Below are 71,876 nucleotides of genomic sequence, written 5' to 3'. Positions count from 1 at the left end.
TCTTTTTAATTCTTCTATTTCTTTAGTTAGGTTTTTGTTCACCTCTGGTTCTTCCAATTTTTAAACTCTCTGTGCAATCTTTGTTAGTTGACCGAACCTACTCTCCCAATGTTCGGTCATTTTCGCAAGGCTTGCTTATCGGGGGAGGTTGGTATCCCCCCTCCCCTCATTAAATCCATGGAAATTATTATCTTCATCTTTCATTGTGCTGCTCTTATCTATATTTCTAATCTTTACATTTTTGCTAATCCCTTTTTCCCCAAAATCATCATCCGTCCTTCGTTTGTTTACAAGTCGCCTGGCCTTCTGGACCAAGTCCTCCCCTTCCTCATTTCCTTCCATTTCCCTTAGTAATCCCTCCCCTTCTCCTTTTTCATCAGCTTCCCACTACACCACAAGCTTTCCCTTTCCCTATAAATACAACACAGGTACTTCCTTGTCGTTGTGATCCTTAAAATTCTTGGATAACTCCGGAGTCCGAACTTCGCTGTCACTTCGACCGACGTGTGTGTGTGTGTGTGTGTGTGTGTGTGTGTGTGTGTGTGTGTGTGTGTGTGTGTGTGTGTGTGTGTGTGTGTGTGTGTGTGTGTGTGTGTGTGTGTGTGTGTGTGTGTGTGTGTGTGTGTGTGTGTGTGTGTGTGTGTGTGTGTGTGTGTGTGTGTGTGTGTGTGTGTGTGTGTGTGAGGTGTGTGTGTGTGTGTGTGTGTGTGTGTGTGTGTGTGTGTGTGTGTGTGTGTGTGTGTGTGTGTGTGTGTGTGTGTGTGTGTGTGTGTGTGTTTCTGAGTAAACGGAATTTTAAAACTAATGACCAGTTACCATTCATTATCGTCCTAAAAGTACTGATTTTCCCCAAAGCAAGAATACACCTTAGTTTCCTAGTCTATAGTAGCGAAAAAACGTGACTGTGTATGGCATCACCAACGAGTTGCCAGATATGACATGTGGTGACGGGCAACTATTAAAATCGGCACGTTGGTTATATTGAAAAATATTTATTTGTTTATTTTTGTTAAGATTTCAATGTGCGTGAAGGGGTATTCTCCTGTTAATTCTCTACCATGTACAACTTGTATCATTGACGTCTGGTGAAGTGATAGTTAGTTAAGTGAGGGATTATAAGAGCTTGCCGATTACATGTCAGCAAGTAGCTTGACTTGAAGCTGTCCCATGATGTGTTTGAGTGTATACATGTATATGTGTGTTGACATGTGCGTACGTGCGTATAGCTGGTAGTGGTGTAGGGCTATGACCCCCAGAACAGTCACACTTTCGTACACGGCGAAGCGGACTTGAACCCTCCACCACCACCTCCACCTCCTCCTCGCTTAGAGCACAACCACACTTGTTGATATCCACTGCTAATACATGTAAACTCTATTTCCATCTTGTAACTCTGTGTCTTAGTATACAGGATAATATGACAATAAAAGTCACAATTCAATCAACGAAAGCCGATTATCACCAGTTTCCGACACTGATGTACCAAGGTCGGGTGACAGGGCTCCCAACAGAACCACCGACCCCGACCACAGGGCTACCAATGACCTTGCTATCCGCGCTAATCCAACCACAACACATAATTCTGCCTTGCCTTCCTGCACAAACTAATACTGCAAGCACAGGGTTTAATAAATTACAACAAGTTTCTGATTGGGATCACATTTACATTAACTGAAAATCATGCCAACCCAGCTATCTAGAGGCAAACACTGAACAACGGCAGCAAACTCCGAGGAAAAGAAAGAGGAGGAACAGGCCCCAAGGCAGAAACACTAGACAACACAAAGGAAGCGAATTTTAATCGAAGAAAATTTACGTGTAGATGTTTGTGCGTGGGGTGTGGTTATGTTCATGAGAGGTGTGTGTATGTATCTTACGGCAAGTGAGTAGAGTTCACTTCCCGCGTGTAGAGAGCGCGTTCCTGATTAGCCACAGCTTTAGGCATGAGCGTTCCTGTTTATTCCCAGGTTGGGCTTGAGATTCAGGGGAGTGGATCCAATGGCGGTACGAGGGGGGGCAGACGGGTGGGTGTTATTTTGTATTTCTCCTTCCAAGCACAACTCTGAAAGCAGAGAATTACGTGACTTGGGAATTGTGTGTAAATGTCAGAAGTGTAAACCCGCTCGCCAGCGTCAGCGAAGAGGCCTGGGCGTGGGTGCGAGCCGGTCGGCAAGAGAGGCTCCTCAATTCCTCTCTCGCGACCAGCCGGCGAAGAGTTAAGGACTCTGAATCAGAGATGAATTGTGGGCTTCCAATAAGCCAGCGAGCAAATGTGCGTGTACCTCTTTTCTTCCAAGCGCAACTCTGAAAACAGAGAATTACGTGACTTGGGAAATGTGTGTATTTGTCTTTGCTGTAAATCCGCCTGCCGACGTCAACGAAGAGGTCGGCCTGTGACAGACCGGCAACAGTAAAGGAGAAAATTCTCCTCGCCGCCACCGGCCAGCAAAGATTCCTGGGCGCTTGTTGAGTGAGCTGGAATGGAGAGCGACGTCCGACCTCTGTGAGTGCGGTGTTGGTTATCTTCGTGATAACTCGAGCATATTTCCGCCCGCGAAAAATAGAATGTAAAATAAAAATAAACAATATTTAAACATTTGGTAAAATTATACAATCATTTTACATGTACATGCTTATTCCTTACAAAGGCTATCATAGTTTGTGGCAACATTAATTTCACAAATATAAATTATATTTATGAACACAGACAATGGTTTGTTTAATCATAGTAATTTTTGTCACAAAATACCAATTCTATTAAAGGGAGACTATAGTAGTGGCGTGTTACCCCACCATACCCCTTTAACCTTTAACCCTCGCCAAAATAATATATATATATTTTTTTAATGGAATATAGTTATCCAAGTACCTGGAGTGATAGGGTATCAGAATATATATGGTTGTGGGGGTCTATCTCCAAAACCCTAGGAGGAGTTCGTGTACAAACAAACAAATAAACAGAAGCTACTACTTTATTATAATAGATAAATAGAAGTGGCCCAAGAACCAAACCCTGAGGAACTCCAGTTTGGTGAAATCCAAAGAGCTTCCGTTGAAGGACCCAAAGAGAGTTAAAATCGTCACCAATGTGAGCGTGTGTGTGTGTTTGTTTGTGAATCATCACGGTCTGGAATCACGTATTGCATTCGAGATCGACAGCTTGCCCTTCCGGACGGGAAGGCAGGGCTCATGTAAGTATATGGTCTGATTAATGGGAGATGATATGGCCTTGCACAAACACACACTAATCAACTATGCTCTCATTCCAGGTTCGTCAGGATGCTGAGTACTCGATTGAGGAAAGTGGTCTGGCTGTCACCTATGTTCTTTCCCTGCTTGTTGATACTTTGCCAGGTTTCGAATAACATCAGCAAGATGGAATTTCAAGATTCACGGGACGTCCCGAAAGGTGAAGTTAATAAGTTCAGTCAGAGGGCAGTTCCTCACCTGAATAAAATCAACTAGTGATGGCTAAAATAAGGTGTACATATATCCCTCTTATATATATATATCTTTTTCTCACCATACACCAGGTAAGGCCCATGCCCTGTCAGTTGTGGTGCCTCACGAAACTTCTCCATCAGGTACGGTCTCCGTAAAGTTCCTCTTCTTCCACACTCTCTATTGTTGATCCTCTTGCTTCCCTCACTCCATCCCTTCACTTCTTTCTGAGTCTCTCCATCGGTCTCCTCCCTTACGGCTTCCATCGAGAATATCTAACAGGGGACTTTTCTTGATCCACCCTCATCATGTGCCCATACCATCTCAGTTTACTTGTGTCAACAAATTCTAATACCGATTCGGTGTCCATGTCTTCCCTGATATCGTCATTTCTTAAACGATGTCTTCTTGTTACTCCCTATATCAAACACAACACTTTCTGTTTTTCTATTTTCTGTTTGTCTGGACCGCTCGGCCTCGTCATCTAAAGTAAAATTGTTATCTTTCTTATCTATGTCTAGGGATTCATTGATACCTCTCACTGGTCTTAAATCTGCTTGGTTTAAAAACTGGATTAACTGTGATTTCACTAAGATCCCTAAGTCAGCAGGACATATCACCATGTTCTCTTTTCTCATAGTTGCAAGTCCTATCAATAAGTCTCCTGGAAAAACAGATTCTTCTACAATTATAACTGGAATGTGCAAATGTTCATTTGTATATAAAATAACTTCTAGTTCAACCTTACCTAATGTTTTTAATTGATTTCCAGTTACTCCTTGCAATGAGTAATGGATTTGTTCCAATATTTTCACTCCTGGTTTCAACTGGTTTAAAACTTTACTAGTAATTTCATTAATTACAGATCCTGTATCAATAAATATTTTAATAGGCTTATTGAACACTCTACCAGCAATGAGAGGTCCTACAGAAGTTCTTCCAATAGTTATTATCAGTTTATCTTTGATGTTGGAGGTTTCTTTCACCCTTCTATCACTCTTATATTTAACAAAATACCGTCTATTTGTATATATGTGGGGATTTCTAGAATGTTTGTTTATTCTGTGTCTGGGGGTTTTCCTCTTGTTTCCTGGTGCATACGAAAATTTCTACATTCATGGGTTTTATGGCCTATTCTTTCGTGATACATACAGAATGGTGGGTTTCTACACTGATACTCATCATGACCTTCATATCTGCAATTTCTACAAATAATTCCATAATAACAGTCTTGTGCTTTTTTTTTTTTTTTTATTAGATCTTTCTATCCAATCTGAATTTTTCAAGATAGAATTCATGTCTTTTGACCATCTATCTAATCTAGCTAAGTATTCTGTGTCTGATTCACTTGTTCTAACTTCTTTGATCATTCTAACCAAAGACCTGATAGGATCCTGATCACATTTTGACATAAGATGTTTAATGAATGCTTTCTTATAGGCTTCATATTGGTTGATATCTTCCATTTGCTGGAAATTTATGATAAACCTATCTCTACTCCTCTCAGGATCTATATTTTCCTTTAAAATTTCTATTTTCCTTTTTTCATCTGTTATATTTTTGCTCACAATTGTTGTGTTTATTATGTTAAGGAACTTATTAACTCCTAAAGTGTTTTTATCCCCGGTAAACTTGGGAATATTGATATTGGAGGTATGAACCACATGCCTAAGTACTGTGTTATTCATACCTTCAGTAGTTGATTTGACTTGACTGTCTCCACGTAGTCTTCCTTGCGTACGTCAATCTCGACGTCCTTCGTCAGAGGCTCGTCGTTCGTCAGCCTCGTCGCTCATCAGCCTCGTCGCTCACTGCTTTAAGATCGTCTTGTAGAGCCCTCGTAGTAGGATCCGCAGTGTTGTAGACCCCTCGTTCCTCATCTTGTCGTCCCTTGGTTGTGCACCGCGTGGTTATGGTTGCGTGCACTGTAGATTGGTGTACCCGGTAGTCACCAGCAAGTATATAAATTATTCGCTTTAAACACAATGATCAGATTGCTTTATCCAGTGGATGAATAGAACCGATGACCGCAATATTTCTAATTCCCAACGAAGTGACCTCGGAGTCTGCAAGGTCGTGTAGCAGACAGCGAAGATCCAGCAACTATAGTCACACCTTAATCACATTCTTGCTGGTGTAGATGTGACATATATTTGGTGTCCCCGGGGTGAATGAGGGGTGACTATAGTTGTTGTTACAGGTGTACGAATGTATGTTAAATATGAATCTGTGATTGTCTTTTTAATCTGATTAAGAGGTAATTATAGTTTTTCATCTTCGCTGTCTATTACAGGTTAAATAATGCGGTCCCCGGTTCCATTTCCCAATGACAAAATATGGTTGGGGTTATATATTTTTAATCTCATATCCTCTAGCAATGTGTCTCTTGATGTCTTTCTTTGTGTCTATTGAGATCTCTTCTACTACCATGTCTATAGGAATAAATTAGGTTATGGCAAAGGTCTCTAAGTTCTTTTCTCTTTCTTCCGTATGACCTTGCCTTTTTTCCCTTCTTGCTTTTTGTAGTTTGTGACCGGTTTCAAGAAGGCTTTATTTTTCTTCAACTCCTATGGTAATCTTTCGTAATGAGGAATTAGTTTACCAATCCTCCCTTTTCTTTTTTGCCCTCATTACTACAGGGAGTTATGCTGTGCACACTTCATCTAGCTGCTCGTATAGCCCCATTCTGAATTTGTTTATACTACTTTCAGTACTCATCGTTCCCATAGTAATCGACGTGGAATTTGCTTTCAGCTATGAACCTTTGCACATGAGAGGACCCAGAATATTGAAGGAACAAGAATCTATAGGAGCAATAGAATTCATGAAGACACTACTGCTTTGCGAAATGTACAAGATACCTGACTATGTCTCGTACACTTATCACATACCCTTTTTCCTAGAAGAAAACAAATATCTTCGCGATTATGTCCAAATGAAAGATAACGAAAGCCTGGAAACCATGGAAGAAGCCAATGTTCACTTAAGCAAAGTAAGTATAAAGGTCGAATGTTAAAAAAAAGAATGCTAGACTATACCGTTTCTGTCGTTCCAGTGATCTCTATCCTGGATTCTCTACGCGCCACTAAAAAACTTTTTTCCAAACCATTTCATTACATTTTATGGTTTTTCGAATTAATCTGGCATTTACAAGGAAATTTTATTCAGTTAAGGAAAATTCCATAGGCAAAGAAAGGATTAATATATTATAAAAAATTAGATGTATGAATATTTGAAATATGCTAGAAAGCAATATAGTTCAAGCAGGAAAAATTAATTAAGACCTTGGTGTGGTAATTTGGAAATGAAGATACAGTCCGAGACCATAGATGAGTTTGTATTAGGGAAAAATCAGAACACGATTTTTATCAAATCATTCGTCCAATCCACCGTTGCCAGCAAAAAGCTAGTCATAAGAGAAAAAAATCATCATCTCTTTCTTTACCATTGCACGCCCTACTTGTGGTCCTTCCCGCCTAAACCATAAAGCTGCACCTCGTCACTTTCCCAAAGATACAGTACTTCTGTTCAGCACGCGGCACGCCCCTCTTGGAACAGGACATCGCCTTAGTCTGTACATTCGTTTCGAACTCCCTCTGTCGCTTACGCACATTTTTTATTCATCGACATCCTGACCACGTGACTTCAGCCCATCTGTTCACCTTTCCCTTGGTCTTCTTCTTGATCTCGCTCCCGGCAACACTGATTCGTGCAGCGTCCGGGGGTATCCAGTTCCATAACATGACCATACCGTCTCTGGCTGATGTCTTCTACGCTTTCTCACAGTCATATATTAGTAACACTTTTTATTTATTCATTTATTTTTTATTTGTTGATGAACAGGTGATTCGTTTGAAAGTTGCTTATTCAAGGAAGCTTCTAGAAGACCCTTCCCTGAACATTCAAATTGTGCATTTGATAAGGGACCCGAGAGCAGCATACAAGTAAGGAAATAATAGATTTATTTTAATCATTGAGTCCTTGCTCACTGTTACCAGGATATAAACTACTTACTGACCAGTCAAGAATTCAGAATGCCTTATAAACAGGTTTTACAAAAGCATTTGTTATAGTCTTATGGTAAGTATTGTGGCAAATGTAGGGTTTTGGACGGTATATTGTACTTAAGAGATTTGTTTTTCTAAGGAAACTGGCCTCAGGCTGTGACGGTCCCTGCTTCACAGGGGGCTCGGCCTTCGGCCCTTTTTCAATATCTACAAGATGAGGGACAAACAAAACATAGGTTAGCAACCAATCGTTTATTCTAACCTTTCAACACACATGTTACAACTTTGATCTCTTTCGAAGGAATTCAAGTTTTTCGTTTAGACCACGTTTTAATGGCCCAGTCAAACTTCGAGTAAACTACCGCAACTCATTCTTGAAGTCTTCCTTGAATTCTTCAAATCTCTGCCTGGTGTATTCTCTGAAATCTTCCTTGAATTCTCCAAACCTCCTCTGAAACCTTTTTTGAATTCTTCAAATCCGCCCTTTGATGTCCGGAGTTAAAGATAAATACAACTCGCCGACCGAACTTGCCGACCGAACTCGCCGGCCGAACTCGCCGGCCGAACTCGCCGACCGAATTCGTCAACCGAACTCACCAACTGAATTCGCCGACCGACCGAACTCGCTACTACACTCGCCGACTGAACTCGCCGATCAAACTCACCGACGGAACTCACCAACCGAACTCATCGACTGAGTTCGTCCACAGAGCTCGCCGACCGAACTCGCCGACCGAGCTCGTCAACCAGATTCACCGACCGAACTCGCCGACCGAACTCGCTAACCGGACTCGCCGATCGAACTCGCCGACCGAACTTGCCGACCGAACTCGTTAACCGGACTCGCCGATCGAACCTGCGGACCAAACTCGCCTGTGTAGAGCCTTTCTCTCCTTCAAGTTCTTGTCTTTTGAAAGACTTAAAATAACTAATGAGCGGGTAAGTGATTTTTACCGCTCTATTGACAAAATGTCACAATTTGCTTAGTTTAGCAAACTAGATATTTTTAAATAGTTATTTTTCATTTATACTAAAAATATATATGTCTCAAAAGAAATCGTAAAAACTAATTATAGTAGTAATAATATCGGTACCGAATTAAAAAAGAAAAGAAAAAAGAAAAAATATAAAGAATAAAAAATTATAAAGAAAAAAGAATAAAATAAATATAGGTATAGGTACATACATACATGTACCAACGGCCCCCTCCCTCCTACACGGGGGGTAGCCAAAAAGAAAAAGGCATAGAAACTACTCCCACCCCTTCCATTTGCTATAAATTCCACTCCCCTCCACCCTCCTCCCTCCCTCTTACCTTGGTACCTCCTGGATGACGGGTCATCCCTGCATCCTGTCCACTGCCCTGGGTCAGAAGCAGTGTCGCAAGACACAGCACATCCACAGCAAGGCCGCTTCATAAATTCGGCGACCTCCCCTCTCCGTCCCCTCATGATGAAAAGGAGAAGACGGGGAGAAATCACTTCGGGCTGCGTCAAAAATTTTCTCATGCATACTTCCTCAACCCCCATCCCCCACCCACTTCCCCTCATGCATCACAGCATCATCCATACACAACCCTTCTCCATTCACGCCTATCTTCTGTCCTCTTCCGTCCTTCCTCCATAGACATTCCTCTCTTTTGTAATGCCCCTTTTACCTCATCCATTCATCTCATCCTAGGACGCCCCCTCATATTCACCCCTTCCTCCTCTGCCTTCCACACTTCCTTTACTAATCTTTCTTCACTCATTCTTTCCATGTGTCCAAACCATCCCAGTACTCTTTCATCAACCCTGTCTCACAGTTCCCTTTCCACCCCTGTTCTCCTCCTCACCTCCTCATTTCTCACTCTATCCAGCCTAGTAACCCCTATCATACTTCTCAGACATTTCATCTCAAACACATTCAAACTCCTTCTCTCTTCCTCTCTTATGTTCCATGTTTCTGCCCCATACAGTGCTGTTGCCACAATCACTCCTTCATATAACCTCCTCATAGCATTCATTCCCAGATGTCTATTTCTCATTACACTTTTTAATCCACCAAGGCATTTACTCGCTTCTCTCAATCTACATTCTACCTCCACCCCCACTCCTCCCTTTCCTGCCACATTCGCACCCAAGTATCTAAAACTATCCACTTCCTCCAGTCTTTCACCCTTTATACTCACTCCCAGCCTGCTGTCACTCTCTCTTCTTGTACATCTCATCACCTTACATTTGCCCACATTTATCTTGAGCTTTCTTCTTTCACACACCTTCTCAAACTCTGTCAATAACTTCCTCAATCCCTCCTCTGATCCTGCCACAAGCGCAGTGACGTCAGCAAACAACAACTGGCTCACCTCCCACTTTTCTCCATTTTCTTTAACCATCTCCAACCCCTGACCCACTACCTTTGCATTCACCTCTCGCACCACCCCATCCATGTAAATATTGAACGGCCAGGGCGACATAACACATCCCCGACGAAGTCCCACCTTTACCTCAAACCATTCACTCTCTCCATTTCTAATCCTAACACAAGGTCTACTACTCTCGTAAAAAATCTTGACTGCTCTTAATAGCTTTCCTCCTATCCCATATATCTGCAGTACCTCCCACAGTGCCTTACGGTCTACCCTATCGTAAGCCTTTTCCAGATCCATAAAAGCCAAAAAAAACATCCTTACCTTTTCCTATAGCTTTCTCACATATCTGTTTTACCACAAAAATTTGATCTACACAGCCCCTACCTGTCCTAAAACCACACTTCCTCACAAATTACTCCCTCTGTTCCTCTCCTAATCCTCTCAATCAAGACCCTCCCATAAGCCTTCCCAACTACACTCAACAAGCTGATCCCTCTGAAACTACTGCACTCACACTTGCCCCCCTTTCTCTTGTAAAGCGGAACTATACAGGCACTCCTCCAGTCCTCCAGCACTCTACCCTCTCTTAAACAAACATTAAATAACCTCACTAGCCAGTCCACTATAACTGTACCTCCTTTCTTCATGGCATCCATCCAACCCAGGTACCTTACCTGCTCTCATCATCTTAACAGCTGCTTTCACTCCATCTTTCCCAATTTCTCCTCCATTTTCCTCACTCGTCACTCTCATTTTCTTAGCGCTTCCCACTGCAACTACCTTTCCCTCCCTATCCTCCTTCACATTTAGCAACTCCCTAAAATAATCTCCCCACCTTCCTCTCACTGCCCTCTCTTCCCTTATCATCTCTCCATCTACACCTTTTACCTTTTCTTCTCTACTTGATTCGCCTCCTCTTCCTCTTTTAATTTCTTTCCAAAATATGTTTTTATTGCTTTCAAAATTTTCTGTCATACTCTTTCCCCATTTCACATCTGCTCTCCTCTTTGCTTCCTTTATCTTATGCTTAACTATCCTTCTCTTTACTTTGTACCTCTCATACGATTCCGTCGTCCTAATTTGTAACCAATCTATGAATGCCTGCTTCTTCTCTTCTACACCTTTCTTTGCTGCCTCATCCCACCACTTACTACCCTTCCTTCTATTTCCTCCCGCCCTCCTTGTTCCACACACCATCTTTGCACACCTTATAACTCCCTCCTTGAACCATCCCCTTGAAAACTGGGGAGAAAAAGTAGCGCACCAAGCCCATCTACGAAACTCGCTTGCTTCAAGAGACCAAGAACATATTGTGCTAAATGCAATGTAACACTGTATAGAATTTTTTGCCCCTTTTCACAAAACGTGAATGCAAAATAATATATTGGCTTTCATGATTCAGTTTATTTGTATTGGGTTATTATATGTCATGTTTTTCAGAATATCAGATTTATTTTTACAAGTTTTCAGCATCAAAAACACAAAAAGAGAAGAATATATTTTTCTTTATAGTATCCTTTGCTAACAGCTTATTACTATACAAAGCTATTATATTATCCCAGTGTCCTCATTTGAGGACAGCTTCTTATAAGCTTACTGCAGGAAACAAAGCATTATAACCATTATATATTGTCTCTCATAATCCTTCACATTACTTAGATTACAGAAAACCGTGGAAATTCCTGACCAAAAAAACTCGGGATTTAATGGGTTAAAATTCATCAAAGTTTCTACTCATAAGTGGGCAAGCCGAGACTATTCTTGACTAAGACTGGGAGAGTCATATTTCGCAGATCCTTTGCTGTATCAAAATTGCGATACCCTAAGTATTTCAAACTTTCTGAACAGGCTGACTGTATTTCTTGCACTTTTTCGAAAGGAATTGAATCTCTCCATGCAAAAGTGTGGTTGTACGTAGAAAGCTCTTTCATATTTCTCACTTTCGTATATTTTTCAAAGGTTTGCTTTGTATGTTCCGTAAATTCCCAAGAAAGGAAGTCGAACACTTCTTTCAGCTTCTTGTTTAATTGAAGAGACAAATCCTCATATCGGATGACCATGTACCTGCAAGTTAACAGAATTAGTGTTTCGTTAGTCGAAGGATCAGTGAATTAGCACAAGTTTTCTCTCTCTACGGGCACACAAAACGTATTCGAGAAACACGCATATACATATATAATGTGATCTATAGATACACCGAGTATTCTATTTCATACAATTACCGTCAGGTGGGAGGTTGCCAAAGGACCATCATCTCCCCCATATACGACGTAAAAAATGTACTGTATATTAGAATGTAAGGGAGGCAGAAATGAGGATTTTTAATTTGTTTGAGATGAAAGTATGGCGGGAGTGGATATGAAGACAGGTAGAATAAGAAATGAGGTGGTGAGGTGGACAGTGGGGAAGGAAAGAGTGACAGGTAGGGATGATCAAATAATGGGTTGTGGTCCAGTCATAGTCATATTTTAGTCAAATAAATGAAAAAAATTATAACTGAAAATTTGCACATGACTTCTTTAGACATTTAGAAATAACATATCAAAAGTCTCCATCGATCCACCATCTTGGAAAATGGCCGCCAATTTTTTTTTTTTCACTTTTTTTATGAAAATGGTTAGTTTGATGAAAATTACTATCAAATACACTAAGCTCATACAAATCTCTACAAAACGGTTGTATGCATTTTTACTCTACGAGCGATAGTTTGATAGATATATCAATTTTTTGCGAGTGCAATATATGATATTGGTACTTTTTTCACACCACCTATGAGGTTGAGTACGAAGGCGCGCTTTTTTAAATGTGGTATCCCTTTGAGGACTAATCCACAAATATCTCATCTCTCTTCTCTGTCATATGTTTAATTTCTTACACTAAAAGTGTGATCTTGACGATTTCCTTGGATGCTCCATTGCAGTAGAAGTAGATGGCAAAACACTTAATCCCTGTGTACCTGAATCACCAGGATCTCCACAGCTAATTTCTTTTTGTTTCTCATCTTCTGTTTCATGGTATCTTGTATGCTGGTTATCTTCAATAAATTCTTCAAAATCTTCAGTGTCATTGTCATCTGTATCACATGAGGGAATCTCTAATTCATCCATTATTTCTTCCTCGGATTAGATGGTAGAGTTTGAGCAGGAAACCCCTCGACAAGACACACTTATAATTACGCCAGGTTTGATCATTGAGCCTGCTAGTGTTATACATTCAATGCCTCCCATGCAGAGAAATGTGTGAAAACCATCTATTGCGTGAACATCGAAGTCTGCATTATCAAAAACAAACTCCATGAAACTATCAGACAAATTAGTAGGAGGGGTGGATTTCATGCAAGAAGCTTCAAACAGTAGTGCTTCATTATACCCTGTAGAGAAGCCCAGTCTATGTAAAATGTGCACCAGGAGTCTGGATCCAAATTTCCTGTGTACGTAAACAATTACTCTGAGTAGAATAGGAGAGATAAATGTCCTTGGGCGCACTGCTTGTAAGACTGAATGAGCTATGGCATTGAATACCCTGTGTTTGTTGTCAATATCTCCCTTTCCTCTTTTTTCAATTAATTCATGTAACAAAAAGTAAAGGAATCGGGGACGTTGTTTTCAACATCATTAAAGAGTCCTTCAGGAGAAGGATAGTTGCAGGAGTCGTATACCTTTGACTTGATGTCCTCCTTAATAATAGCTGCTGCAGTTCTAACAATCCTCAATCGCTCTTCTTCCTCACTACGCAGTTTTTCATTATACCATGAATTACATAGCAACTTATCTCCTGGCTTTCGAAAACATACTATGGGTGTCTTTTTAGAGGGTGGTTATGATTACATTATTTCCGTACTTTTCCTGTAATTTGGTTTTCAGATAGCTTGCACTTATCTTGCAGGATTGATTCTGATGCATCACATCTCGCAATTCCTGCAAAGTAAATTGACAATCGTCACTCTCTTCCATGTATAAACAAACTTCCTCCAAGCCAGTTACAATATCTTCATCAACAGGTCGTCCACGTTTGCCTGATGGATTTACGTGCTGCTTTTTCACAGAAAAAAAAATGGCGCTGCATGATTTATGGTATCTAGCTTCTTTTGCAACCAAACACTGGACACCAACTACAATCGTTTTTACTTTTTTGGCCTAGTCATCATTACGATCTTTAGCTTTATCAATTTTTTTTCCAAAGTCTAAAGTCATCACACTACCAGCTACCTGCCATCTATGGAGAGTTTTTTTCTTTTCCGCTTTTTCACAGCGCTTTTCAAAACAAAATATGCACTTTTTCTTAAAGTTAAAACCAGTTTCTTTTTATCTTAGTTTCTGTTTAATAGGTGACCCTTTTTCCTCTTGGTCACTTGTGTCTTTTCTATTAGCAACTGTAATACTCTTTTCTAGCAGTCTTTACTGCACTTTACATGTACTTGAACAACTGATAAATTAACCCACTTTTGCCATTTATCATCTCCTCTCTTCTTACTTGACTCAACAGGTGTCGACATCTCTTTCTTAACACAGATATTTTCACCTTCTATTAAGCGTTCTTCACAAAGTAGACATAATTCATTTTGATCTGTGGTTCACTCCATTTTTAAACCATATTCCGAAATAAAAACAATATATAAATTAACATTCTATAGAAATACTATAAATTAAAAAAAATAAGCAAATATCAGTGATACCGAACCTATAGGAAGTGAAGAAAATCACGTCAGCATCAGCACAGAACTGAATATGGTTGAAAAATTGTGGATATCTTTATTTTGATCACTCATAGCGAAAATATGCAGAGAGCATGTTTTGTAGAAAATTTACTTCTAAATAATACTTAAAAAAAAAATCGTCAGATCAACCGTCTTCACGGAAATAGCGAAAACTGAAATTTGACGGCCATTTTCCAAGATGGCGGACGAAGCTCAGGGTGAACCAATGGGGACTTCTGATACGTTTTCTAAGTGTCTAAAGAAGTCATTCTCCAATTTTTAGCTTGTTATAATTTTTTCATTTATTTTTCCTAATTTGACTAGACTATTGTTTGATCATATAGAAAGGATGAGTGAAGAAAATGAGTAAGAAGAGTGTGGAAGGCAGAGGTGGTTGGGAGTGAGCCTGAGGGGAAGACCGAGAATGGGATGGAAGGATGGAGTGAAAGGGGCCTTGGGTACAAGGGGAATGTCTGTTGAGCAAGGAGGAGAGAGGACAAGAGATAGGTGTGAGTAGAATATTGGTTGTGAATGATTCTTATTTGTTATGTAATTTTGAGAGAATGAAGGGGGGGTCGCCAAACAACGTGAAGGGGCTTTACCTTGCTGCATTGCTTCTGACCCACGCAGTGGGCGGGTTAGGGATGACCCTTCATCCACAAGGAACTAAGATAAAAGTGACAACAGGTGGGTGTTGGATGGGCTTGTGGTAGGTGAGAGGATTGGTGCATGCCTTGGCTGGCCACCCTCATTATAATGGGGAAATATCCTTTTGGTGTATGTATGTATGTATATAGTATTTGAAATTAGACATCTTTGCTACAAAAGGTAATACGAACGTACTTGGTAGGAAAATCTCGTTGGAGCTGTTTAATCTGCTGGACGTCTTCCCATAGAATTGAACACACAGTGTCGATGTCTCGGCAGCTCCGTTCCTTACACCAAGGTTGACTTTTTCGTGAGCTGGTGGCAGTCGAGGAGGTAGGTTATAAGTGGAATTGGCAGCTGGTGGCAGTCGAGGAGGTTGGTTATAAGTGGAATTGAAACTTCATTCATATCCTTGTGCCACTGTGTACCTTTCCCCTTTCAGTCAGAGATATGATCCTGTCTGTGAAAAATCTATCGCGTGTGTCACTTGAATGAGGAGGTTTCTGAGATCTGGCGTAGCTTCTCTTTCGAATAAAATCTCAAAACTTTAGCCTAGCCAAACAGAAAAATACAACTTGTCACTAAGCTGAGGGGAGATTAAGCACTGATACGTGTATACATAACACACCGTCTTTCATCTCAACATCAAACATGTGGAAATTTAGTACAGTACTGTGAATGTGATGTGATGTGATGGGTGAGTGGGTTTGAGGGTTCTTGCACAGAACCGTGTGCTGGTCATTGTACGCTCTGTTCTTTGAGAATTATTTTGGTTTCTGAGTGTAAGTGTTTCACTAGATTTGTTTTAGTACAGATAATCATTATTAACCTTGTTTTGTGTAGTCTGTAAGTTTTCTTTTCCTTTTCATTTTATTGTTCGATACCAATGTGGAAGTGCAGTTAAGTGTGGTTCTTAGGTCAACATGGTTCAAATACATTCTCGGTTTTTCTATGTGGTTGTATATTATCAAGGAATCAAATGTTTGGAATATAATTTTATGGATAACTGCCATAGGTCTGTAGACACACTGCGAGGAGAATTTAATTAAATATCTAACGGTTTCCTTCCAATTAAATCCTAAAACCTGATCATATTTAAATAGTGAAGAGTCGTATCTTGAGATAGCATTTTTTCTCTTCAAACATAGGATGCACAATCCTAAAGATTTCAGTAGGACATCAAAAGGCGGATTTGAAGAATTCAAAAAAGATTTCAGAGGAGGTTTGGAGAATTCAAGGAAATTTTCAGAGAATACACCAGGCAGAGATTTGAAGAATTCAAGGAAGACTTCAAGAATGAGTTGCGGTAGTTTACTCGAAGTTTGACTGGGCCATTAAAACGTGGTCTAAACGAAGAAGTTGAATTCCTTCGAAAGAGATCAAAGTTGTAACATGTGTGTTGAAAGGTTAGAATAAACGATTGGTTGCTAACCTATGTTTTGTTTGTCCCTCATCTTGTACATACATACATACATATACCAAGGCTTTTCCCCCCTTACAAGGGAGGTAGCCAAATAAAAAAAGGCATAAAATCATTCCCACCCATTCCATCCCTCAATACACTCCACACCCCTCCACCCTCCCTCCCATCTTAGCACCTCCTGAATGACGGGTCATCCCTGCACCTTGTCCACTGCCCTGGGTCAGAAGCAGTGTCGCAAGACACAGCACATCCACAGCAAGGCCGCTTCATTAAATCGGCGACCCCCCCTCTCCGTCCCCCCATTGCATAAAATGAGAGGACGGGGAGAAATCCCTTCAGGCTGCGTCAAAATTCTGCTCACACATACCACCTCACCCCCCATCCACCCGCCCATTCCACCTCATGCATCACAACATCATCCATATACAACCATTCTCCATTCACCCCTGTCTTCTGTCCTCTCCCGTCCTTCCTCAACAGACATTCCCCTCTTCCCCAAAGCCCCCTTCACCCCATCCATCCACCTCATCCTAGGATGCCCCCTCATGTTCACTCCCTCCACATCTGCCTTCCAAACCTCTTTTACTAGTCTTTCTTCACTCATTCTTTCCATGTGTCCAAACCATCCTAATATTCTTTCATCAACCCTATCTCCCAGCTCCCTTTCCACCCCCGTTCTCCTCCTCACCTCCTCATTTCTCACTCTATCTAGCCTAGTAACCCCCATCATACTTCTCAGACACCTCATCTCAAGCACATTCAAACTCCTTCTCTCTTCTTCTCTTATGTTCCATGTTTCTGCCCCATACAGTGCTGTTGGCACAATCACTCCTTCATACAGTCTCCTCTTCGCATCCATTCCCAAATGTCTATTCCTCATTACACTCTTTAATCCACCAAGGCATTTACTCGCTTCTCTCAATCTACATTCTACCTCCACTTTCACTCCACCTTTTCCTGCCACATTTGCACCCAAGTATCTAAAACTATCCACTTCCTCCAGTCGCTCTCCCATAATGCTCACTTCCAGTCTACTGCCACTTTCACCCCTTGTACATCTCATCACCTTACTTTTACCCACATTTATCTTTAGCTTTCTTCTATCACATACTCTCCCAAACTCTGCCACCAACTTCCTCAATCCCTCCTCCGATCCTGCCACAAGCCCAGTGTCGTCCGAAAACAACAACTGGCTCACCTCCCACTTTTCTCCATTTTCTTAAACCATCTCCAATCCCTTGCCCACTACCCTTGCATTTACCTCTCGCACTACCCCATCCATGTATAAGTTGAACAGCCAGGGTGACATAACGCATCCTTGACGAAGTCCCACCTTTACTTCAAACCACTCACTCTCTCCATTTCCAATCCTGACACAAGCTCTACTATTCTCATAAAAACTCTTGACAGCTCCTAGAAGCTTTCCTCCTATCCCGTATATCTTCATAACCTCCCACAGTGCCTTTCTGTCTACCCTATCATAAGCCTTTTCCAGATCCATAAAAGCCCAAAAAACATCCTTCCCCTTTCCTATAGCTTTCTCACATATCTCTCTTACCACAAAGATCTGATCTACACAACCTCTACCTGTCCTAAATCCACACTGTTCCTCACCAATTACTCCTTCTGTTCCTCTCCTAATCCTCTCAACCAAGATCCTCCCATAAGCCTTCCCTACTACACTCAACAAGCTAATCCCTCTGAAACTACTACATTCACACTTGTCCCCTTTTCCCTTGTAAAGAGGAACTATACAGGCACTCCTCCAGTCCTCCGGCACTCTACCCTCTCTCCAACAAACATTAAATAACCTCACCAACCAGTCCACCATCACTGTACCTCCCTTTTTCAGACATTCCGCATGGCATCCATCCAGACCAGGTGCCTTACCTGCTTTCATCATCTTAACAACTGCCTTCACCTCATCCTTCCTTATTTCTCCTCCATTCTCCTCACTCATCACTCTCATTTTCTTTGCACTTTCCACTGCAGCAATCTTTCCTTCCCTATCCTCCTTCACATTAAGCAACTCCCTAAAATATTCTGTCCATCTTCCCCTTACTGCCATCTCTTCCATTATTATCTCTCCATCTGCACCTTTTACCTTTTCTTCTCTACTTGATTCGCCTCCTCTTCCTCTCTTAATTTCTTTCCAAAACATCTTTCTATTACTTTCAAAATTTTCTGTCATACTCATACCCCATTTAACATCTGCTCTCCTCTTTGCAACATTTACCTTTTGCTTTACTTCTCTTTTCTTTTCTTTGTACCTCTCATATGACTCCCTCGTCCTATTTTGTAACCAATCTGTGAAAGCTCGCTTCTTCTCTTCTACAACCTTCTTTGTTTCCTCATCCCACCATTCACTACCCTTTCTTCTATTTCCCCCTGTCCTTCTTGTTCCACACACCATCCTTGCACACTTTATGACTCCCTCCTTGAACCATCCCCATTCCTCCCCCACACCCAGCTCTACTCTACCCTTTACTCCCTCCCACTCCTCCTTCAGCTTCTTTCCGTACTCCTCCTCCTTTTCCTTCTCATTCAAAGAGTTCACTCTAAGAACCTCCCTACCTTTTGTCCCTTTCCTCTTTCTCCATCTATCCTCCACTTTCAACTTACCTTCCACCAAAAAATGATCTGATATTCCCTCACCCTCTCCCCTTAGCACATGTACATCCTTAACTCTTCCTATCATAATCCTATTTACCACTACATAATCCATTAGCGCTCTATCTACCACCCTTCCCTCCACCACCCTCTCCCATGTGTACTTATGCTTGACTTTCTTCCGAAACACTGTAGATATTGAAAAAAGGCCGAAGGCCGAGCCCCCTGTGAAGCAGGGACCGTCACAGCCTGAGGCCAGTTTCCTTAGAAAAACAAATCTCTTAAGTACAATATACCGTCCAAAACCCTACATTTGCCACAATACTTACCATAAGACTATAACAAATGCTTTTGTAAAACCTGTTTATAAGGCATTCTGAATTCTTGACTGGTCAGTAAGTAGTTTATATCCTGGTAACAGTGAGCAAGGACTCAATGATTAAAATAAATCTATTATTTCCTTACTTGTATACTGCTCTCGGGTCCCTTATCAAATGCACAATTTGAATGTCCAGGGAAGGGTCTTCTAGAAGCTTCCTTGAATAAGCAACTTTCAAACGAATCACCTGTTCATCAACAAATAAAAAATAAGTGAATAAATAAAAAGTGTTATTAATATATGTCTGTGAGAAAGCGTAGAAGACATCAGCCAGAGACGGTATGGTCATGTTATGGAACTGGATACCCCCGGACGCTGCACGAATCAGTGTTGCCGGGAGCGAGATCAAGGAGAAGACCAAGGGAAAGGTGAACAGATGGGCTGAAGTCACGTGGTCAGGATGTCGATGAATAAAAAATGTGCGTAAGCGACAGAGGGAGTTCGAAACGAATGTACAGACTAAGGCGATGTCCTGCTCCAAGAGGGCCGTGCCGCGTGCTGAACAGAAGTATCTTTGGGAAAGTGACGAGGTGCAGCTTTATGGTTTAGGCGGGAAGGACCACAAGTAGGGCGTGCAATGGTAAAGAAAGAGATGATGGTTTTTTTCTCTTATGAATAGCTTTTTGCTGGCAACGATGGATTGGACGAATGATTTGATAAAAATTGTGTTCTGATTTTTCCCTAATACAAACTCATCTATGGTCTTGGACTGTATCTTCATTTCCAAATTACCACACCAAGATCTTAATTATTTTTTCCTTCTTGAACTATATTGCTTTCTAGTATATTTCAAATATTCATACATCTAATTTTTTATAACATGTTAATCCTTTCTTTGCCTATGAAATTTTCCTTAACTGAATAAAATTCCCTTATCAATGCCAGATTAATTTTTAAAGCCATAAAATGTAATGAAATGGTTTGGAAAAAAAGTTTTTTAGTGGCTCGTAGAGAATCTAGGATAGAGATCACCGGAACGACAGAAACGGTATATTATCGGCTGAAAGAAACCTGCACAGCGAAGCTATAGCGATAATCCCATACCACACTCCTGGTCATATGGCCATTTCCCGAAGGTTGAGTGTGGTTTGAATTTTCCGCCAAAATCATCGGAAATTTAAAATTCCCGGCTCTGTGCAGGCATGCGCATTGTCGACCCCACCTCCCCCTCCCTATCCCCTCCCTTCTTACCCGGCTAGCTCGAGCCGGACGTCGCGTCACTTAGATCGCGGAAACGGGACCGAGTGGTTAACTCGCTGCCCACATGGGAGCAGGCGGTCCCGTTTCCTGCTGGTTAATCGTCTGTTAGTTTTATCGCTTTCCGCTTGGCTGCTGGTTTGTCTCATTCTTCGACTTTGATTTTATACGAGCACAATCCGTCCCCGTCTTCGAGCCGTCCCTGGTAAACAACCCGGGTCCTCTCGGAGGACAGGGGACGTGTTTTATGGTACGGAGTGTGGCGCCCCCCAGGGTCATCAGGCCTCTCGGCAGCGCCATACCTCTGACCATCATCGGTCCTCTATTGCCTCACGGTTTGTATCAGGCCCTAGGCGTAGACTTTGACCATATACGATCGCAATCCGTCCCCGTCTTCAGGCCGTCCGTGGTAAGAACCCGGGCCTCTTTGAAGACAGGGGGACGTGTCTTATGGTACGGAGGGTGGCGCCCCCCAGGGTCATCAGGCCTCTCGGCAGCGCCATACCTCCGACCATCATCGGTCCTCTATTGCCTCACGGTTTGTTTCAGGCCCTAGGCGTAGACTTTGACCATATACGATCGCAATACGTCCCCGTCTCCAGGCCGTCCGTGGTAAGAACCCGGGCCTCTTTGAAGACGGGGGGGACGTGTCTTATGGTACGGAGTGTGGCTCCCCCCAGGGTCATCAGGCCTCTCGGCAGCGCCATACCTCTGACCATCATCGGTCCTCTATTGCCTCACGGTTTGTATCAGGCCCTAGGCGTAGACTTTGACCATATACGATCGCAATACGTCCCCGTCTCCAGGCCGTCCGTGGTAAGAACCCGGGCCTCTTTGAAGACAGGGGGACGTGTCTTATGGTACGGAGTGTGGCGCCCCCCAGGGTCATCAGGCCTCTCGGCAGCCCCAAACCTCCGGTCATCAATGGTCCTCTAACAGCCTCATAGCTTGCTTCGTCAGGCCCTAGGCGTAGACTTTGACCTTATACGATCGTAATCCGTTCCCCATACGTCTTCGGGTCGTCCGCGGTAAGAACCCGGGCCTCTCGGAAGAGAGGGGGACGTGTCCTATGGTACGGAGGGGGTGCCCCCGAGGGTCATCAGGCCTCTCGGCAGCCCCATACATCCGACCAATAATGGTCCTCTAACGCCTTAATGGCTCCCTTTGTGAGGCCCTAGGCGTAGACTTTGACCTTTTCCACTCGTAATCCGTTCCCCATACGTCTTCGAGTCGTACGTGGTAAGAATCCGGGCCTCTCGGAGGACAAGGGGACGTGTCCTATGATACGGAGGGTGACGCCCCGAGGGTCATCAGGCCTCGGCAGCCCCATACCTCCGAGCTTCAATGGTCTAACGCCTCACGGCACCACCCTCCTTCCAGGTTTCTTAAAAAAAAAAAAAAAAAAAAAAAAACACCACCCAGCCCTTCTCATGAGCCACAGCCAACCTCTTATCAACTTCACTTGGCTTGAGTTTAAAGATGACTTACCTGATGTTCCACCCCCAAGTAAAACACAAAAGAACTTTAGACTTAGGGAGTCTAGTGTTAGTTAAAATTAGTATAAATTAGTTCAAAGAAACTACAATCATTTAGTGTAATGAGAAGAGGAAAATCAGTTTTAAATAGTACAGTTTAAGTTGGCGCAAAGTGCTAGGTATTACATAAATAAAATGCCTTGACCTTGGGAAAAAAAAAAAAAAAACAGGTCGAAATGGACATGACTTCTCCTATTCAACTTAAGCTAATCTATAGTCATGATGGTCAAGAACTTTACCATGTTGAAATTAATTTCAACGCTCACTGTGACTCAGGTCGAAATGACCATGACTTTTCCTATTCAACTTGAGCTAATCTACAGTCATGATGGTCGAGAATTTTACCATGTTAAAATTAATTTCGACGCTCACCGTGACTCAGGTGGAAATGGACATGACTTTTCCTATTTAACTTGAGCTAATCTACAGTCATGATGGTCGAGAATTTTACCATGTTAAAATTGATTTCGACGCTCACTGTGACTTAGGTCGAAATGACCATGACTTTTCCTATTAAACTTAAGCTAATCTGTAGTCATGATGGTCAAGAATTTTACCATGTTAAACTAATTCAACGCCCACTGTGACTCAGGTCGACATGAACATGACTTTTCCTATTCAACTTAATTTGATCTACAGTCATGATGGTCGAGAATTTTACCATGTTAAAATTAATTTCGACGCTCACTGTGACTTAGGTCGAAATGACCATGACTTTTCCTATTCAACTTAAGCTAATCTGTAGTCATGATGGTCAAGAATTTTACCATGTTAAACTAATTCAACGCCCACTGTGACTCAGGTCAACATGAACATGACTTTTCCTATTCAACTTAATTTAATCTACAGTCATGATGGTCGAGAATTTTACCATGTTAAAATTAATTTCGACGCTCACTGTGACTTAGGTCGAAATGAACATGACTTTTCCTATTCAACTTAATTTAATCTACAGTCATGATGGTCCAGAATTTTACCATGTCAAAATTTATTTCAACGCTCACTGTGACTCAGTGATGTCACGGTATGATAAGATGACGTCATTGTGATAAATTGACGTCACCATGTAGTCCTATGACGTCAATTTGTGTCCCTGTGACGTCACGAGACGATCCTATGGCGCCATGATCAATCCGGTGACGTCACAGTATAATCACATGATGTCACTAGGTATTAAACATATAGAAGTCCGCTTGTGGGTGATGAGACGTCACAAATTGTCATAGCACACTATTGGATGAAGACGCTCGCCACGGGCTTCGAGAACTTCCCGCGGGAAGACTTGGGGTGAGTTGGATACATACCGAGGGTCCAGGCCCGTCTTCGTGGGAGACGCTCAGGGAACGTCTTCACCCAGGACGAAGCCTCTTGACTAACGCCCACGGACGAGGTCGCTCGGAAACGAACTTGGCCTCGCATACTCCCTTTCGGTTTCTCGCTTACCCCGAGGATCTTCACGAAACTAGTGAGAGTGGTAGGCGTACGTTGGACGGAAGCAAGCGTCTCCACACTCATGTTCCTAGACGGCTAGTTGATGCATTTGCCCACCGGGGAGGGTGCATCGGCCGACATCTCAGTGGCTCTGAGTGTGTTGGCGGACGTGGAGTTCGGGGTGGACTGGGACGGGTCTGCCCTTGCTCCCACACAGAGACTTTATTGGCTCGGGATTGAGTGGGACACAGTCAGCGTCCTTCGGGTGCTCCCCTGCGCCAAAAGAGCGTGCTTCTCTCACACGTCCTACCTCCTTCGGTGGCGGGGGGGGGGGGGCCTCAACTTCGCGACCCCGGCCCTTCCACTGAGCCGCTTGGGGCGCCGACGGCTGGTACGGGAGGTCGACAGGAGCATACTGCTTCTCCCGCGTGACCTGCCCGGGCCGATACCCTCAGCACTCCACAGGTTGTTGCGTCCCTGGCTTCGGTCGGGGGCCCTACGCCGGTCGCTGGAGTTTCTCCGCACCCACTCTGTGGAGCGGGTGCGGGACCTAGGGACTGGACATCGACGACTCCCTTGGGGACACGGTGTCTCTACCACTCGGTCGCCCCTGTCCCATGTGTCGCCATGGAAACGGCTCCACCCCTCTCATCTCAAAAAAGTGGAGGGGGCAAAGGGCGACCGAGGAGTGGGGAGGGGCCAGGAACCGTTGAACAGGATACAAATTTCGTATAATTTACGCATTGTGTGAACAGTGCAATGTTGTGCATGTCACATTCTTCGGCGTGGGTACTTGACGTTTCTGTCTCCCCTCTACTGAGTGATAAAATGAATAAGTCTCCCATAGGAAAGACACACGTAATAACGGTTTGATTCAGGCTTCACCTCTCCTCCCACCTGTCCTCGTCTCATGCATAGCTTCGCTGTGCAGGTTTCTTTCAGCCGATAATATTTCTTTGTCGCGGCTCGTGCCGCTTAAATTCTTCTTATCGGCTTAAGAAACCTGCACAGATTTAGGGTCCCTCCCTCCTCCCACAGGCGAAGCCTTCATTTCTCATTGAAGTGACGCGACGTCCGGCTCGAGCTAGCCGGGTAAGAAGGGAGGGGATAGGGAGGGGGAGGTGGGGTCGACAATGCGCATGCCTGCACAGAGCCGGGAATTTTAAATTTCCGATGATTTTGGCGGAAAATTCAAACCACACTCAACCTTCGGGAAATGGCCATATGACCAGGAGTGTGGTATGGGATTATCGCTATAGCTTCGCTGTGCAGGTTTCTTAAGCCGATAAGAAGAATTTAAGCGGCACGAGCCGCGACAAAGAAATAGTCTAGCATTCTTTTTTTTAACATTCGACCTTTATACTTACTTTGCTTAAGTGAACATTGGCATTTCGACAGGCTTCTTCCATGGTTTCCAGGCTTTCGTTATCTTTCATTTGCAAATAATCGCGAAGATATTTGTTTTTTTCTAGGAAAAAGGATTTGCGATAAGTGTACGAGACATAGTAAGGTATCTTGTACATTTCGCAAAGCAGTAGTGTCTTCATGAATTCTATTGCTCCTATAGATTCTTGTTCCTTCAGTATTCTGGGTCCTCTCATGTGCAAAGGTTCATAGCTGAAAGCAAATTCCACGTCGATTACTATGGGAACGATGAGTATTGAAAGTAGTATAAACAAATTCAGAATGGGGCTATACGAGCAACTAGATGAAGTGTGCACAGCATAACTCCCTGTAGTAATGAGGGCAAAAAAGAAAAGGGAGGATTGGTAAACTAATTCCTCATTACGAAAGATTACCATAGGAGTTGAAGAAAAATAAAGCCTTCTTGAAACCGGTCACAAACTACAAGAAGCAAGAAGGGAAAAAAGGCAAGGTCATACGGAAGAAAGAGAAAAGAACTTAGAGACCTTTGCCATAACCTAATTCATACCTATAGACATGGTAGTAGAAGAGATCTTAATAGACACAAAGAAAGACATCAAGAGACATATTGCTAGAGGATGTGACATTAAAAATATATAACCCCAACCATATTTTGTCATTGGGGAATGGAACCGGGGACCGCATTATTTAACCTGTAATAGACAGCGAAGATGAAAAACTATAATTACCTCTTAATCAGATTAAAAAGACAATCACAGATTCATATTTAACATACATTCGTACACCTGTAACAACAACTATAGTCACCCCTCATTCACCCCGGGGACACCAAATATTTGTTACATGTACACCAACATCTTTTTTCAACCACAAAACTTGTTGCCCAACCACCAACGTGTACAGACCATCGCTGCGCAAAGTTTACTCTTACCGAAGAAATTCCCAGTACCCGAAATAATTCTCGTACCCTTGAGAACTCGCTCTGCTGGATGTCATGTCCCCTTAACTCTGCTGCAGACGGCCATTGCCCTTGAGGTCTTAAAACTTGGTCTGCTCTGCAGTAGAGGGGGAAATCCCTCCCGGTCTCGTGTCCCTTCGACACACCCGGCATAGACGCGTGCGTGCTTGGCCAGAGCTCACCAGGGATAGTAGCCGTCCCCACGACTCCCGCGCCGAACCACTCTCCCACCCGTTCGCGGCAAATTCAGTGTAGTCGCCGATATTCCCATTGACTAACAACAACTAACGTTTCCTGCCCCCCGCCCCCGCCTACAACAATCGCCCCACAATCACCACCCCCTTACACGACACGAATCACACAAGTACACGAGCACACTCTAACCCATTGCGCTTAGCGCAATGGGTAGAATCAGGATACGGGACTTACGTCCCACAGGCAAACAACGGACAACAGAACTATGGAACACTCTAGGCCAAAACAACATTTACATCCAAAAACTAATTACACTACACTCAGCATTCATTCTGATTACTGATGACACAACCACAGAAACACTTTGCAAAAAAACACAAAAACAACCTTCAACAACAACGGCTTCGACATCTTAGACCCACCTGAACTCAACGCAAACAGAACACTAGTTATTACACAAGTAGACCCCTTCATCACAGAACACACACGAGAGGAAATTAAAACAGAAATCGAACGACTGAACACAAACACACACGTCACAGAAGTCATCAAAATACCACGCACTAAGACAGTAGTCAAGATTAAATTCGAATCCACACAAATGGTGAAAGAATGCCTCCTGAAGGGACTTAAAATTTTCTCTCAATCATTCCCCACACACGCACTCAGACAGGAAACATACACATACATCCCCCAATGCACTAATTGCTATTCACTTGAACACACACGCAAACAATGCCCACACCCATCCACATACACAATTTGCTCCAACTGCGCATCTACACAACATAGACAAACCCAATGCACCTGTGCCATGACCAAGTGCCTCCTTTGCGACGGAGACCACCCAGCTGTGGCAATGCGGTGCCCCAAGAAAAAGGAGAAATGTAAACAAATCAACAGCCAAACAAACCAACAACCACACACCAACACACAAACCTACGCCACAGCCACACAACAAAAAACCGCCCTCCTCCCTACACCAACAACTACAAACACATCACTACACCACATGACAACAATTAACACAGCCATCACACTAGCTACACTCATGGACACACAAGAACCAGGTACATTTCAAACCACACTGGATGCAATATACAAAGCCAACGGACTCCCAACAGTCCTAATCCCCACACAAGCCATCAACACCACACAACTAGCAAAAGCACTCAGTAACCACTCAAAAACTATCACAACACCAGTCATAACACCCACCAACACACAGACCACAGAACCCATGGAAACAACAGAACAGACACTAAAAAGACCCGCATCCAACACTGAAAGCACTAACCCCCCACAGAAACGAACACCAAATCCAAGAAACAGCCTGGGACTTCAACTCGTCACATCAGAAACAGAACAGATACCAACAGAACCCACACACGACACCTTAAAGACACTCATCACCAAACAAAAAATCAAAATAATATACACAGCACCACACAAAGAAAAATACATCATTGCACAAATAGCCACAGACCAAATAAACCTAACACATTACAACATAGTAAGACTAAACCAAACCAAATTTAACAAACTCAAACAAGGACACTTTGACCTCCACGACAAGAACACAGAGCACGAACACCACTGGACACACAACGCCGAATAAACAACCACAACAACACACTTCTACCCAACACCATGGAACAAATACACATCATCCAACACAACATAATACAGTGGACATTCAACAGAAGAAACGAACTCTGTAACATATACAACATAATAACACCAGACATCATACTATTAAACTCGATAGGCACACCAGACAGACTAAAAATACACAACTACACAGTACACCGACGAAACGACTACAATCAAACACATGCAGGTATAGCAGTAGCAATTAAACACAAAATACTAGACGACTTCCAAGACGAAATACTAGCGCTTCAAATTGACACAAACCAATGACCAATAATAATAGCAACGTTGTACTTACCCCCCAGACGCCCCCTCTTCCCTATAAACGACATACTAAGACTAACCAGAAAAAGACTACCAGTATACATAATAGGAGACATGAACGCTAAACACCCCACACTAGGACACAGCAACGCAAACATCACAGGAACACAAATAGCACAACTAATACAAAGAAGACACATAACACACTTAGGACCAGACTTCCCCACCTACATCACACAAAACGGACAAGGAACACCAGACATAATACTAACAAACACACACCATCATCTAAACTACAGAATCACACCAGGACACCTAACTACATCAGACCACATCCCAATATACTTAACACTAGCAACAAAACCTATAATAATAACCACACCAGAAAGATATATATTCCACAAAGCAGACTGGACAGGATTCAAGAATACACTAAACACAGAGAGGACAAAATACGACAAACAAAGACAGAGAACAACACGCAACAAACAATACATCGACGACAAACTTAACATATGGTACACCATGATAAAACAAGCCATGGACAAACACATCCCCAAAACAACGCAAAAAACTCTACCACACCCAAGACGATCAGATACACTAAAACTACTACAATGGCAATACCAACAACTACAAACACAAGCACACAATACCGGAATATGGACACCACAAGCAAAACAAGCACTACACGACATCAGAAACCAATTACTAGAAGAAAACGAACAACTATACAACGAACATTGGAACAACGAAATACGAAAGATAAACCTACACTACAATAACAACCAATACTTCTGGACACAAATCAAAAGACTAACAGGAACACCTACTAACACCACCCCTTACATCATTCACAACAACCAAAAAATATACAAAGACAAACACAAAGAACACATATTCAGACAACATTGGAGAAACATATTCAGAATCACACCAGCAGAAAACGCAACATTTGACATGGAACACGAAAGAACAATAACAACACAAATCCAAGAAATACAAGACGACATTACACCTATCAACTTAGCTGACATGAGACGACTCGACCCAGACAACACACTCACAAAACCCTTTACACTAGATAACATCAAAAGCATAATAAAAAACTTCAAAAACAAGGCACCTGGACAATCACAAATAAACAAAATAACATTAACTAACATCCCAGACTCAACACTACAACTACTCACAGAAACATTCAATGAAACATTCAGCATGGGATACTTCCCCGACACCTTCAAAACAGCCACACTAACATTCATACCCAAACACGGAAAAAACCCAACAGACATAAACAACTACAGACCAATATCACTACTCGAAGTCCCAGGAAAAATACTAGAAAAACTCTTACAACGAAGACTACTCAAACACTTATACAACAACAATCTCATAAACGAAAACCAACATGGATTTACAAGAAGACGAGGAACACACACAGCCATAGCCACAATATACGAAACAATTGCCATAAGCCAAAGACACAAACACGGATGTAACATAGTATCACGAGACATTACAAAAGCATTTGACAAAATATGGCACACAGGACTCAAACACAAAATACACCAAACACACCCCCCAGACATACTAACAAGAATACTTTGTAATTACCTAGATAACAGACACGCACAAATACGAATACACCATTATACAGGAAGACCCTTTAACATACACAGTGGAGTCCCCCAAGGAAGCATTCTTTCACCAACACTATTTAACCTATACACACACGACACCCCCAAACCAACACACGGAATCACACACATACAATTTGCAGACGACCTAACACAAATCATAACATACCCAAGTAAAAAAGGAAAAAACATGTTAGCACTCAAAACAAGCAGAACAATAGAAACAATAAACACATACGAACAAAAATGGAAAATACAGACAAACACAACAAAATTTCAACTACTCAACATATCAACACAGACACCAGCAGAAATATGGATAGGAGACACGCATATACACAAACAAAGAAACATAAAGATACTAGGATTAACACTTGGAAACAGAGGCCTACAAACACACACGAACAACAGAAAACTACAAGCAGAAAAAACATTACACACAATAAAACGATTCAGAAACCTAGACACCAAACTACTATTAAGATTATACAAAGTACTCATAAGACCACAACTTGAATATATACCAATCACAACAATCACATTAAGACCAAGTCAACTCCAAAAACTACAAGCAGTACAAAACAAAACACTACGATTCGCCACACACTCCATACCCCCATACCTTAACACAATAGAAGAACTACACATACAACACAAACTCGAACCACTCAACACAAGACTCTACAGACTAGCTTACAGAACATGGAACAAACTCACAATCACAAACCCAGACTTAGTACTAACCAGCGAAAACATAGACACAGAACACGGACACGATCACAATTGGTGGCCTAGAGTGTCTCCCATCATAAACAGCCCCCCCCCCGGACCAAAATACATAATGCAAACATAACAAACACACAAAAAAATACATATCACCCTTTAAATCCAACTAACCCTACTAACCATTATTGTTATTGTTATTGTTTAAAAATAAGATGATAACACGTGCGAACAAATCGCACGTGATATCATCCAAATCAATGAGCATGGCAATAGAATCAATACCCCCCCCCAATCGTATATGTAACTTAAAAACAAAAATCACTAGCCGTCACCCCTTAAGGGAATAATATAATCATACTCATTGAATAGAAGAAAAAAAAAAAAAAAAAAAAGCATACGAAATATTGAATTCAAGATCTCCCCCCCCACTTCATAATGGATGACAAAAAATACCCCTAAAAATTCAATCCTACACATAGGTAAGAATACTAGTAGTATACTTTTTTAATGAAAAAAAAAAACTAACACTAACAGCCAATCAAAACAACTCAAGGAGAAGAAACATTACGATCTTAAGAAAGACCAGCTTTCCAACCAACAGGCATTTGCTTCTCCAAACACAAAAATAACTTAAAAAAATAATATCAAAGTCGCAAGTGGGTCTGCCCCACATCTATCATAACTACGACTTCCTTCCATTTCCCCCTTACCTCTTACAATGCGCTCTCTTGATAGCGCATTGGTTTAAGTCACTGTAACTTTGTTACGGGTTAGCTGGGTTCGAATCCTCGGCTCGTCCACGTTTCAATATCCAACGGATGTCTCCATCGAGCGATTCTTCAGTCTCGACTGCGATGGCATGGAATTAAAAGTGATTTGTGGTTGAAAAAATATATTAATTGATCACTGAGAACCATTCAGTGTACATGTATCTACACCAACAAGAATGTGATTAAGGTGTGACTATAGTTGCTGGATCTTCGCTGTCTGCTACAGATCCACTATAAGACGACCTTGCAGAATCCGAGGTCACTTCGTTGGGAATTAGAAATATTGCGGTCATCGGTTCTATTCATCCACTGGATAAAGCAATCTGATCATTCTGTTTAAAGCGAATAATTTATATACTTGCTGGTGACTACCTTGGAGTTGATGAAATAATACATATTTTTGCGCGCGTGTGATTCAAAGCTTATATTCTGTATTGCCTAATCTATGAGTAAGGCTGTGACCTTCCACGTATACCCAAAACAATCCTTTCCTACCAGAGTTGGAGTGCCGGCTCGCATTACAGCGATGCTGAAATAACTTCAGCCTTGGGCTGGGCTCAATATAGGATCGCTGGCTAAGCGGTCGCGAACGGTACCACTGCACAAAGGAGCCCCGTAGCATTATATCAGCACCTCCTGTGTGTGTGTGTGTGTGTGTGTGTGTGTGTGTGTGTGTGTGTGTGTGTGTGTGTGTGTGTGTGTGTGTGTGTGTGTGTGTGTGTGTGTTCAACATATGTAAGTAAATACCATTATTTTGATCAACTAACCTGTAGTAAGTTTTATTCACAGCGTTAGCGAGAAGTGTACCAGTGAAGGAGGATCCACTTCGCCAGGAAGTCCACAGCACGATCTGTCGAGGATATGTTCTCATTTTCTCTGTCGACGCTGGTTTACCAATTGCACCTGCATGGAAGGCATTCACAGATCTTACCATCGTAACTGATAAGCGAAACGTCACACAGTATATCTAGTCTGAGTTTTTTGTCAGCAAATAAAAAAGTAGACAAAACACATACACACACACACACACACATACACACACACGACTCGGTGGCGCGGTTGATAGAGTACTGGACCGTCAGTACGGAGGTACAGCAGTACCTTGTTCGAATCCTGCCCAGGGTCGAAATTACTTCGGTATCGCTGCGCTTCGGGTCGTTACTCCGACTCTCATGGGCGAGGAACTGTGTGTGTGTGTGTGTGTGTGTGTGTGTGTGTGTGTGTGTGTGTGTAAGGTCATAGCATTACCCATAGATCGGTCATACGAGCTCTGAGCTCTCTTCCGGGAGGGAAATAGCTGTCGATCACGAGTCCAACACGTGATCCAAAGACCAAGGTGAATACCAAGGAGAATTACACACACATATATATATATATAAGTATATATATATATACTCATATATATATATATATATATATATTTATGTATATATATATGTATATCACCAACCACAGTGCACTTTGATTCTAAGCCACCAAAGGCTAGCATGCTGAAATTGAAATGTGGAACTGCCCAGGACTCGAACTCGGCATCCTCATGACAAGTGCAACGGTGACTCTTGATAACCTAGTTGGAAAGTCACTCTCGCACTTGTCATGAGGATGCCGGGTTCGAGTCCTGGGCAGTACCACATTTCAATTTCAGCATGCTGGCCTTTGATGGCTTAGAATTAAAGTGCAGTGTGGTTGTTAGAAATTTATCTCATCACTGGGACCCATTAAGTGTTGTACACACACACACACACACGCACACACACACACACACACATATATATATATATATATATATATATATATATATATGTGTGTGTGTGTGTGTGTGTGTGTGTGTGTGTGTGTGTGTGTGTGTGTGTGTGTGTGTGTGTGTGTGTGTGTGTGTGTGTGTGTGTACAACACTGAATGGGTCCCAGTGATTAGAGATACATTCATTTCAACAACCACAATGCACTTTAATTCTAAGCAATCAAGGCCGACAGGTAGAAATTGAAATGCGGTACTTCCAAGGACTCGAACCCCAGCATCCTCATGACAAGTGCGGTAGTGACTTACCAACTAGGCTATCAAGATTCATAGCCTACTTGGTAAGTCACTACCGGACTTGTCATGAGGATGCTGGGGTTCAAGTCCTTGGCGGTACCAAATTTCAATTTCTGCATGTCGGCCTTGATGGCTTAGAATTGAAGTGCATCCTGGTTGTTAAATATATATATATACATATATATATATATATATATATATATATATATATTTATGTATTTATATACATATAAAAACATATATATATATATATATATATATATATATATATATATATATATATATATATAAACGGGTATATATATGTGTGTGTGTGTGTGTGTGTGTGTGTGTGTGTGTGTGTGTGTGTGTGTGTGTGTGTGTGTGTGTGTGTGTGTGTGTGTGTGTGTGTGTGTGTGTGTGTGTGTGTGTGTATTTACCTAGTTGTATTTTACGGGAAGGGGAGCTATGCTCGTGCTGTCCCGTCTTCATATCTCATTTTATCTAAACTATTTTTAAATTCATGTATTGTTTTTGCACACACCACTTTCTCATCTAACTTGTTCCAACTGTCTATTACTCTGTGAGGAAAGCTGTTCTTTTTCAAATCTCTTCTATAGCTGTCTTTCTTGATTTTCTTTCCGTGCCCTCTTGTATTTCTATCATCCCATTTTATCAGATTCTCTCTATCAATAATTTCTATGCCTTTCATAATTCTGTAAATAGCTATCAAATCTCCTCTCTCTCTCTTCTTTGCTCTAGTGTCTGTAGTTCAAGTTTTGCTAGTCACCTCTTCATATGATAGTTTTGAGAGTGTTGGTGCCAATTTTGTAATTGCTCCATGTATTCTTTCAAGTTTTGTTATACATTTTTTTGTACTTGGTGACCACATCGTTACTGCATATTCCAATCTTGGTCTTATCAGAGTGATTAGTATTTTCTTCACCATTTCTTCATCCAGGTATGTAAATGCTACTTTGATTGTTCTTATTAAATTATAAGTTTCTCCAAAAATCTTATTTATATGTTTCTCAGGTGACATATTATTCATAACAATGACTCCCAGGTCCTTCTCATTTTCTACTTTTTTTTATTCCTTCGTCTCCCAATTTATATGATCCTGTTATTCTGTTTTTGCTTTTTCCAAATTCCATTATACTACACTTTTTAGTGTTGAACTCCATCTCCCACTTCCTACTCCATTCCCATACTTTATTTAGATCACTCTGTAGTGACTCACAATCTTCTTCCGTGTTCACTTTTTTTTAATAGTTTTGCATCATCTGCAAAGCAGCTCATACAACTTTCAATTTATTCATCCATATCATTAATGTATATAGCAAACATTATTGGGGCCAGAACTGTTCCTTGTGGAACACCGCTTATTACGTCATCCCATTTTAAGTGATTGTCTCTTATCACTACTCTCATTTTTCTTTCTCGCAAAAAGTCTTCCATCCATTTAAGCAATTTGCCCTGTATTCCTCCTTCAGTTTCTAATTTCTTAAGCAACTTCTTATGTGGTACTTTGTCAAAAAAAATTTTTAGGTCAAGAAATACACAATCAGCCCATCCATCTCTTTCTTGTATTATATCTATTGGCCTTGAATAGAAACATATTAAATTGGTGACGCATGATCGTCCTTGTCTGAATCCAAATTGCCTTGGATTTAGCACGCTGGTTTTTTCTAAATATTTTACCCATTTACTTTTGATAATTCTTTCACAAATTTTTGCTATTGTACTTGTTAGAGAGACTGGTCTATAGTCAGTAGAGTCTTCTTTATTGCCTCCTTTATATATAGGTACTATATTTGCTGTTTTCCAATCTTCTAGAACTTTTCCTTCTTTCAAGGAACTATTTATTATGCTATGTATTTTGTCTGCCAGTTCATTCTGCATTCTTTCAAAATCCAGTTTGCTATTTCATCTGGTCCATGCGATTTTCTAACATCAAGATTACTCAAGTGTTTCATTATTTCATTCTTTGTTACTTCTATTTCTTTCATAGGGGGGACTTTCTCTTTCATTTCGATCTCTTCCGGTTGTATATTCTCCCTTGTAAACACTGATTTAAAATGCTTGTTCATAATTTCCGCCATTTCTATTTCCTCTGTGTATTCAACTCCTCCTTGTCTTAATTTCTCCAAATCTTGTTTGTTTTTCAGTTTGTTGTTTACAAATCTGTAGAATAGTTTTGGTTGATCTTTACATTTTTCTATGACATCTTTTTCATATTTTCTCTTTTCCTCTCTGCACGCTTTTACATATTCATTTTTATAACAAGTATATATTTTCCATTTGTCAGGTCTTTTGTCTTTCTCCCATTTGGTCCAAGCTTTGTCTCTTTTGTCTTTTAACTCCCTACAATTTTTGTTGTACCAGCACTTTACATATTCTTTTTCTTGTTTTTGTCTTGGGACATACTTTTCCACTCCTTTTTTATAAATTTTTGTCAAAATATTCCATTTCTCTTCTACTGTTGTATCTTCTTTGTGTATTCTTTCCCAGTTTTCATTTTGAAAGAATTCTCTTATTTTATATAAAAAAAAATCATACATCAATCTTCCTTTTCTATATTGTTCATTTCTTTTCATGTATTTTTTCTCATTTAGTTCTAGTTCTATCAATATGTGGTCACTTTTACTTATTGGTGCCCGGTATTCTACCTTTTCAACTATTTCAGGTTCTGATGTGATTATTAGGTCTAGTCTCGATGGTTCTTCTTCATTTCTATACCTAGTGTTCTCTTGAATCCATTATGTCATTGTGTGGTCAATAATCATCTCAAGTAGAACATTTCCCCATGAGTCTTCTCCACCCTTTACGGTTATCTCTTCCCAGCAGATTTCTTTGCAATTAAAGTCGCCCATCATAACTATTCTTCCTCCATCTTCCATTATCTTGTTTGTTGTTATTCTTGTGTCTTCTAACATACTTTTATGTTCACTCTCCTCCCACGAGGCTGTTTTGGGGGACACGTAGTTTATTACAAACTTTCTGCTCTTCTTATCTCTGTCTTCTACTTCTATCATAATCATCTCTACTCTATTCTTTCCATATGTGACACTCTTCACGTTTATTTCCTTCTTAGTCAGGAACATAACTCCACCCCCTTGTTTTATTTCTCTGTTTCTAATCCAATAATTATATGCACTGTGTCCTATGCTGTTGGGTGGTAGTGGACCTTTTAATTTTGTCTCTACAATTCCCATTATGTCCGGTTCTTTTTCCTTCAGATACTCGTTCAGTTCATTCAGTCCTGTTATTAATCCATCTATATTTGTGTAGGTCACTCTTAACTTTCTGTTATTTCCATTGTATTCTCTGTTTCTTTTTTGTTTCTCTCTGTTATGGTCCATTTCCTCAATTTCATATTCACTACTCTCCAGTAGAATTCTTCTTTTTCTGACTCCGTTCTGGTCTCGTTTTTTTTTTGTTTTTGTTTTTTTATCTTCTTTCCTTTTCATTTTTTCTTCCTCTCTTTCCTCTTTATTCATTTCTCTTTTTATCCATACCTTTTTATATTGTTCACTTGCTGCTAGCTTCCCTGTTTTTGCTAAGATATTCTCTGCTGTTGTTTGTGACCTGAATTTAATCTTAATTGGTCTGGTCTTATCTGTACTATATTTTCTGAGCCTAAACATCTCTTCAATTTGTTTCATTATTTCAGGTTCATCTTCCTGAACTAATTCTAGTAAACTGCTTACTTTTTTTTTCCTCACTGATTCTTGAAGTTCTATCTAGGTTATGTTTCTCTTCCATTCCTAGTATAATTATACATTTCTTTTTATCTGTTAAGTCTCTTACTATATTCTCCTTCTGTCTCATCACTTTGATAACTGAGTCTTCAGTTTGTTCTTTCATTTGCTGTTTAATTATGTCAGTAAATGCAACTTTACTGTATTCCTGGATTTTTTTCCAACCCTGTGCTTCCTTTGCTATGGCCTCTTTATTGTCTTTATTATTCCTCTTTAATTCTTCATTCTCCTCTTTTACTTCTTTTAACTGTCTTTCTAATTCTTCTATTTCATTAGTTAATTTTTTTCGCCTTCTCTAGTTCTTCCAATTTTTCAACTCTCTGCGCAATGTTGGTTACGTTACCGAACCTGTCTTCCCAATGTTCGATCATCTTATCAAGTTTCTCTTCTAGTCTTGTCAATCGGGGGAGGTTGGTATCCCCCCCACCCTCATTAAATCCCTGGAAATTATTATCCTCACCTTCCATTGTGCTGCTCTTATCTATATTTCTAATCTTTACATTTTTGTTCATCCCATCACCAAAATCATCGGTCCTTCGTTTGTTTACAAGACGTCTGGCCTCTTGGACCAAGTCCTCCCCTTCCTCATTTCCTTCCATTTCCCTCAGTAATCCCTCCCCTTCTATTTTTTCCTCATTTTCCCACGACACCACGAGTTATCCCCTTCCCTGTAAATACAATAGGTACTTCCTTTGCGTTGAGGTCCACGAAAATTTCACTTTTTCTTCAGAACTCTAATCCTCGCCGTCCATCCGACAAAAGTGTGTGTGTGTGTGTGTGTGTGTGTGTGTGTGTGTGTGTGTGTGTGTGTGCGTGTGTGTGTGTGTGTGTGTGTGTGTGTGTGTGTGTGTGTGTGTGTGTGTGTGTGTGTGTGTGTGAGTGTGTGTGTGAGTGTGTGTGTGTGTGTGTGTGTGTGTGTGTGTGTGTGTGTGTGTGTGTGTGTGTGTGTGTGTGTGTGTGTGTGTGTGTGTGTGTGTGTGTGTGTGTTTGTGTGTGTGTACCGAGAACTTTTTCTCCTTTGAAAGGGAGATAGCTAAGTCAGAGTTACTGTAAGTGGCCGGTAGATAGAGGTAGACATTTAGGTAGATCGAGGGGTAGGTGAAACGATATGTAAATTTTATCCTGTTGTTATGATACAATGGCCGACTGGAAGTTGCAGAGTTGCATATTCTAGCTTACCGTCTTATATTGTAAAGATTGGTTGGAGCGGCGATCAAAGGTGCTGATGTGACTAATATGTAAACACAGAGCTCGTTCTGCTTGCGACAAATTGCTTACATAAACAAGATTTCTAGTGGCAGTATAACAGTCTTTCTGATTGGAGAAAAGGGTGCAGGAGGAGAAAAATTATTGGTGCATGGAGGTAAAGACGCGCCCTAAAAGGGTGGGATTTTTTTTGTAACGTTCAAAGTTATTGGATGAATTAAATAGTGACGTCGGAGCAGAGGCAGTTTGGTGGGCTGTAAGAGGATCCCTGGGGGGAACCCTTGGTGTACCGTATCAAAAAGCGATGTAGAGAATTAGTGAAGAAGAAATCAAGAACTCTACACCAGTTTGCTTACCCCATCCAGAAACATTATTAACTCCATCATCCAAATAATTATTAACTCTGATTATAGAAGATTTGGTGGAAACATACTTAAGAGAAGGAGAAGGCATGGGGCCTACAGAATAATAACACAACTGACTAAGTGTTAGTGGCAACGAAGCTAACAGTCACCTACCTGTTTTCATCCATTTCACTCCCCTCCACCACCCTTTCCACCCCTCCCATCTCAGCTCCTCATGGATGACGGGTCACCCCTATATCCGTTAAATACCCCGGGTCAAACGCAATGCAGCAAGACACAGTACATCCACAGCAAGGCCGTTTCACTTGATCGGCAACCCCTCCCCTCTCCGTCCCCCCATGCAGAAAAAAAAATACGGGGAGAAATACCTTCGGGCTGTGTAAAAATATAATTAATTCACACATGAGCACCCCTTACTCCCCAGCCTTCCCTGGCTTGCATAACTGTATTATCCATATACAGTTATTCTCCACGCATCTCTATTCTATCTCTTGCCTTCTACCTTCCTTGCTCAACAGACATTCCCCTCTTGCCCAACGCCCCCTTCACTCCGTTCAACCATCTCATCCTCGGTCGTCCCCTCAAGTTTATTCCCTCCAGTTCTGCCTTCCACGCCTGTTTTACTAATCTTTCATCACCCATTCTTTCTATGTGTCCAAACCATCCCAATAATCTTTCATCAGACCTACCTGCCATCGCCTTTTCCACTCCCACTCTCCTCCTCACCTCCTCGTAACCCCTACCATACTTCTCAGACATTTAATCTCAAACGCATTTAAACTTTTTCTCTCTACCTCTCTTAAATTCCAAGTCTCTGCTCCATATAATACCGTCGGTAAAGTCACCCCTTCATAGAATCTCCTAGTTGCATCCATTCCCAGTTAACTATTTCTCACAACACTTTTTAATCCCCCAGGACATTCACTTGCTTCTCTCAATCTACAATTTACCTTCACCTCCATTCCCTCCTTTCCTGTCATATGCAACCCCATATAACTAAAGCTATCCACTTCCTCCACCCTCTCTCCTTTTAGAGTTACTTCCAAAGAGGAACAACGGATGCAATATTTACACTGAAAATAATCATGGAAAAGAACTGGACCAACATGTTTATATTGCTTTTGTAGATCTAGAAAAAGTATTTGACAGGTTATCTTAGAAGACCCAATATATATATATATATATATATATATATATATATATATATATATATATATGTGTGTGTGTGTGTGTGTGTGTGTGTGTGTGTGTGTGTGTGTGTGTGTGTGTGTGTGTGTGTGTGTGTGTGTGTGTGTGTGTGTGTGTGTGTGTGTGTGCGCGCGCGTGTGTGTGTGTGTATTCACCTTGGTCTTTGGATCACGTGTTGGACTTGTGATCGACAGCTATTTCCCTCCCGGAAGAGAGCTCAGAGCTCGTATGACCGATCTATTGGTAATGCTATGACCTTTCACACACACACGCACACCCAACTCTCCGCCCACGAGAGTCAGAGTAACGACCCGAAGCACAGCGATACCGAAATAATTTCGGCCCTGGGCAGGATTCGAACTGGGTACTGCGAGCATGACCGTACTTTCCAGTCCAGCGCTCTACCACCGCGCCACCGAGTCGCGCGCGCGCGCGTGTGTGTGTGTGTGTGTGTGTATTCACTTGGTCTTTGGATCACGTGTTGGACTCGTGATCGACAGCTATTTCCCTCCTGGAAGAGAGCTCAGAGCTCGTAGGTCCGATCTATGGGTAATGCTATGACCTTGCACACACACACACCCCCAACTCCCCGCCCACAAGAGTTGGAGTAACACCCCTCAGCGCTGCGATACTGATATTATTTCAGCCCCGGGCGAGGATCGAACCCGGACCTCCGAAGTGGCAGGCCAGAGCTCTAACCACAGCGCCATGAGAGGTGTGTGTGTGTGTGTGTGTGTGTGTGTGTGTGTGTGTGTGTGTGTGTGTGTGTGTGTGTGTGTGTGTGTGTGTGTGTGTGTGTGTGTGTGTGTGTGTGTGTGTGTGTGTGTGTGTGTGTGTGTGTGTGTGTGTGTGTGTGTGTGTGTGTGTGTGTGTTAGACCCTCATTAGTTAGAGCTATAAAGATTCCTTACAGAAATAGTGTCAGCACGGTGAGGACCCAATTAATAGACGGCAACTTGTTTGATGTAACAGAGAATGTAAGACAGAGTAGTGTGATATCTCCATTACTGTTTGTGCTGTTCATGGACAGGTGCATGAAGAAATTGAGATTTGGGCCAATGATATTGCGCTTGTCACTAAATCTCATACAGTGCTGTAGGATATCCCAATTGTTTGAAATGAAGAACTGAACTCATCAGGAATTAAAATAAATATAAATAAGACTGAGGTAGTGATGGTGATGAGGGAGCAAAACGATACTGAGATTGAAATAGAAGGACTACAATTGAAAGTGGTGGAAGGCTTTAAGTACTTGGGAGTTCAAATCAACGAGAAGCGTTACACGAAGAAAGAAATAACAAGCAGAATTGAAAATATACAAAAAGATAGACTCATACCATCGAGAGTAAAAGTCATCATATATAAAACTATACTAGACCAGTATTAATATATAGCTTAGAGACCTGGACACTAACAACGATATTAAAGAGTAAGATACAAACAGCAGAGATGAAAGTGTTGTGTTTGATATAGGGAGTAAAAAGAAGACATCGTTTAAGAAATGACCATATCAGGGAAGACATGGACACCGAATCAGTATTAGAATTTGTTGACACAAGTAAACTGAGATGGTATGGGCACATGATGAGGGTGGATCAAGAAAAGAAAGTCCCTTGCTAGATATTTTCGATGGAAGCCGTGAGGGAGGAGACCGATGGAGAGACCCAGAAAGAGGTGAAGGGATGGAGTGAGGGAAGCAAGAGGATCAACAATAGATAGTGTGGAAGAAGAGGAACTTTATGGAGACCGTACCTGATGGAGAAGTTTCGTGAGGCACCACAACTGACAGGGCATGGGCCTTACCTGGCGTATGGTGAGAAAAAGATATATATATAAGAGGGATATATTCAGGTGAGGAACTGCCCTCTGACTGAACTTGTTAACTTCACCTTTCGGGACGTCCCGTGAATCTTGAAATTCCATCTTGCTGATGTTATTCGAAACCTGGCAAAGTATCAACAAGCAGGGAAATAACATAGGTGACAGCCAGATCGCTTTCCTCAATCGAGTACGCAGCATCCTGACGAACCTGGAATGAGAGCATAGTTGATTAGTGTGTGTTTGTGCAAGGCCATATCATCGCCCATTAATCAGACCATATACTCATATGAGCCCTGCCCTCCCGTCCGGAAGGGCAAGCTGTCGGTCTCGAATGCTATACGTGATTCCAGACCGTGATGATTCACACACAAGCACACACACACGCTCACATTGGTGACGATTTTAACCCTCTTTGGGTACTTCAACGGAAGCTCTTTGGATTTCACCAAACTGGACTTCCTCAGGGTTCGGTTCTTGGGCCACTTCTATTCATCTACTATAATAAAGTAGTAGCTTCTGTTTGTTTATTTGTTTGTTTGTACACGAACTCCTCCTAGGGTTTTGAAGATAGACCCCTACAACAATATATATTCTGATACCCTATCACTCCAGGTACTTTCCAAAAAAATATTATTTTGGCTAGGGTTAAAGGTTAAAGGGGTATGGTGGGGTAACACGCCAGTACTGTAGTCTCCCCGTATGTATGAAAATATGATTAAATATATAATGTAAACTATAAGAAAATATGTACACACATACTGTGCTTATAATGTGGTTTGCATAAGATAATCATGTTGAAAAGCAAATATAACCAGTGAGGTATCAGATACACCGAAAAAAGGAATATACACCTTCTAAAGTTGACATATGGACGAAATAATCTTGGACCCTGCTTCAGTGCAGCCGCTTGTATACGGCTCCACGGACACAATCCAGTGGTTCCCAACCTGGCGTACCCTGCGGTGCATTTGCAATTTTCAGAGGCTTTGTAAGTCAACATTTTCAATGCAGCTGGAAATTAAATATAAATGAAGATCTAAACTCAAAACACCTGAATATGATCGTTGTGCTATTGCTAACCCCCCCCCTTGAATAAATGAGCTTGTAGCAAAAAAAAAAACTACCTCATCCGTATCATTAGTGTTGCTTAGTTTTAGTTACATTGTTTTGAATAGTTTTGTTTCCTTTTACTTAGTAATAATTATTATGGATAATAAAAGATATGTATTTGATGGATCAAAATATCTTATAAATTACCAAATTCTTATGCAAAGTACACATACAGATTTCATACTAAAATAATATAGAAATATCAGTTCCATCACTTTTTTTCCCTTAATTCTTAGGGGTACGTGGAAATCTTTAGAAACGACCAAGGGGTACAAAGGAACAAAAAGGTTGGGAACCCATACCAGCCTACACGGATGTCGGCGGTCGCGACAGCTCCCGCTAAAGAAATAACGGTACCGGTTGGTGCCAGACTCGAAGATGCTGTCAACGGTATGTCACGATGTCAGTTGACAATCTCTCCTTACATTGTCTTTTATCATATTCTCGTCCTTCTTGTAGGTATGCGATAAAGTATCCCAGTAAAAATGGCGATAAGATTATATTTAGGAGAATTTATACCAGGAATGATTTTGAACATTTTGTTAGAAATGAGGTCGAAATCTTCCTTGAGGTAACAATTATTGCTTCATATTTGACGCATATGCAGGACGTACTTTGGTAAACACCAATGTCTCTATGGACGTGACTGGTTACATTTCTCTTGTTCTCATTTGGACACTCAGCAATCCCGTTCATGCCCTTATTCTAGTTGGTTGCTGTTAGAAACAAGTTCATCTCATGATGAATTTACCATAACGTCCAGAAAAGGGAGTTGGACATCAATAGTGAAGTGATTGGATGACCCTTGAATATGGCCATATAGGTAGTCGCTTGATAGATTTTCTCGGTGACAATTACATAGTTCAGCATGTAATAGAGCCCACAAGACATGGGAACTTACTCGATCTATTGATTACTAGTCGTGAAAGCATGATAACCGATGTAGAATTTGGTGAAACTATTGCAAATAGCGATCACAACCTAGTGAGATTTAAACTGCTAAAAAAAATTAGAATTTTTTAGAATACTGTAGATACTTGCGTATCTAAAATACCCGAATTTAGTCAAGCTCAGTTCATAGGACTACGTCAGGAGCTTCAGCTTACAGATTGGGAGGCAAAATTAAGCGAAAGATCTGCAGATCAGATGTGGGAAATATTTCAAAATACGCTTACTAAGATGTTTCATACTTGCATCACATTGCTTGCCCAAAATGGCTCGACAAAGAAACTGAAAAAAGTATTGCTAAAAAGAGACAGGCTTATAAGAAATACAAGTGATTGGGTGCACCTAATGACTATCAAAGTTACGTAATAATACAGACAATAAAAAGGAAACGAAAACGACAATATGAAATGAATATCGCTGATAAATCTGCATCTCCCTTCTAAGAAAAGCCGAGGCACGAGAGGGTCTGGGAGGACTCAAACTAGAACCCTAGAAACTGGGCCACAGAACGGACGTGTGTGTGTATGCACACACACACACACACACACACACACACACGCACAATTCCTTGCCCACCAGAGAGAGAGAGAGAATGAAAGAGCCAATCATCCGGTGGGATACTTCCCTCAATAGAAAAGGGGGTCCGCCCACCCCTTCTATGAAACATTGGGGCAGCTATTCAGATGTAGCAATACACACTCCCCAATTAAATGTATCATGATTCTGAACAGGGAGGATGGCGGGGTAATAGAAATTTTACAATTATGATGGCCAAAATGGCGCGTCAACACCGAGGCAGCACAGGCAACGTGTAGCTAGCATGCCCAGCTTTCAACACGTATGTCGAATGCGGCTTTCAACCAAGAGACATGTTGCCTTCAACAAGATTACATCGTTGTTTCATGCCCCATGCGACACGCCAAATTTTATGTTGAACGCCACAAGACAGTTTCCATCCATTTGACAAAAACTGAGTTTGTTGTCAACACGATGTCGCAGATGATTACTGCAGTGGTGATAAATCTTGCGTGTGATTTTCTTAAGTTATTAGGTAGTGACCAATTAATATTCAAGAACTCATGAACTCCCTCTTCGGGTGAGTGCGAATGATTTTGATTTCTTGGTAAAATGTTGTTCAAAGATATGGACATCCGACAAAAAAAAAAAAAAAAAAAAAAATTAAAAAGAACTTCCATGTCGATCATGACGCGAACTGTGCCAGAAGTCTGATAAGCAATTATCGAAGCACTAAGTGATGCTGTTAACTTGTATCAATGTATATAGAATACTACAGTACTACTGCTACTATAATGATACACTCTCCCAAGCGCATATCCCATAACGCTTGATGCTGTGTTTTATTTATTTTTTTTATTATTATTGTAATAAAACCTTTATTCTACATCTTCAGCTTTTCTCCTTGTGAAAAAAGTATACGAGTATATGCATGTATGGGGGCCGAATTTCAGCCTGCCAGAGGCGCCAGCGTCCCTTGGACCAGAATGCAGCACTAAAGCAATAAATGTTACTGAAAGCGTCGCGTTCAACGGGCAACGTTGCCACTTGTTGAAAGTAACCAAATGGCATTCGACACGTTGCCTTATGTTGAACTGGTTGGAACACAGTTCCCACCTACGACATGTTCCCACAATTCTATCTCGTTGGAAATGTACCCAAATGTGTGGTTGATCCAACGCCACACATCTTGTGTTCGTTTTTCTAATGAGAACTTTTATGCAATAGTTGCAAATTCAGAAACAAAATTCAATATTCTTTGCAATCATTCTCTTAGTCCAGCATCAAAATATAATGTCGTCGTGGTTCGTGTTCAAATCTAATGAGACACAAGGAAATGTTGTGAGGTTGAAATCTGGGATTGTTTCTCCAGTAGTTGAGAGGAGCAATGTAGCTTGGATAATTATACCGATTCATAATCCTTTTGCATTCTCGTGCTTCTCATATGCCACATTTGATTGATATAATCTTGAATCATCCTGATCTTGAATACTACATAGATGCGATCACAAAACAGTTTACATCTCAAGACAAGAATAGCTTACAACTGATGTTGGAGTGATTTAGATTGAATTATCCGATTTTTATTATGAAGAATAGCTTACAACTGATGCTGGAGTGATATAGATTAAATTATCCGCTTTTTATTATGCACAATAAAAAATCTTTTCTTACTTGGGAATCTTTAAAGTAGTGTAATTAACCTCATTTGTAAATTAATATTCATATCACTTACAATCCGTACCACAAAGAAAAATAGTATCTTAGCAGTGGCGGCGCCAAGGGCGGACTTGGGGGGGGGCTTTAAGTGGAATTTTTAATGGCCAGGGCTAAAAATTTGTCAGCCATCAGCGCTAGCCCTACCATTAACCCCTCCCCAACTGAAAAGAAGACAATATATGTGTATCATTACGGCGTTATGCAAGTTCAACTGTTTTCATTATATATGACCCACGCCTCAAATTACCAGTAACCCATTGTAGAAAGGTCACACATTTCAGATAGCCTATCTGTAATGTGTGACATATATATCCATAGCCTATCTGAGATAGGCTATGCAACGAATCAGGGCGTGGCCAGGCGACAATAGTATTCCCAAAGTATATGGACCAGGGGTTCTCAAAGTGGTCGATATCGACCCCGCAGGGGTCGATCGGAACATCCAAGGGGTCGATGAATAGCCAGGGGGTCGAAAGGGGGTCGATGAATAATCAGGGGGTCGGTGAATGTTTACTGCTGGAGTAGAAGAGACCATTTGAAAATAATTTCAAACTACAAAATTACACTGTATTAATGATTATGCTAATAAACATTTTTAGTTAATACCAATCATTACTTTAATACTGATAATATAAAAATACTTTAGAATCGGTTACAATACATTATTGTAGTGGAATTTATATATATAAATATATATATATATATATATATATATATATATATATATATATATATATATATATATATATATATATATATATATAAATTCGACGCACCCAAGTTATATTACATTTGACCTCTGTCACACTCCAAACTTCATCATAGTTCTTAACTCTTCTTAAACTTTTCTTCGCATTCATTCTTATCCTCTACCCACGTTGATTTTTTCTCTGTCATATTTGAGATGGTGCCAATATGAATGGATCGTATTGTCACGTATCACGAATTGTTCACGTGTAAGTCGTCGCGTACTTTCTTCCTCCTCCCCCCCCTTGATCGCACAGCTGCGTCCAAGTTGAAAGTTGACACAGACAGTAGGTCAAGCTATGGTCAGATCAAGGGCGTCTTTTGTTAATTGCTCTCAGGTCAAGATCCGGGGACGCTAGCATTCGTGGCGTCATATTGCTAAGTCGTATGATTTTTATTTTATTTTATTTTATTTTATTTTATTGTGACATGTTCTTTCTTTTGTCTGTGTGACCAGATTTCTTGCAACTGGTCTTTTGGGTATTTCTGTTAATCTTTACCATTTGTCAAGACGTACGCCGCCGCATTTTTATCTAATCGCCGGGCCGACTGGCCAGACATATGTGAGCATGAGAGTTGCCATATGATACCCTATTTATTTGTACACATATTTTTGTGTTAGTATTAAGAATTATTATTATAAAGGTATACTTTTCTTGTGTATGTGATAAGGCTTTAAAAGGGGTGCTTCCTAGCTTCTTTCATTCTTCACTTTCATCGGGTCGATATCGGCCGTGGTCTACGTGGGAGGATCCCCTTTTGAGATTAAAATTTGAATCTGGTGTATGTCGTGTAGGCTTTGACTAGATTTTCTTAATCCCGTTGGTTTCATTCCTTTAAGGGGGTTAAGTTAGATTGAAATAAGACGTGTCAATTTTGGGTAATTTGGTCTTTTCAATATGTTCTCGTGGGTGACCTTTAATTCCGCTCCTAGTCCCGTGGATTCAGTACCTTTTGGGCTAGGTTTCTGTTTAACTCCATCCTTTTTAATTTACTTACGTGTATTTCATTACGGGGTTTTACTATTTAGGTCCCATTTCTTGGGTAATTTGAATTTAGGAGTGTCATTCTGGCTTTGTCCTTTTCTGGTCCTCACGTGATCTGTTTTACCTTTTATTTTCCACAAGTGTTATTTTTCACAACATTGATTTTTGTTCATTTTTTATTTCTTAATTGGGTTCTCACGTGAATTTTGTACTCTGTTTAATTCTTCTGATAATTCATTACTAAAAAGTTATATTTCAGTAACAATTAACATTGTTTGTAAATAAACATTTAAATCGAATCATTCTCTTTACGAACCTGAACACCAGTGGCGACTGGGATTGGGATTGGAAGGAATAAAATTAAAAACAAAATACATCTAAATTCATATAAAAATTTCTCTCCTCCCTCCGCGGGTTATGACAGTATTTATATGGAAAACCAGATATAACTTATATTAATGACTAATGAAACTGAGTAATTTCTTAAAGACGCAATAGATGATGAAATCAATTCAAACTAATTAAATAAAATCAATTGAAGTTTCAATTTCACAGCCTTCGTTGTCCGTGCAAGTTTGGTATGTAGTGTTCATAAGCAAGATGCATATTTTAGGCGAAATTGCGTTCTTGGCAACTATAAACTTCAATCAGTTTGATTGGAAACACTTTGAGGAATCTCGTGGTTCTTATTCATGCGGTTTCAGTTTGGTTGGTTGTGGGTTTGTTTGTGATTTTGTACATGCTGAGGTTTTTCAACTTGCTGTTTCAATCTTGTAAAGCGTTTTCCCCACATGGAGATGATTTCACTTCATGTATCTGTTTTTATATTGTGGTACTGCTACTGATATATAGGCATTTTATGCATAATTATACAAAAAACTGTATATGTACTTTCCACTGTTCTTGTTTCGTTGTGAAGCACATGCTTTTTCTAAATTTCACAGCTCCGCTAATAACTATACAGGCTCTTGTTTCTTAACCCATTCAACTCATTCATGCCAGCCGCTTGTTGTGTAGATACGAAAAACCGGATATGGTAATGTACTTTATAAAACACCTATACATATGTATAGTTTTTTCCTCTGTAGTCATGAGAGACACTGAAATGCTTTCATATTCTTCATGCTAGCCCTTGCTATAAACAATTAGATACTAGATTTTTAGATTTCAAAGTATGTCCTTTTTTTCATCATGTCACTATTCGTTTAGTGGTTGTTGCTCGCAGCACATTAGCGCAAGTAGGACCCGCTCGGTTTCGAGTCCAATATTACCAATATTGGATTTTAAACGAATCTAGCGACCCTATCAAGAAGACACTGTTACTATATCATAAATGTTGTTATTTGATAACAGTGATACTGAGAACGCCAATAATGTTTTATATGAATTTTGGGTTAAAAGACAGAAATGTTAAAGAAGAAATATTAATCTCTTCTTAGAGAATTAGAATTAATGTAAAAATGAATAAGCGTAAAATATTTTTGTAACAAAAGTCATATAAAGGATGGAATATTTATACAAATATTTAACCTAAGCTAACCTAACCAAATCGAACCTAATTTAGTTAATTCAGTTAAAACCTAACCTGAACTAAACCTAACCTACCTAATGTATTTCCCAATGGTGACAATTGATGAATGAGTCACGAAGTCTATAAGTGGTCTGAATCAGCCATTGCTAGCGAGGGCCGAATGAGCCACGAAAATTAACACAATTTCTGATTGTTAGTGTGTTGTGTATAGGGCCTATAGTACTTAAAGAAAAATTCGTCCCACCCCCATTTTTAATCATGTGTTCTATTTTTCTGTATAGGTCATGGATCGCTTCCTAATTCCCCACAAAAGGCAACGAGTTAATGACAACGATCAAAAAACATGTATTTCTAGTTCTACTAAAAATCCGGAGTTGGAAGAGAATGTGGATGATGACAGTACCCAGAAAAACACAAGACGTCCTCCAGGGCCAAACAATATCAGCCTGCTGCCAGATAGTGGGCCTACCTGTCCTGATTTGAAGAAATATCCTTCACACATGCAAGGTGGTCAGACAAGATCATTCAATAAACGATGGCACCAACAATATTCTTGGCTTGAATATTCCGTGGTCAAAGATGCAGCTTACTCTTTTACGTATCGTCATCTTACAACTTCCCATCTTGGTCAAGCTGAACAATCATTCACCCATACTGGATTCAAGAATTGGAAGAAGGCAACCATATCTCTGAAGGCTCATGATACTTCAGCTTGTCATAAATCTGCGATGCAAGCTTGGGGACAATTCAAATTGCAGAAAGTTACAGGGGCAACAATTCATCAAGCCATTGATGCCGGGCATGCAAAGACAGTGGCGGAAAATCGGCGGTACATTAGAGCAGTTACTGATGTACTTCACAATACAGCATGTCAAAATGTTGCCCAGAGAGGACACTGAGAAGGGGTTGAATCCGACAATCGAGGAAAAGTTTTGGAATTACTTAATGTGCTAGCCAAATATGATCATACAGTTGCAAAAAAAAAAGTTAACGGTCCGGGGAATGCAAAATATACTCACCACGATATACAGAATGAATTATTTGAAATAGTGGCAGGAATGATCAGAAAGGAGATAAGTGATGAGGTGAAACAAGCAGAGCACTTTCCCATCATGGTTGACGAAACGAAGGATATAGCGAAGAAGGAGCAGCTCTCTATTGTTGTGAGGTATCTCCATGATCAGGAGCTTCATGAAGAATTCTTGGATTTCACACCGGCTGAAGGCCTTGATGCAGAATCGTTACTCCAGAAGATAAAAGAAACTTTAGCCAAATGTAAAATTGACCACAGTACCTGTGTCGGTCAGTGCTATGATGAAGCAGCAGTTATGTTGGGTTGCACCAATGGGGTCCAAGAAAGATTCAGAAGAGATGTTTCACAGGCTGTATACATCCACTGCTATGATCAGAGGCTAAACCTCGTTTTAGTTAACTGTGTAAACAATATAAGGTCAATCTCTGAGTTTTTTGTCACAATCCAATCACTGTACAACTTTTTCTCCTCGTCGGTGGTGCATCAGGAATTTCTAAAATTCCAAAAGGTGCTGAACCCAGAAAGACCACATATAGAACTGTTGAGAGGACCTTGTCTGCCATCGTTGCAACCCTAAAACATCTAATGGAAGGGGAAAATGTGGATTGGGCCAGTGGAGCAAGGTCACTCACTGCCCTTCTGGATCACCATTTGTGACGAATCAGGTGTTCATGGAGAGTTTGCTGTATTTGACGAAAACCTTGTCAGATCAACTCCAGTGCCCCGATCTCCAGCTTGCCTCAGCAATTGATTTGGTTGAAGCGGTGATGTCTAGTCTCACAGAGATGAGAAACGAAGCGAGCTGGAGCAACTACGAAATCATGCTGAAGAATTGTGCCAGACTAGGGATTCGCAGACAACTTGCGCGTCAGAGGCAAAGGGCAGCCCCACGATACTTGGATGAGTTTGTCATAACCTCCGGCATAGGACAAGATGATTATTCGAATAACTCCGATGTTACCAAGAAACGGATTCCGTGATAGACAAGTTTTTCTATGAGTTGAGAAGAAGGTTTTCCGGCGATGCATGTCAGGTACTTATTGGAGTATCTGCCCTCAACCCCAATCATCCAACCTTTTTGAACAAGGTAAAGCTATCAGGAATGGCTGCAAATTACGGGGTGGAGGACAAAGATCTATCCGTAGAGCTGCACCAACTAAAAAGGTTGATTGCCAGAAAGCAGGAGCAGGGAATGGAAGTGACACACCTATGCAACTTGCCATCATGCTCCAACCGTACAAAGATACATTCATACATTTGTATAAGCTAGTGCGTATTAGTGTTACTCTTCCAGTTAACTCAGCATCATGTGAAAGAAGCTTTTCGTGCCTAAAGCAACTGAAAACCTACTTGCGTAACAGTAGCGGTGACAAACGTACCAGTAATCTTGGAGTATTAAACATCAATTCCCAAAGAGCAAAGATGTTAGACAGGGATATGATTATCGATGCATTTGCTGCCAACCATATGAATAGGCGTATCATGTATTTCCTGAGATATATCATCGTGAGTTTCTCTCTTTTATTATTATTATTATTTTTTTTTTACTTTATCTGTTTATGGTTGAAATCCATGAAATGTCAAAATATCAAGGATTTACTGGCTTTTTCATATGAAGGACATTGAATGAAGGAAACATGTATTTCTATGTTTTTAAAACTATTCTTAAGGAACAACTTCCAATTAAGTTTAGCAAGAGGATTACATTTTTGTTATCGAAATATGTAAATAGTTTCTAGGGAAGTGCTTATGTTTCAAAAGTGTTTGTTCAGCTATATATGAATTTCATTTTCATTCATATAAATGTTTTACAAACCTTTTTGTTTTTGTTTTTAATTCCTGTATTTTAGGTTAGTATACTTTGTTTGTAAGCCATACTTACATCTGGATATTGAGTATTAGGTGAATATAAGCACCATACGCCACGGCATCAAGGATGATTCTGAAAACAAAATTCATCTTTCCCACACCCCACGGCATCAAGGATGATTCTGAAAACACAACTCATCTTTCCGTAGCCTAGAGCGCTCTGCGGTTTCCTTAAGACAGTCAACGATTCTCACATGCGTATGACGTCGACAATCCAGACGACAAGTTATTAGAGGAAATGTATATATGATAACAATAACTAAATTAGTTTTTAGCTAATATACTACACCTACTCACTACTAAACTACAACTTTAGTACCTTCTGCAAATCAGATGTATGCTACGACTATGTTGTGCTGATTGTATTGATGATTGATATTTGGTGAGGGTGATGGTATGGGCAAGTCATCTAAGCGATCTTTAAAGGAGTTAATTGTTGTAGCCTCTGCTATTCCTTGTGTTAGCTAGGTCAAACACCACCAGAGGCGCCACCGTCGATGACGAGCACAATCGCGTGTCATTTTAAGCGCACGCCATTCAAACGGCCAAATTTATATACCGCGGGAAATTTCATTCATAAAAAATGTTATGTGAGCGTATTTACTACGATCGTAGTAAATTTCAAACAATCACATCATCAGCTACATGTCGGTACATAAAAACATAAGATAAACATGACGGCCTGCATTCAGCAGTAAATCGAAAATTTGTTTGTTTCAGCGTAAAAAATTAGCTTAAAAATCCAGTGTATTGGCAATAGACCAAAATAGATTAAAACTACTAATCTCGCGAATTATTATGATACCAAAATAAAGGCAGGGTGTTACGGAAGAGCTGAGAAATCGGTGGTACTATTTAGTTGTTGTTGTTGTTGTTGTTGTTGTTGTTGTTGTTTTATCGGGTCGGATTATCGGATAACAACATCAAACGCATTGCGACATTTCAACCACCGATGTAGACGTGTATTGGTACTCTAACCTACTGTAAGGTAGTACAATCCAGTTATATCTTGCTATTGAACATTGTGTGAATAACTGTACTTGCTGATATGTCATTCCTGGGGCCGTATAGTGAGAAGTTAAAGTTTGGCATAAAGGATGCAAACTTCCTGAAAGATAGCAATGGGCTAAACATCAGCCATGTGAACAATGGTACTATCCATGAGATGTTTAAGTTCATAAAGAAACACAGACTTCCTTGGAAAGCTGTTTACTGTGCACTCAGCCATCAAATGCCAAGTCTGAATGAAGTAACTGAGGTTAACCTCAGGCAATCATTCCACAGGGTGTCTGAGCAGAGAAAAAGGAAACGTTGTGAGGTCCGGACAAAATTGTTATCAAAATTGTATTGCCCACCCCAGAAATCTGCATCTGCAGCACTGCCTACAACTGAGGCTGTGCATAGTGCAAGTACCTCTGATGCAGATCAGATTCCTCAAATGACTGCAGATTTCAATAGTGTAGCAGAGAAGGAAGCATTAGGGAAATTAGCTGTAGAGTGTAGGGAACTGAGCAACCTTAAACTGAAGCTAGAGTGTGAGAACATAGACCTGTCTCATAAGCTGAATGAATGCAGGCAAGAGGTAATAGCTCTAAGGCAACTACACCCTAGTCGAGCAAGACAGGCCTTGAAAAGAAAAGATTCATCAGCAGTATCGCGGAAGGGAAAGTATGCTGTGATGAAGAAACTCAAGAAAAATGCTCAAATGCACAATTTTATATAAAAATTTAGCCTATGGTTGCATTATTTGACCTACTTTCTTTAAAGTGTGTAATTTCCATGTAATTTGACCAAAGAAGTCACGTTTTTATCCTCTGCAAAATTACAGACCATAGCTACGAATACTGTCCAGCCCGCCATCTTATCTATGATCACTGGTGGTATGGATCAAACTGCACTCTACAAGTTTCTTACTATTATTAGTGTAATAGACATATAGTTGAATTATTTGAACTATTTTCCTTAAAATGTGTGATTTTCCTCAAACCTGTCACAATGTGTCAACATATATATATACATATGTATATATATATATATATATATATATATATATATATATATATATATATATATATATATATATATATATATATATATATATGTAGTCGATGTACGTTTCATGCTAAAATGGTACCAAGGATTGCATTACATTTCGCTTCTATTCATGGAGACAATACCGTGCTAAAGAGATGGAATCATAGGGGTGGTCAAGGAGAGATTTATGAGGACACCAGGGAGGAGGGTAAGAACAGTATTCTTGCAGAGTGGTCTCGAGACATAAAAGAATACTGTCTGGTTAATCCGTAAGGTTCTCACTAAATTCCCTAAGCAATAAGGAATATGTAAGACATACAATCTACCACGTAAGGTGATATTACTCGTAAAAGGAATTGAAGTGCACAGAGTTTGAACTGACTTCTGTCGAGAACAGAAGATTCCAAAGGATTACAAAAGCGGAGCATGCCGACAGGAGACCTTTTGGTCCTTAACTAGGTCGGATGTGAAAATAAGTATATATATATATATATATATATATAAACATATATAAATATGAATATATATATATATATATATATATATGTGCGTGTGTGTGTGTGTATATATATATATATATATATATATATATATATATATATAATGATAAATAGAAAATATATATAATAATATAAATAATGATAGATAAAATAAATAAATGCATAGATATAGTCAATAAAAAACAGGTAAATAGGAAATAATAATAAATTCACAATTAATAATACATGAAAATCAAGCAAATGATAATAGATAAACAGATAAATACTTACAAACAAGTAAACAAATAATATAAAATAAATGGCAGGCTTTACAGCATTTTGCTTAGGTGTTTATCTAAACGAATTTTAAAGCTTCGAACTGAACTACATTGCACTGCCTCTGCAAAGTTTATTCCATTCATTAATTACACGGTTGGCGAAGCTGTTCAATCTATTTCCTGACAGCTTGAGACCATTATTTCTTGTCGGATTTTCATTTAGTGTGAAATTTTTGTCGCTATTGTTGTTGTCAATTCCCCATAGAATCAACTTAAAGACCTGTATCAAGTCACCTCTAAGTCTACGCTTTTTTAAACAGTAAAATGGCTAGACATTTGTAGATTCTCCAACTGTCAGAAAGGCAGCATGAATTAAAAATCAACAACTGGTAGGCTTTATGTTTAAAACCATCGTCATCAACACTTTCCCGCATGGTGGACGCCATTGAGCATCGATTTATGACCATTCCCATTCGGATCGACGTCTCGACGTGTCGATTAATTTAACTACATTTTTTTTTTTTTTTTATGACAGTAGTTATAATTATTATTTTTACACAAAAGTTCTGAGGACTCTACAATTATTCCAGAATATTCAGGAATTTAATGATTAACTATCGTGACACAATAATATTAACATGCGAATAAAAACAATGTCACGTTTCACTTTAAAACGTAACATAAGATAAACAGTGCAGCTTCCCACCCTCATTATTAAATGTCGGCCCGTAGTTTTGATCTCGACCCTAATTCACCCATGATTTATAGAGTGCGAAACTAAGCGAGGCAACTGGATTGTCTATTTCTATTGTAAACATTGAAAGACATTGTCCATAGTTTCATCTCCACCAGAGCTGAGTCAAAATCGTATGACTCCGTGTTTTCGGATTCCACAACTCCCTAGGGTTGTGAAACCAGTCAAATGGTTGAATTCTGTCTAGGATCACAGTCGGATACGCTCCAAGATGAGGAACAGGAGAAAGTGTCGTATGTGTAATAGGAAAGGAATTCGGAGTGTGTGTACCTCATTGCCATCTGACATGGAAATTGAAGCGTATTAGAGGACTAAGAATGGATGAGTTTTTTTAAGGTTACATGAGGACAGTAGTAAAGAATGGAGAGCAGTGGCTAACGGAGATTTACAAGGTTCAGCGTTATCACCTATAATGTTTCTTACTCGTATTTATGCTAATATACATCCTTAACTCTTCCTATTATACTCCTATTCACCACTACATAGTCCATTAACGCTCTGTCTACCACCCTTCCATCCACCACCCTCTCCCATGTGTATTTATGCTTGACTTTCTTCCGAAACATTGTATTTCCGATCATCAACTCTCTTTCTAGACACATCTCCACCATCAACTCTCCACTGCGATTCTTTCCTGGAACTCCACACTTCCCAACCACTCCGTCTATTGGTTCATTTCCTACCCTAGCATTAAGGTCTCGTAATACTACTACATTGACGTTTCTTCATAATCCCTCTATGCACTCATTTAAATCTATCCAAAAAGCCTCCCTTTCTTCTACACTCTTCTCACTACCAAGCCCATATGCACTTACAAAAACACACAACTCCTTTCCTGTTTCACCTTCATTCACATTAGTCTTGAAGACACCTCCTGCCATTCCACTGCACGTTTACCTGTCTCTTCACTTACTAGTGTAGCCACCCCTTCTCTCCCTCGTCCTCTCTTCACTCCTGAGAACCTCCCAACTACACTCCCAAACTCACACTTGCCCAACCCTCTCAACTTAGTTTCACTCAAAGCCAACACATCCATCTTTTTTTTCTCATAATCATACTATCTATCTCTTCCCTTTTACTCTCATCTGTACTACATCCACGCACATTGAAAGACCCAAACCTTAGGGTACTGGTTGGAAAACTCCTAGACCCTGTTATGCCTTTACTTTTTTTTTTTTTTTTTTTAAGGAATGTCCCCTGTGGGGCTACAGGTAGAAGAATGCCTAGTCCTAATCCTCGTCCCGTTTTTCTCTCCTCTTACGATTCAAGTGGAAAGACTTGGTGGCAGTATTCTTTCCCCCCACCAGAAGGGGGATACAAATTGAACAGCCAGGGTGACATAACACATCCCTGACGAAGTCCCACCTTTACCTCAAACCACTCACTCTCTCCATTTTCTAATCCTGACACACTCTCGTAAAAAGTCGTGACAGCTCCTGAAAGCTTTCCTCCTATCCCGTATATCTGCAATACCTCCCACAGTGCCTTCCTGTCTACCCTGCAGCTGCTGATATTCAGTGGGAACTGCAAACATTGGCTGGCAAAAGTTAAGAGAGGCTTAATCTTTACTTTTATCAGTTCCATGTATTGCAATGCCTGTAGAATCGTAATAAATGAAGCTGAGGAAGAAACAATGCCATTGGTATTATAAATTAACCTTTCATTAACGTTCGAATTGACTAGCAGGGAGGCAGCGAATCTGTAAGCGATAGGTTCTGAATTTGGTAAATGCACACTACAAAGGATATCACGCCCACAAACACTCTCTTTCCTCTAAATTTCTTTTCATTGTCAACTTTCTGTTACAATACATATAATTTCACTCTGCCTCTAAAAATTATTGGTCTTTATCAAAAGACTCCGACTATTTCCCTGTTTTGATAGTAAACCTGGCCACACCAACCTCATTTTTTCCTTGCCTCGCCTCCCGGAGCCACGATAAATAACTTCTAAGATGCACTCATTGGGATTAACCGCTTTTACATTCTTGAATTTTCTTACTGACTGTTCTTTCCTTCCACTCATTGGGATTACTAGTTTTTACATTCTTGAAATTTTTAGACTGTTCTTCCTCCCCACCCCAAAAAAAAAAAAAAAAAAAAAAAAAAACTATCTCGTGATCACGGTTGGTCTGACCTAATTACTCACAGTACTCACAGACGATTCACTGGAAGAATCCTAGTGAAAGGTCTGTGGCTCCAGTTTGGCAGCCTGACCATGATTTGTTCGTCGGCTGTGTGTGGTGTTTATTTGTACTTTATAGTATAACCTTTGTTCTTGGCATTTCCAAAATTGATTAAATCTGGACTCAAACTTCACAACCGAGTCAACACTCACTACCCACTCTGGCAGACCATTTCAAGTGTTTATGACACGGTTAGAGAATGACCATTTCCTTACACCCAGCCTTGATCTTAATTTGTAGATTTCGTTTTGATTTCTCTCTTGTTGTACTAACTTCCCGCATTTTGAAAAGTCCCTCCGTACATTCGTTGTCGTATCTTCCAGTTATTATCTTGTAACTTTCAACCTGGTCTCCTCGAGATCTCCTGTATGTTAGAGTGGACAGATCCAATCTCTTGAGCCTCTCCTCATAAAAGAGATCCCTCAAACTGGGCACCATCTTGGTGACTCTCCGCTGCACATTCTCAACAGCTTTGATGTCTTTCACCAGATGAGGACACCATACCTGATTGGCGTACTCAAGATGAGGCCATAACAAAGCTGTGAATAATGGCTTAAAGATCCTTGGTTCCAAGTGAACAAAAGTCCTTCTTATTAATCCCACAATTTTGTTCGCATTATTATTTTTTTCAGACATATGTTCCGTGAAAGTCAGCCTGCCGTCGATGATCACGCCTATACATTTTTCTTTTTCAGTCCTATCGATGTAACTGTACAGATTATATCCCTTATCTTCTACATCTTCCTTCCAATTATCATATTTGCTTTTTTTAATGTGTAAATTTAACAGCCATTTCTCCGTCCAGTTCCTTCGCTCATCTACATCCTCTTGTAATTTTCTCAGTCCCCCATACTCCGGATTCCTCTAAAGATTTTGGTGTTATCGGCATACAGGAACACATAACTTCCGTGTCTTACTACTTGTGGTAGGTCATTGATGAACAGCACAAACAGAGGAGGTCCCAGGACGGAGCCCTGGGGAACACCACTGCCTTGCCATTCACCACCATCCTCTGTTTTCGGTCCGACAGGAAGCTCTGAATGCACTGGAGGACACATCGTCCCACACTGTAACTTGACACTTTTTCAATAATTCTTTTGTGAGGCACGCGATCGAAGACTTTCATAAAATCCATGTAAACTACATCTACAGCCAGTTCATTGTCAATTGCTTTAGTCCAATCATCAAACACCTAACTGTAGAGTTGTGGATCTGCTACTAATGAAGCCTAACATGCTTGCCGCTGACAAGCATATTATTTTTCATGTGCTCGATTATTTTCTCCCCCAGCAGTGTCTCCATCACTTTACAAAACACACTAGTTAAGGTTACCGGTCTGTAGTTGCCTGGATCACATTTATTTCCTTTTTTAATGACCTTTAGATGTGTAACTTTCCAATTATTGGGTACTATGTCTTCATGAAGTGATATATTTTAAAGTATTGTTAAGGGTTCAAAAAATTCTTCAGTTAGTTTCTTAATTATTCTTGCTTGTATCCCATCTGGCCCCAGTGATTTGTTCCCCTTCAACTCTTGTATGTTCCTTATTTTAGAGAGAGTGAGTGGTTTCAGGTAAAGGCGGGAATGTGGCGGGAAAGGGAGGAGTGGGGGTGGAGGTAGAATGTAGATTGAGAGAAGCAAGTAAATGTCTTGGGGGTTTAAAAAGTGTAATGAAAAATAGACATTTGGGAATGGATGCTAAGAGAATATTGTATGAAGGAGTGATTGTGCCAACAGCACTGTATGGGGCAGAAACATGGAACTTAAGAGAGGAGTTTGAATGTATCTAAGATGAGGTGCCTGAGAAGTATGATAGGGGTTACTAGACTGGATAGAGTGAGAAATGAGGAAGTGAGGAGGAGAGCGGAGTTGGAGAGGGAGTTGGGAGATAGGGATGATGAAAGAGTATTTGGATGCTTTGGACACATAGAAAGAATGAATGAAGAAAGATTAGTAAAAGAGGTGTGGAAGGCAGAGGTGGAAGGAGTAAACATGAGGGGGCGACCATGGATGAGATGGATGGATGGGGTAAAAAGGACATTAGGAAAGAGAGGAATGTTTGTTGAGAAAGGAAGGGAGAAGATAGAAGATAGGGATGAGTGAAGAATGATTGTGTATGGATGATGGGAGTATGTATGGGTGTATGGATGTAGGGGAGTGGGTTGGGATGGGTGAATGATTTTTTGACACAGCCTGAAGGGATTTCTCGCCGTCTTCTCTCTCTCTTTTTTTTTTTTTTTTTGTATGAGGGGACGGAGAGGTGGGGGTCGCCGATTAAATGAAGCGGCCTTGCTGTGGATGTGTTGTGTCTTGCTACACTGCTTCTGACCCAGGGCAGTGGGCGAGATGCAAGGATGACCCGTCATCCAGGAGGAGCCAAGATAAGAGGGAGGGAGGGGTGGTGAATGGGAGTGGAGTATGTGGGGATGGAATGGGTGGGGGTGGATTTTATGCCTTTGTTTTTGGCTACCTCCCTTGTAAGGGGGAAAAAGCCGTTGGTATATGTATGTATTGTATTATTATGTTAACCACAGGCAGGGCCCCTCACATGGGGGTGGGGCAGGGGTATATGGCCGGGGGCGGGGGCACTTTTAAGGGGGGTGGCAGTTCGAGGCTGGACTTGTTGCCCAAGGTAAAACGAATACTTTAAGGTACGTTGAGCACCCCCCCCCCTTCCACGCACCTCCACCGTGACGTCATAGGAAATCCAGAGGGGGAGAGAGTGAGAGGTGAAAGAAAATGTAAACTTTAAGGAAAACCATCTGTATGTATGGTAAACTTTAAAATTACACTATGATGTTCACATAATACTGAAATTACTCAGTATCACTTTCTTACCCTCAAATTATCAGTATCTGAGATATGACCGCCAGAAAAGTTATAAAAAAAAATCATGTTTTCACATTAGGTGGATTATATTAATATGACGAGTTATTAGATGGGATGACATGTCAATCTAAATTTATATGTTGATCAGGTAGATGAGGAAGATATTATACTGTTGATACACACCAACTAGCTATATATAAACCCAGTAGTAATGACACATAAAAGCATCATACGGTTCTTGTTATATTACATTTTGGATTTGCGTGGGTTTCCATATCTCCTGAAGCGTGGATTTTATATGTAGACCTTTATTTCCACCAAGCTCAGTTATGTTTTAACCGGATTCTTTAGTCTGTTTATTTGCAATTGAATGAAAATTTCAGGAAATGCTGCTAATAAATAGTTACTTTCAAAATGACGGCTGCTTACATATCCAGATGACAAAGTATTGTGTGTGCCATATAATTCAATCCATTTCTTTCTTAATTCTTTATCTTTGGGTAGTGAAAAGAAATGTATATTTTTAACAACTTTCAGTCTAACGGCATTGCACTTCTGCACTATACAAACTGTTGGCATTTTTATATGTTATTTGTCTGCTTTAGCTACCCCTTTAATCAGAAGATGGAGCTTCGCTCCACACACTGGTGTGTGAGTGACTGACAGCTCTCGACCCGCGGAACCATGGTCTCGATATTTCCGTTGACGTCATCATCTACCTGCGCAGTGGAAAGGTTTTCTGGCTCTCCCTCACCCCACCGCTAACTTACCTTATAGTATTCGTTTTACCTCTGCGTTAGAATAAACAGAATATGAAATATGTTCCCTTGCCACAAACAAATTGCAGTCTGAGGAATTTTTTTTTTCTTCTAATATTCATGAAAAAGTTCACTTTAATTTTTCACTTGATTATACGGCACACACAGCAAATGCATTTTTTATTAAATATGTCGGTATACTTTAATCACATTACACAAATGAGGGTCATAAGCAGTAAGATATGGTGGATGTGGAAATTGGTGGGGGGAGGGGGGGGCGTCACTGAAAACCTTTCCCCGGGGCGGCACTTAGGCATATAAGGACTCTGACCTCAAGTGCTATGTTAGTTGTCGCAGGCAGTGGCGGATCCAGGAGAAAAAAAGAAGAAAAAAAAAACGGCTAACTTGAATTTTGTAAATGTAGATGACGCTTCGGAGGGGAGCTAACCTGATTTTTGTAAATGTAGATTACGCTTCGTGGGGGCTACCACCCTAATTTTTGTAAATATAGATGACGCTTTTAAACAGATGTACTCTGTAGCATGAATACGATGATTTTTGAATATAAACTGAAGCATATGCTCTTACTTGGTTTATTTTCTTTTAAGATATTGGGCAAAAGTAATAATTAATCTTACATTCTTAAAGATTTACCCTCAGTAATGTGTTCCTTCCAATTATTCTCACAGAGGTGTTTTATTAAAACTGGGGAAATTTCTGCCACTGTATTGCTGCTTTCTGCCACTGTATTGCTGCTTTCTGCCACTGTATTGCTGCTTTCTGCCACGTACTGGTGTACATGAGGCAGGTTTCTCGACTTTTGGAATGAGGTAATGAAAGAACAGATTTGGGGGCAGGGGCTTCAGCCACTCCTAACCCCCCCCCCCTTCATCCGCTACTGGTCAAAGGGGGGTGATTCTCCGCCTGGTTTAGCAATGAATACTCCGGCAAAATATCCCGAAAGTATATTAGCTTTTCTGTGTTATTCTCAGTTTTGGTTCTTTTTCTTTGTTCTTGTGTAAATCTCCAATTCGGGATTTAGTCCTAGCCTTTGACATAACAAATTTGAATAACGGGGTTGTCCTTCACATATTTACCAAATTCTTTCATTTTTACAGCATTTATTGTCAGGTTGTTCACTTGGATGTTGAGCCTCCTGTATTCCTCATCTCCTATCCGAGAGTTGACACCTTGACGTGGTGGATAGGCTTGAGAATCTTAATAACTACAAAAGCTATGTCGATAGAGAGACAATCTCTGCAGGGTCACCCATATCGAACAGGTTTTGTAACAAAAATCAGACAAAGAGCAGCTCACACGCACAGTCGCAGGACCCACTGTAAACTGGCACGTCCCTGATGGCGAGCAGGGAAACTCCTCATAGAGTATATGGGGTACCGTCATAATGACGGCGTGGACCATTGGGCACCCTATGGATTAATAGGGCTTCACCGAATATAATGAATAAGGTGACACCAGAGAAATATCTCACCAGAAACCAGTTGGCAAGGAGGTGAGATTACTGCCAATCCCCCTTCATAACCAATATGAACAGCACAACCAAAACAAAATTGGGCGTTCCTTTTGGACCATCGTCTCCTAAAGGTTCAACCGCATTGCCTCGTGTGCTTATGGGCAGTGTGCCACCGAATGTGAGTTAGCACTGTCCAAGCAAATCAAAGTCTTGAACATTAAACAACATGAAGAAAATGAAGATCTATACTTACAACGTAAGAAGTCTCTCAGAAGATCACAGGCTGGAGAGTTTAATGGAAGAACTAGACATCAAGTGGAACATCGTAGGACTGAGCGAAGTCCGAAGAGCGGAAGAAAAGCTGATACAATTACAAGATGGTCACCACCTGTTCTACTATAGAGGTAAGGACAAAGAAAGATCTAGTGGAGTAGGATTCTTGATAAACCGAGAGGTTGCTGGTAACGTAGTCAAAATCAGTAGTTTGTCAGACAGGGTAGCTTGGATTGTGATTAGGCTGTGTAAAAGGTACACTCTAAAAATAGTTCAGGTTTATGCACCAACTTCACAGAGTTCAGACGATGAAATTGAGTCGTTCTATGATGATTTAAGTCAGGTAATGGATCAAGAAAAAAGTAAGTACACGTTGGTAATAGGCGACTTTAATGCTAAAGTGGGGAAGATGGGCGATGAGACGTGCATTGGGAAGTTTGGAGTAGGTGAAAGAAATGACAGAGGCGAGATGTTAGTAAATTTTGCAGAGAACTACAACATGAAGATAATGAACACTTTCTTCCAAAAGCGTGTAGGTCGTAAATGGACGTGGAGAAGTCCAAATGGAACAACAAAGAACAAAATAGACTTCATATTAGGAGATGAGAGCAAAAGCGTTAACAATGTTACGGTGATAAATAAAGTCAACATAGGTAGTGACCATAGAATGGTAGGTTGCACAGTTAAATTCAATCTCAGAGCCGAGAGAAATAAACTAATTTTAAAAAAGAAAATAAGCATTGCAAAGGCTAAGGATAATAATAAGAAATTTCAATTAGAAATTAGAAATAGATTCGAAGCTCTAAGAACTAATGAGGACACCGTGGAAGATATTAATTTGAATTTAGTGAATATCATTAGGGAATCGGCAGAGAAAGTAGGAAGTACAAAAAACATTAGAGAAAACAAATACTCCCAAGCTACAAATGACCTTATTAAAAGAAGAAGGACCATGCAGATTAAAAGTAGGAGAGACGAAATAGAAAGAGTAGAACTAAACAAGCTTATCAACAAAAGGCAGAGATTAGAGAAAAGAAAGAGAAACATGGATGAAATAGAGGAAACTATTCGGAAGGGTAAAAGTATTAAAGTGACCGAGCGCAAACATGCTTTAGGAAGACAGCAAATGATATGTTTGAAAGATAGAAATGGAGAAATAATTAAATGTAGAGACAAAATGGTAAAAAGAGTAGAAGAATTTTACCAAGAGCTTTACTCGTCGAAGACCGTAGTTGAATCAGTAAATTCATGTGTAGACGTTAGTAGTGTACCAGAGATTACAAAGGAAGTAGAATTTGCTCTAAAAACTATGAAACAAGGAAAAGCACATGGGGAAGATGGTATATCAATAGATCTGTTGAAAGACGCAGGGAAATTAGTTCATATTAAATTAGCTGAGTTGTTCACCCAGTGCTTACGTCAAGAAAGCGTTCTTGATGCGTGGTGCAATGCTATAGTGATTTTGCTTCATAAAAAAGGAGACTAAATGAACCTCAGTAACTATCGACCGATTAGCTTGCTATCAAATGTATATAAAGTATTCTCCAAGATCCTTACAAATAGACTAAGTCAAGTTTTAGATGGAAATCAACCGAGAGAACAAGCAGGATTTAGGAGCGGATATTCGACCCTAGACCATTTGCAGGCGATAAACCAACTAATCGAGAAAACAACAGAATACAATATGCCTCTGTGTTTAGCTTTTGTAGATTACGAGAAGGCCTTTGACTCGGTAGAACAAATCAAGGTCCATATAGTATACTGGTCTGGTCTGTGACATTTGATATTTTTCTTTTCGCCCTTTTATTTTATTTTTTATTATTATTTTTTTTTCCCGGTGGTTCCATTTGGTGACACTTTGTACTTACTATGTTATTAATTTCTGGGTGTCGTTTAGAATTTGTATTGTTCCGTTTATTATGACATGGGTTATGTGGTTTTATCAATTCTTTTCATTTGAGTGACGTTTTATACAAATTTGAAATTAATTTCCTTTTGTCATTCGTAATAGGTTTTGATTTTGTTCAAATTCGTTCAATCCGATGGGACCTGTCCCAGAGAACATCGGTATAATATATAATTGAATCCTTTTGCTTACTATGTATAACCCTGAGGACGAACCCCGGACAGGGTTCGAAACGTCGGTAATAAATTCTGTTACTCTGAGTCCAGTGTTTCGAAAATTTCCGATAATATAGTATACTATATGGACCTTGGAACAAATAGCAATACTAAACTCGCTACGCAAGCAGGGTACAAACGAACAGATCGTAAAAGATTTATGCGAAAGGTACCGCTATAATTCGACTACATAAATATACAGAAACGATCAAGATCGAAAAAGGAGCACGGCAAGACGATACAATTTCATCGAAACTATTTACAGCTTGCTTGGAAGATATTTTCAGAAGATTGAGTTGAGAAAAGAAAGGTTTTAAGATTAATGGCGAATATTTGAACCACCTACGATTTGCGGATGACATTATTCTTATTTCAGAAAGAGCAGAAGACTTGCAAGATATGCTGAGTGATCTCAACAAGAAAATTGTCAAAGTAGACTTGAAAATTAATAAAAGTAAAACCAAAGTAATGCTCAACACGAAAGTTCAAGGTAAAGAGATTGTAATTGATGATGAGAGTCTTGAGGAAGTTGAAGAGTATAATTATTTAGGCCAGATGGTGAAAGTGACGAAAGATCATGATAATGAAATAAAAAGACGCCTTACAATTGGTTGGAGAGTGTTTGGTAAGTATAATGAGATCCTGAGAGGCTCTCTACCTTTATGTTTGAAACGTAAAGTTTACAATCAGTGCATTCTACCAGCAATAATCTACGCGTGTGAGACTTGGAAACTAACGAAGGCTAGGGAACCAAAACTAAGGACAGCACAGAGGAGAATGGAGAGATCAGTGATGGGAATAACGCTGAGAGACCGAAAGAGAGCAAGTTGGGTGAGAGAGCAGACTAGAGTGAGAGATATTGTGGAAGCAGTAAAAGAGAGGAAGTGGAATTGGGCAGGTAAGTTAGTGCGAACGACTGAGGAGCGATGAAGCAAGTGTGTTACTTAGTGGACGCCGCGAGATAGGACGCATGGAAGAGGGAGACCAGACAGAAGGTGGAGAGACGATATTGAGAAGTTTGCAGGAGTGGCGTGGCAGAGAATGGCGCGGTCGTGTGAATCATGGAATGCTATGAAGGAGGCCTTTGTTCAGCAGTGGACTCAGGATGGCTGATTTGATTGGTTGATTGATTGATTCCTTGTCTACAGTTCACGCTGTACTCCATCTAGATTTTTTTTTTCGTCTTGTATATCTTATTTCTATATATTAGGAAGGTAGCAGAAAATAGGGATTTATTTCTTTTTTGGTCTCCAATTATAACATAACGGTGAGAGACTTGGTCCAGACTCCATAGGGATATAATTAAACTTCTCAATTTAGTGATTAGATTAAACATGTAAAGCTTGCAGACTTGGGAAGGGACTAATTAACCATACGGGTGGAGGAATACATTCTAAAATTATTCCTTTGTGAATATAAAACCCCGTAACAAAAAGAAAATACAGTAGTCAGCCCTACAAAGAATTCCACACTTCTAGAATATTTAGGAGTGAACTGGAACATGAGAAAGTCTAACAAGGGAATAAATATATACTATGGTTGAGTATTCATTCCTTTGTCAGCCAAAAATAGTCTAGAATACATCATTTTATCACTTAAAAAGACAACTGAAAAATAACCAGCTGAAATACGACTTTCATTCACACTCGAAATTACTTCAGCTGATCAGTTGCACCATAATAAACTACGCACCTTGGGGATAACTTTTTCGTTCCCTCACCAAAATGTAAAGAAAGAAAATTTGAATAACTAAACACTTCACACATGACTGAGGCTAGACATCTAGGGCATTTAGGCTTGCGTCCAAGAAGGCATTGGTTGAATTACATCAGCACCAGAGATTAAAAGCTTGGTGATAGTGGACTGATAGTTTACTAACTTCCTATCAGTTTTTAGAACTTGTTATTGCAGAGTAACCAAGGATTTATTTAAGATGGTAAGAGGCCACCTTTGATACTTTTAATTTCGTAGAACAGTTTTATGAATAACTTACAGGTTTGTCATATATATGCAGTTAAAACATGTTTCAGTATGAATGAAGGGTAGAAATTTAGTTATAAAATTGGAATTCTATACAATTTACGGCGCAGATTTATTTGTTTGTATTGCCAAACAAGTAAATAAAGTTCCAGAAATTGTCATTTGTTCCCATAGTATCTTAGTTACGAAAGCTTCACCGTACTCCTCATTTTACCAACATGATTAATTTTCATGAAAACCAATGCCCATGACTCATGAGGCATGATGATTATCCTGGCATGCCTGTGGGAATGCAGTGTGGGTGGGATGTGGCATGATCTGATGATGTACCTGATTATTTGATATAGGAAATTATAAAGATTCCTGTCTCAGAAGTCAATAGATTGCCAGTATAATATAGAAAAGTAGAAAGGTTCATGCTGAGTTCATCATGAGACATGACCATTTCTTATTTTCCTCATAGAAAATACTTTCAAAAGAAACTTGCCACAAATAGATAATAGTAGCCACAGTGTTTATGGCAAAATACTAGGGAAATAGTTGGGACTATTCATCATTATATATATTATTATATAGTTTTCTTGGAAAAGAAATACTCTAGAATGTATACATATTTTTACTTTTTTTTTTTTAAGATTATTTCTTCTTTAAAATGGTGTATTGCTATTTGACAGAAACTAGTATGAGTATCACCATCATTGTAGGTCAAGAGTGGCTACGTAGCTGGTTACCAGTCAAATAGCCTATATGGCAGTGGATAGATGTTTAGCCGGTAAGAATCATGGTAGGAATATTTTGAAAGAAAACTGAGGAAAAGTAATTATACATACATACACATATACCAACAGCATTTTTCCCCTATATAAGAAGCCTTTTTATTAAAAGAAAAATGTAGATATATCAAATGTATTCATATGACAACTGTTATGACAATTGTTATGCTGAAATTAAGAATATTCACCAGTATGAGACATGTAAACCTAACATGAGTAATAGGTCCATTGTTAATCCAACCATTAAGATTTACAAGTAGCACTGCCTACAAAACCAGAATTTTGTCCTAAGTTTGGTTTTCCTGCCAACACAACCTGAGTGATTCCAGTTGAGGCAGACATCACAAACAACTGATGGTTTACTATGAAGGTCATTTCCACATTCCACAAGTACTTCTTTCCTGTCCATGTACACTTGTTGTACAACAGTCCATGCATCATTACTAAAATAATGTCTCATTGTATAAATGTCAGGTATTACTCCAGAAATGCACACCTAAGTGAAAAATTAGATATATTTAGTAAATTAGAATACATCAGTGTTTTTCTTGGCAGAAATCAGTAATAAAAAACCTAGCAACAACTTGTATGTCGGCAAGCTTAGAGATGCCATGTTTGATTTTGTTTGTTGTGGAAGATGAACTAATTGGCCTACTCTGATGACCTCTAGGGATGCTAAGGAGGTTAGGTAAGACTAGACCACTTTATTAGAATTCCAGTAGTTTGTCTTCAACAATAAACTGAAACCAACATGATGTCTTGAAGCTCATTAACGTCCAACTTGTTGCTAGTGTATCACTTGTCACTTTTTTTTTTCTGCTAGTAAAAACGTCAATTATGGTGATGTATTGTAATTTACAATATTAATGTTTAATTTTCTATTGAAATATCATTTAGGTGTGCACATCTGGAGGTTTACCAAATGTCAATGTGACCATTGAAAAGCATATCTGGTAGATTGTCTGGATTAGATTCTACACTGTCATCCAGCAACCTGATCAGCCACCCATCACCCAGCAACCTAGCCAGCCACCTGTCACCCAGCAACCTGGCCACCCATCTGTCACCCAGCAACCAGATCAGCCATCTGTCACCCAGCAACCTAGCCAGCCACCCATCACCCAGCAACCTAGCCAGCCACCCATCACCCAGCAACCTAGCCAGCCACCCATCACCCAGCCACCTGTCACCCAGCAACCTGGCCACCCATCTGTCACCCAGCAACCAGATCAGCCATCTGTCACCCAGCAACCTGGCCAGCCACCCATCACCCAGCAACCTGGCCAGCTACCAGTCACTGACATTATTCTTCCTGTTTAGCATCCAACATGCGGCCATCCTCATGGGACAACTGATATTGCTGTTGGATTACTCAGAAGAAAAAAAGCAAAACTAAGCAAGCCCATACCATGCACACCAGGTCCTTTGATGCGACCTTGTTTCACCTAATGATCCAATACTCTTGGTGGGGCTCAGCCTAGTGAAATGTGTAGAATCTTATCCAGACAATCTGCCAAATAAGCTTTTTCATGATCACATTGATATTTACACAATGAGACATTATTTCAATAATGATACATGGACTGTTGTACAATAAGTGTACATGGAAAGGAAAAATGCTTGTGTACAAGTGTGATGCTTGTGGAGATGACCTTCGCATTAAACCATCAGTTGTGTGTGACGCCTGCCTCAAGTGGAATCACTTGGGTTGTGTTGTTGTTGTTGTTGTCGTTCCCTAGACTGTCTGTCCGAGCAGTCCAGTCTCCCCAAGGAAGGCCACAGCCGAAACTGGGTTTTCCCACAAATCCTTTATAGAGTGTATGTTGTGTTGTTTGCGTGCATGATTGTGTATAATGCAGTCTTCCATTATGTGTTGTATGGTATGGGGTGAAGTGTTACATCCTGAGCAGCTGTTCACAACACGGTCGTCCAGCCTCTTCTGGTAGCTTAGAAGTGCTGGGTGGTGACCGCATCGCAGTCTGGCCAAGTGGACTCTGTCCTTTCGTGGGAGAGAGGATTCAGAAGGGTGGATATCAGGGGGTCTGGCATGCAGCAGTGTGTTGTCTTTCAGTGTGTTAATGGAGCGGTGAGTGATATGATTATGAATATGTTTCCGGAGGCTGGTATTTGGTGGTTGTGGAGGAAGAGAAGAGAGTATCTGTGCGTAATAAAGGTCTTTGGGTGTAGTTTTAATGTTTCTTGGTGTGTGTGGGTGTTCTGCTATGTAGTGTAGCGGGTGTGATGTGTTTGTGGTGGCTGCAGCAAGTGTTTGTGTGCCTCTCATGTCGAGGTGGTCCTTGACTTTGAGGACTTTTGTTTCATGGTGTAAATGGTCTGTAGGTGATGTATTTGTGCAGCCTGTAATTGTTTTTAGGGCTTTGTTTTGTATGATTTGAAGGGTGTTGTGGTGTGTCTCACTGAGATTAGGAGCCCATGCAGGACTCGCATAATTCATCACTGAGCGTATGCATTGTTTGTATATTGTTATATTGGTTTCTTTGTTTTGTCCAAATGTTGTTCCAGTGATTGACTTAAGTGCGTTAAGTCTAGGTGTACATTTGTTTTTTATGTTTGTGAGGTGTTGTTTGAAAGACATGGATGTATCGTATGTTACACCAAGAATTTTCGGTGTGTTTGTGTGTGGTATTAGAGTGTTGTTGATGTAGAGATGAGGTATGTATTTGTGTTCTTTTGTCCAGTTGGTGAGAAGTGTTGCTGTAGATTTGGTTGGAGCTATTTTGAGTCTGTTTGTGATGAACCATGTGTTGAGTGTGTCAAGGTAAGGCTGGATTATTTCTGCAGCTTTGTCTTGGGTTGTGTTGAGAGGAAAACCAAAACTTAGATGAAATTCTGGTTTTATAGACATTGCTACTTGTAAATTTTAATGGTTGAATAAACAGTGGATCTATTACTCTTGTTAGGATTACATGTCTCATATTAGGCCTACTTGTGAATATTCTTAATTTTAGCATAATTGCCATAACAGTTGTCATAAGAATACACGATGTGTTAGTGTCTTTTAATAAAAAGGCATTCTATAATTACTATTTCCCAGTTTTCTTTAAAAACATTCTTACAGTAACATAATTTAGATATAGGTTCTTTCATATACACCATCCAAGATTTTTACTAACTAAATGGCCATCTGGGAATGGATACTAAGAGGAGGTTATATGAAGGAGTGATTGTGCCAACAGCATTGTACGGGGCAGAAACATGGAACATGAGAGAGGAAGAGAGAAGGAGTTTGAACATGTTTGAGATGAAATGTCTGAGAAGTATGATAGGGGTTACTAGGCTAGATTGAGTGAGAAATGAGGAGGTGAGGAGGAGAACAGGGGTGGAAAGGGAACTGGGAGATAGGGTTGATGAAAGGGTATTAGGATGGTTTGGACACATGGAAAGAATGAGTGAACAAAGATTAGTAAAAGAAGTGTGGAAGGCAGAGGTGGAAGGAGTGAATATGAGGGGGCGTCCTAGGATGAGATGGATGGATGGGGTAAAAGGGGCATTACAAAAGAGAGGAATATCTGTGGAGGAAGGACGGGAGAGGACAGAAGATAGGAGTGAATGGAGAGGGGTTGTGTATAGATGATGCTGTGATGCATGAGGGAGAGTGGGTGGGGGATGGGGGGTGAGGAAGTATGTATGTGTTTGTGCGTATATGTGTGTGTATGTGGCGTATGTATGTGTTTGTGCGTATATGTGTGTGTATGTGGCTTATATGCATATGTGTATGTGGCATATATACATATGTGTGTGTATGTGGCGTATACACGTGTGTGTGTATGTGGCGTATACACGTGTGTGTGTG

The 71,876-nt window shown here is 40.4% G+C and overlaps 3 protein-coding genes across 4 annotated transcripts in view; 1 reads left to right on the top strand and 2 right to left on the bottom strand.

The window, feature by feature from the left end:
• Positions 1–11,251: 11,251 nt before the first annotated feature.
• On the bottom strand, positions 11,252–52,577 carry LOC143018409 (carbohydrate sulfotransferase 4-like). 2 transcript variants are annotated; one of them, XM_076173766.1, is made up of 7 exons: positions 52,444–52,577; positions 41,734–41,873; positions 32,077–32,212; positions 25,085–25,334; positions 19,641–19,741; positions 15,338–15,457; positions 11,252–11,862 (listed from the first exon to the last, which is right to left on the bottom strand). In XM_076173766.1, exons 2-7 carry the CDS (start codon positions 41,861–41,863, stop codon positions 11,529–11,531), a joined length of 1,071 nt encoding a protein of 356 aa, XP_076029881.1. In that variant the 5' UTR covers positions 41,864–41,873; positions 52,444–52,577; the 3' UTR covers positions 11,252–11,528. The 2 variants fall into 2 exon arrangements, with proteins under 2 accessions (XP_076029881.1, XP_076029880.1); XM_076173765.1 differs by lacking the exon at positions 52,444–52,577 and adding an exon at positions 52,138–52,222.
• A 14,393-nt stretch (positions 52,578–66,970) lies between these two features.
• mio (GATOR complex protein mio) overlaps positions 66,971–71,876 on the top strand; it is a 61,761-nt gene continuing 56,855 nt past the window's right edge. The window contains exon 1 of the mRNA XM_076173172.1: positions 66,971–67,245. The gene's annotated coding sequence lies outside the window, so the exon portion shown is untranslated. The remainder of the gene's footprint in view (positions 67,246–71,876) is intronic.
• On the bottom strand, positions 68,570–70,928 carry LOC143018351 (uncharacterized). The gene is made up of 2 exons (XM_076173711.1): positions 69,231–70,928; positions 68,570–69,095 (listed from the first exon to the last, which is right to left on the bottom strand). Exon 1 carries the CDS (start codon positions 70,926–70,928, stop codon positions 69,798–69,800), a length of 1,131 nt encoding a protein of 376 aa, XP_076029826.1. The 3' UTR covers positions 68,570–69,095; positions 69,231–69,797.

The sequence above is a fragment of the Oratosquilla oratoria genome, chromosome 34, assembly GCF_046742065.1.
Source record: "Oratosquilla oratoria isolate Oo_2021 chromosome 34, ASM4674206v1, whole genome shotgun sequence".
NCBI classification, from domain to species: domain Eukaryota; kingdom Metazoa; phylum Arthropoda; class Malacostraca; order Stomatopoda; family Squillidae; genus Oratosquilla; species Oratosquilla oratoria.
Note: the sequence above shows the minus strand (reverse complement) of the source record. Positions and strands in the feature narration are given on the sequence as shown.

Excerpts from the sequence above, each read along its gene's own strand:
- LOC143018409 (XM_076173765.1), bottom strand. The coding sequence starts at position 52,214 with ATGAATTTTGTTTTCAGAATCATCCTTGATGCCGTGGCGTATGGTGCT. Across the intron at positions 41,874-52,137 it reads CTAATACTCAATATCCAGAT|GTTCGTCAGGATGCTGCGTA; the intron begins GTAAGTATGGCT and ends CTCTCATTCCAG. Across the intron at positions 19,742-25,084 it reads CCAATGTTCACTTAAGCAAA|GTGATTCGTTTGAAAGTTGC; the intron begins GTAAGTATAAAG and ends GTTGATGAACAG.
- LOC143018351 (XM_076173711.1), bottom strand. The coding sequence starts at position 70,928 with ATGTCTATAAAACCAGAATTTCATCTAAGTTTTGGTTTTCCTCTCAAC.